Source organism: Girardinichthys multiradiatus, chromosome 5, assembly GCF_021462225.1.
Source record: "Girardinichthys multiradiatus isolate DD_20200921_A chromosome 5, DD_fGirMul_XY1, whole genome shotgun sequence".
Taxonomy (NCBI): Eukaryota; Metazoa; Chordata; class Actinopteri; order Cyprinodontiformes; family Goodeidae; genus Girardinichthys; species Girardinichthys multiradiatus.
This window is the reverse complement of record NC_061798.1, coordinates 32,954,663-33,026,751: the sequence shown is the minus strand read 5'-3', so window position 1 is coordinate 33,026,751 and position 72,089 is coordinate 32,954,663. Positions and strand designations below refer to the sequence as shown.

At 39.9% G+C, this 72,089-nt stretch overlaps 1 protein-coding gene and 2 long non-coding RNA genes across 3 annotated transcripts; 2 read left to right on the top strand and 1 right to left on the bottom strand.

The window, feature by feature from the left end:
• Window positions 1-50,845: 50,845 nt before the first annotated feature.
• Window positions 50,846-51,972, top strand: LOC124868819. Its single transcript, XR_007038397.1, has 4 exons — window positions 50,846-50,908; window positions 51,306-51,490; window positions 51,612-51,810; window positions 51,918-51,972. It is a non-coding gene; the product is annotated as an uncharacterized LOC124868819 (long non-coding RNA).
• Window positions 51,973-52,113: 141 nt separating this feature from the next.
• On the top strand, window positions 52,114-55,144 carry LOC124868818. Its single transcript, XR_007038396.1, has 4 exons — window positions 52,114-52,272; window positions 52,948-53,051; window positions 53,160-53,304; window positions 53,397-55,144. It is a non-coding gene; the product is annotated as an uncharacterized LOC124868818 (long non-coding RNA).
• Window positions 55,145-66,017: 10,873 nt separating this feature from the next.
• On the bottom strand, window positions 66,018-69,452 carry adra2a (adrenoceptor alpha 2A). Its single transcript, XM_047364351.1, has 2 exons — window positions 69,045-69,452; window positions 66,018-68,885 (listed from the first exon to the last, which is right to left on the bottom strand). Exon 2 carries the CDS (start codon window positions 68,702-68,704, stop codon window positions 67,442-67,444), a length of 1,263 nt encoding a protein of 420 aa, XP_047220307.1. The 5' UTR covers window positions 68,705-68,885; window positions 69,045-69,452; the 3' UTR covers window positions 66,018-67,441.
• Window positions 69,453-72,089: the final 2,637 nt, after the last annotated feature.

Below are 72,089 nucleotides of genomic sequence, written 5' to 3'. Positions count from 1 at the left end.
AGAAACTCAGCTATCCAAGTTCTAGCAGACTAGCTGCTCAGCTAATGATGTGTTCAGTGTTGTGTTTTTAAAGTTTAAATAACTTTATTTAAAGGGTGGTTTTTAAACACAAATCAGCCATTACGTGCCATCAGCATGCATTTTAATTATTTTATTAATACTATTTTAAAGGTACACATGTGGCGTGGGACTGGTAGCAAGCTATAAGTTTCTTTGTTAGTTCCAACCGCTAACGGCTAAGGCTAAACACGTGACTTGCCACCATCTTATGAGTCCATTGAGAATCATTTATTCAGAAAGGTTGTCCGGTTTTAGTCTAGGAAATAATATTCCCCTAAATATTATTTTACTAAATGTGATAGCTAATTAAACACCATTAAGAATCATTTATCCAGAAAGGTTTGGCTCTAATTCAAATATTTCCTTAATTATTTGTGGCACTATGAAAGAAATTAACATCGTAGCCCCACCCCTCCATTTTTATTATTAATGTCTAAGGTCACTTTCTGTTGATAGACTACCGTAACAATCTGTGGTATTAGTTAAAAGTGTAATGTGAGAGGGCGCTCAGTGCCGTGTGTACCAGTTGCTGAAAAGCTAAAGAAGGAAATCTCATGTTGAAGGTGTTTTCCTGTAGCATCGTTAAAAATCTCACTTGTTGTGCGTGGCAGTCACGGTGTTGGGTCGCATACCCTTTTTATGATTTTTTTAAAAGCTAAGAGACAAAGGCTTAACTATACAGAGATGCTTGTAGCATCAGTAAACCTGCATTATGTTGAGTAAATGTGTTACAAAAGAAGGCGATTGTGTGAAACCGAACTGCGGAGCTAAATGTGCAGCTAACTTGGCATCAAGTTAGGATAACAGAGCGCCCATAGTTCCGATTCTTGTGCTAGCTCAGTTAGTAACCTGTGAGTAAAGCCTGTATTCCCCACACCACTATTTTTGGTTTAAAGCTGTACTATATTTTCTGTATATATTCTCTAATTGTCAGAGGATATGTAAAATACGTTCTTTTGATTTCATTAAGGTTAAATATAATAGGAATATGCTAAGACATTAATTTAAAATGTTTTTCCTTTAAAATACAATTCATAGGTGGTTTAAACTGGTTAAGAATTGTTCAAAGTATTATAAAAGGCTAATCAGAATTCATTATGGTATTAGTTCATGTAATAAAATACATTTTGGTGAACTTAGTCAGTTAATGAAAGTGATGTATGTGGGACAAAACTGCAGAAATGTACATACGGTAATCTAAGTGGTCATACTAAGAACTGTTTTAGTACTGTTTGAATTCTACAGTGTTAAAAGGGAGTTTTTCCTCTCCACTGTCGCTACATGCATGCTCAGTATGAGGGATTGCTGCAAAGTCAACGCCAGTGACTGTCCACTGTCTCTACATGCTCATCCGGGAGGAGTGACAGCTACAAGTCTCTGACTGGATGCAATCTGCTGGGTTTCCTTAGATAGAAAAACGTTTTATCCGATTTGCATAAATAACTGAATCTGACTGCACTGTTCAATGGTTAGGATTAATTGGAATGTATGTACCTGGCTTTTGTGAAGTGCCTTGAGACAACATGTGTTGTGAATTGGCGCAATATAAATAAACTGAATTGAATTGAAATACATTGTACTACTGTAACTGTTTAGCAGAAGAAGTTGGCCGGTGCTTGATGAAGCAGTTCAGAGAGAATGCACCGAGCAGCTCTGGTAAATTGCTGTATTTTTCTGCCCATCATTTTTAAAAGTGTAGCATTTTGTACTAAATGAAGACCGTTAATTAGTCACTAGTGAGAAGATTGTTTTTAGTCAGCAAATCATTCTTTGAAATATTATTTTATTAAAATCATGTTTTATCTGATGTTGCAGTGTGATTGGTGGTTTGAAGGTATGCCAATTATTGTCTAAATTCCAACTTAACTTCATTTCCATATTTCTCAAGATAATCCCTGGTTCTCCAACATAAATAATATTGAATGGTAATGTTGCATCATTTTATTGGCCATGGTTTTTAACCATCTTTGATTCACTTGTTCATATTGTACATACTTGGTCTTCCTTATTCTGTAATTTTGCTTGGTAGCTTAGTGGGATTGTTCTAATGTAGTAAAGAGTTTGTTGATTGAGTTTTGCTGTTCAATAACGCCAGAGCTTGTTCCACCCATTTCTCTATTGTCCTAATACTAATAACACTACAAAAATGAAAGCGGCTGAAAACCACTTTGTTTTTTTGTTTTTCAAACACAACAAATTAGTATTAAAACCACAACCAGGTTATTTTAAGGGTTCTGCAGATATTTGTAACAGTATGGGAAAATGGCTTGTCCTTGGCCTTTTGTTTCCATTAAATGGAATGGTAGGCATTCCTTGATAAAACCACATTTCTGTCTGCTAACATGGAATTTAAAAAAAAGTTGTCTGGCAGCAGAGGAAAAAACATTTAAGTGTTGTTTTATTTCGGAAAGATTAGTAGCAAAAGAAATCTAGCAAAAACCTTTTAAAAAGGCTGTAATTTTACTTAGTTGCTGTAAACCACCTTGTCGTTCATTCAGTTTTATTTATATAGGACTACATTTCAAGAAATGTTATGTCAAGGCAGTTTTCAAGACAAGTGGGTCCAATTCAGTATTATTATAATACTATTATCCCAGTATCATAGTACTCAAATCTGTCCATATTTAGTTAAAACTGATCTAAATTAAACCAACACAGTCCAATCATATTGTCACATTCAGATCCACTTGCCCACAGTGTAATGAGGTCCATGTTTTAGAACAGTTTAATCTAATTTAGTTTAAAATATATAATGCTAATTGGTAGACATCCCACCTCCTGAGCAAGCATGTGGCGACAGTAGAGAGAAACATTCCCTTTTAATAACTATGACACTAAACTACGTCCATATACTCATTCTGAATGTTTGCATCTGCTTTAACAAATATAGAGCACTCTGCAAACGTCTTGAGTCATCTTTCTATAATATTTTGTTGTTGATTCTTTAAACTTGCTAAAAGAGTTTCAGTATTTTTTCTTTTTTTTCTTGGCAGCTTTTTAAATTCATTTGCAGGGAAACCCTTGTACCTATTTAAAAGGAATGCTTTAGTTCATTAGGCCACCTTACTCTTACCTATGTATTAACCAGAAATAAATAGGTTACTATGCCCAATGATAGGGCATTAGCCACTTATATACAATGCTTTCAAGGAAGGCTTCAGAAGATATTTATTTAAGGGCCACAAAATGTGTTTGCTGCCAGGGGAGGTTATAACAAGGAGCCGTCTATTACGACTAGTGACACTGGTTCTGTGATGCCGGCTTCATTATGTAAGGACGCGTTGTCACTGGATGTGGCTGGCTTCCTTTGTGAACATCTAAGGTAAATTAACAAGGGCTTATTAATCATGGAACCATTTTAAAAGGAGTTATAGCATATTTCCTTCATATGTAAAAGCACCTTAACAGAGAAGCAAATCTTATTCTTAATTCTATGAGAAACCCCCAGAATAGCACAGTTTGACAGACAGAAGTTGACTCATCAGCTCCTTGAAGGTTGATTCTCAACAAGCGATGAGCTGATTCCTCAACATTCAGTAAAAGTTCATTTGAAGAGTGATGCATCTCTCAGGCCCTAACTTTGAGCTCTGCTGGCTTATATCCCAGTTTCCTTAGACATAAATTTAAAAATCTGTCCATCTGCTGTTTTAGACCTTATATGTATCCTTCTGTGCACTCTTTTCAATTTTTAAGAACACACAGCATGCCCAGAGCTCTATAAAAGATTACCAGCAGGCCTGGCTGCCTGCAAGCGTGGTATTAAGGAAAGATTTAAAAGTGTTTTGCAAAAGTTGAGATATATAACAGTAAATGCTTTAAAATGATCTATTACCAAGTTAGTAGAAGTTTAATTTTTTTTTTTGCACTCTGTACTTTCCTCATTGCCCTGATTTTTTTATTTACCCACCTCCACCTGAGGCTCAGCTTTGTACACTGGCTAGATAAGTCACCTCTGACCAAAGTCTAATGGATGTACACCGAGAACCAAGCCATAAAATCAAATCTGGAGCATCTAAACTAAACTATGTCACAACCATCAGCAAACAGTCAGTGTTCTCAGGTAATTTCCATTGATGTACAATGTTCGTTCCATATTTATAGCAACAGATGACACAGAAGATGTGTCATAATGATGACAGAGAACGTTTTTTTAGACGCATTATTACCCTTATGACATGTTGGTAACGTTTGTTCACACAGATTGGTAAGGTTTATTATTTTTTACCAAAGTAATTGCATCTTGTGACATTGGTGGAAAGAACATTGGTTGTCTAATTTGAAAGTGAACATTGAGTTACTACTTCGAGGTCACAGGTGCCAAAGGATCGTATGTTTGGTCCTATTGACAAGCTACTTTAGCAGAAATATCTGGAAACCTTGGAGCTGGCATGAGGTTTCCAGGTGTGGGATCCAAGACACCTGTCTGTGATTACCCTAAGTTGCCAGTGTCTCATGAATTATGTTTTTTACATTGTAATTTAATGGAGAAGGGTTAGGTGCATTGATTAACAAAAAAATAATGAAAACAAACACACATTGGGATATGCTCCTCTGAATAATGTTAGGGAAACCATGGCTCATTGGATTCAGGCTGAAGTCATTTAGACATGTCCAACCTTTGTGAGGAAGGAGTTTATCCCATCTTGTACGAAAACCCAGATTTATTCTGATGTGGTATGTTAGACACCTGAAAAGGTGACTTTGCCATTGTTTCCAAAAGTGTTGAAAGGGATGGTTTCTCTCAACAGCCTGAAGCATTTTACTACTACTTAATGATGTCTATGTGGTCCTACATACAAATTATGCATGTTCTTTATCCATTTAACTCATCTCATTGTTCCAGTAGGGCGCAGCAGTCACTGGAAAAAAAACTTGGGCGCTCCCTGTACAGGTCCATGCCATATCCAATAAGAGACACAAAGTACAAATAACTGTTTACACAATCACTTGCTCAAGGGCAATATAGAGCGGTCAGTTAACTTAATGTACATGTTTTTACTCAGCGTACACTGTGACACCTGGAAAAGAACCAGTGCAGGTAGTATGTACCATGTTGGAGAACATAGCAACTCCGAACATCAAAGGCCACAGCTTAGAAAAGCTGCATATTCATTTTACATGTAAGAGATATTAGCATGTTTTATCCTTGTTAAAAATTATCAATATTCCAATCATACATAAAAATTCATAAAAAAACTTAAATAATAAAATGAAATTCTAAGTTTCCTATTTTAGATGTTTGCTAACTAAGCTTGGCACTGAAACCAAACATAAATCTTATGACATCTTTTCTTACGAGAAGGCACACTGCTGAGCATGCCATGATGCTGAATAATTGTAATGGTCCAGATCTCAGTGAGTCCAGTCAGAAGGCGTGGTACATTATGCATCTGTTTTTCACTGATCACGTTGAGTTTTTATAACACTGTAATATAATGCCGTGAGCCACTGCTTGTCTTTTCCTGCTTCTTCTCCTTAATGGTTCTCCCCTTCATCACTGAATAAAATGCCAGGGTTTCTCTTTGACAATCCAATTCAATTCAGTTTTATTTATATAGCGTCAATTCACAACACATGTTGTCTCAAGGCACTTCACAAAAGTCAGGTACATACATTCCAATTAATCCTAATCATTGAACAGTGCAGTCAGATTCAGTTATTTATTCAAATTGGATAAAAAGTTTTCCTATCTAAGGAAACCCAGCAAATTGCATCCAGTCAGTGACTTGCAGCATTCACTCCTCCTGGATGAGCATGTAGAGACAGTGGACAGTCACTGGCGTTGACTTTGCAGCAATCCCTCATACTGAGCATGCATGTGGCGACAGTGGAGAGGAAAAACTCCCTTTTAACAGGAAGAAACCTCCAGCAGAACCAGGCTCAGTGTGAGCGGCCATCTGCCACGACCGACTGGGGGTTTGAGAGAACAGAGCAGAGACACAAAGAAGCACTGATTCAGGAGTCCTTTCCATGGGAAGGAAAAGTAAATGTTAATGGATGTAGCTCCTTTAGTCGTTTCACCTAGGAAGAAAGAACAGATAAACTCTGAGCCAGTTTTCAAGGTTAGAGTCTGAAAGAGAGCACATATAATTAGTTACAGTAAAAGCTCAGTCAATTGCCATGTCTAGGAGAGAGAAAGGGTTAAACACTGAAAGACAGGGCTATGTGGATCATCGGTAGAGGGTGAGCATTAAGTTGTTGCCAGCAGAAGCTTGGACGATGCCCCTCTCCAGAAAGGTGTCACAGGTAGACACAGAGCCAGGCCAGGTGTAACTTCTAGGAAGAGAAAAGAGAAAACAAAGTTAAAAGCTGAAATAACAGCAAATAATGCAAAATTGGAGAGTAGTGTGAGAATGTAGCAAAGAGGGTGAAAGTGGTCGTTATGTCCTCCAGCAGCCTAAGCCTATAGCAGCATAACTACAAAGATAGTTTCGGTTCAGATTATTTAGTTAAACGGCGCTTATTTACAACAATGTCGTCTCAAGGCACCCCACAAAGGGTCCCACTGATGGTCATTGTTATACTAAAAACCAGTGACAGGAACATTTTACATTTGATCTGCAGTGTAAAAACATAGAACTTTGTTTCACCAACCAGCCAGTGCACAGTTTGGAGGTGTGTGCTTCACGTAAACTGGGAGCCCCTTTTAATGGGATTCCTGCATATTTCAATTTTTATGTGCAATGAATTTGATCAAAGCAATGTGTTGATTGGTAAGAAGATTTCACATTGTTTATTTCATGAAGTTCATGAGTTCTTTTTCAAGCCAGAGTAATAGTAAGTGATTATGCACATAGCAGCCACACATCTAAGAACTACTGTTTTTACTTGATTTGAGTTCTATCAACCCAGTCGAAGCATAAGGTTGCAGGCTGGGCATGAGGCTGACATTGCCAATCCTGCTCTAAATAATCTAATGAGAATATTGTCTGTTCAGGCTGCACATCATGGAAAACACTACAATTGTCTCTACCAGGCTCCTCCATGCAGCACCCAGGACCCAGATATGTTACCACCATGACCCTTCATCAAAGAAATTCTGTGCCCTTTTAAAACAGTCAGCGATATCCAACTCCATCATTCTTAATGTGGCGTGCAATACTTTATCAATACACACCAGAAGACCTCTCCAAGACCCTGCAAAGACAATCCATTTGGCTTATTTTTAATGCTGTATTGGTATCTGAAGTACCGCTTCTTTGTGTAAACAGGTATCCAAAACACCAGTGTAGCCATGCAGGAAAATACTCCATGGCACTTTTAAACCTGTTGAATTTGAACGTTGTTTAAAGATTAAAAGCATTCTACCTTTGAAGTTAACTAGGTTACACATATTAAATGAATAATGCTCCAAAAATCTTTAGCCAGTTGTTTAAAACTCTACCTGGTTGTTTTTTGCTGAGCAGGTCTCTGGTATAAACGTACCTCCCATTGGGATGCTACTTTACATAACCAGGTGTTCTCTGTCAACATGACTGTTTAAACAAAGGCTGAAAAGTGGTCTGAAGCAATCAGCACAGTAAAACAGCACAGAAAAGACATTAACAGCAAATACTGACAAAAACTAGACATGTCCAGCTGTCTGCTTTTGGTGTAAAGGGCATGTAGAGAAAAATAATGTGTCATTTACTTTAAAAAGACCAATTACTTTTTTCTTTTATATGATAGAAATGTTTTAAACCGTTGAAGAGCTTTTTTCAGGTTGCTTGACACTAGAACACATGTTTTCCTGCTCTCTGTTCCATTTCATTTGTCAAAATAAAAAAAATGCCATAAATTGGTAAAACAAACAACAATCGGTGTAAAGCTGTGGGAGGAAATGTTCCCTCTCGCCTGAGAGTGATTCATATGGTTTATTTATTTTATTTTACATAACTTGTTTTATTAATATCACCTCTGTGCACTTTGAAAGAATGAGCTTGGGTGAGGGGGGGGCAGCAAGCAAAACTCTAGCAATGAAAAATCACTCATTCAACAGGATGAATGAAGAACAATCCATCATGCAGCAAATAGTTATTGCAGAAGTCAAAGTATTGCATGATGAAAATGCTCGTGCAAATTAGATATTTACTGGAAAAAACATGAAACAAAAACCGGAGAGCAGAGAGGTAGGGGCTGATGTGATGAGGATTCTTAGCACACAGCACACAGTGTTCAATAATAACATCTAAATGCAACGCTGAACCCGGGGTGTGGGTCGCATTAAACGGTTGTGTGCTCGTAGCCTCAAACACTGTAACCATGACCAGCAAATTACTGCCATTAATAAAATAAACACTTGCAACAAACTGAACCAGCTGTAATCAAATCCTTCCACACCTCTCTCTGTGCTTTCCATTCTGATAGACACCTTTTACAAAAATGATTAAATATAAAATATGTCAACAAATTACATTTAGTGATTAGAAAAAATATGTTTTTTATAAAAACTTTTTTATGAATACTTGAAAAAAAAACTTAAGTTGACCAAAGAGCATGATTATGCATACCCCAGGCAAATTTAGGTTGATTGCTATAATGCCACTAAAGACTTGTCCACTGATTATTGAGAATGTTATAAATAATTTTTGACATCTCTTTTTTTTTTAAATGTATTTATATACAGATATATTTTTTTCAAACCTGATACTCACTCTGCATTAAACTGTATCTGCTAAATGAGAAACAAACAACATTCTAAGTTCTCTGCCATACTGTTTGAGGTGCCATCACCTGCTGACAACCAACACTTGGAGAAAACGTGTTTTAAAAAAGGGCAGATACTGTAATACTAAAACAATATTTCACAGGTAATCTGAAAAATTCTTCAGACACCTCATTCAGTCACAATCATAGTCACATCACTTGAATGAACCCAACTAGTCCAATCAAATTTAAAGAGTTTGATGTTCTGTATTTTTCTTTTGTTTTCATGAATTCAAACATTTGAAGATCTTTTAAATTATATCTTAAAATATATGTCCTTTATACAAAAGTATTGGGTCCAAACATTTCTAAAAAAAATTATTCAATTCTCTTTTGTTAGTTATTTCAGATATTTAAATTTTTTTAAATACAGGTCCTTCTCAAAATATTAGCATATTGTGATAAAGTTCATTATTTTCCATAATGTCATGATGAAAATTTAACATTCATATATTTTAGATTCATTGCACACTAACTGAAATATTTCAGGTCTTTTATTGTCTTAATACGGATGATTTTGGCATACAGCTCATGAAAACCCAAAATTCCTATCTCACAAAATTAGCACATCATTAAAAGGGTCTCTAAACGAGCTATGAACCTAATCATCTGAATCAACGAGTTAACTCTAAACACCTGCAAAAGATTCCTGAGGCCTTTCAAACTCCCAGCCTGGTTCATCACTCAAAACCCCAATCATGGGTAAGACTGCCGACCTGACTGCTGTCCAGAAGGCCACTATTGACACCCTCAAGCAAGAGGGTAAGACACAGAAAGAAATTTCTGAACGAATAGGCTGTTCCCAGAGTGCTGTATCAAGGCACCTCAGTGGGAAGTCTGTGGGAAGGAAAAAGTGTGGCAGAAAACGCTGCACAACGAGAAGAGGTGACCGGACCCTGAGGAAGATTGTGGAGACGGGCCGATTCCAGACCTTGGGGGACCTGCGGAAGCAGTGGACTGAGTCTGGAGTAGAAACATCCAGAGCCACCGTGCACAGGCGTGTGCAGGAAATGGGCTACAGGTGCCGCATTCCCCAGGTCAAGCCACTTTTGAACCAGAAACAGTGGCAGAAGCGCCTAACCTGGGCTACAGAGAAGCAGCACTGGACTGTTGCTCAGTGGTCCAAAGTACTTTTTTCGGATGAAAGCAAATTCTGCATGTCATTCGGAAATCAAGGTGCCAGAGTCTGGAGGAAGACTGGGGAGAAGGAAATGCCAAAATGCCAGAAGTCCAGTGTCAAGTACCCACAGTCAGTGATGGTCTGGGGTGCCATGTCAGCTGCTGGTGTTGGTCCACTGTGTTTTATCAAGAGCAGGGTCAATGCAGCTAGCTATCAGGAGATTTTGGAGCACTTCATGCTTCCATCTGCTGAAAAGCTTTATGGAGATGAAGATTTCATTTTTCAGCAAGACCTGGCACCTGCTCACAGTGCCAAAACCACTGGTAAATGGTTTACTGACCATGGTATCACTGTGCTCAATTGGCCTGCCAACTCTCCTGACCTGAACCCCATAGAGAATCTGTGGGATATTGTGAAGAGAACGTTGAGAGACTCAAGACCCAACACTCTGGATGAGCTAAAGGCCGCTATCGAAGCATCCTGGGCCTCCATAAGACCTCAGCAGTGCCACAGGCTGATTGCCTCCATGCCACGCCGCATTGAAGCAGTCATTTCTGCAAAAGGATTCCCGACCAAGTATTGAGTGCATAACTGTACATGATTATTTGAAGGTTGACGTTTTTTATATTAAAAACACTTTTCTTTTATTGGTCGGATGAAATATGCTAATTTTGTGAGATAGTAATTTTGGGTTTTCATGAGCTTTGGTACTTTGGACCACTGAGCAACAGTCCAGTGCTGCTTCTCTGTAGCCCAGGTCAGGCGCTTCTGCCGCTGTTTCTGATTCAAAAGTGGCTTGACCTGGGGAATGCGGCACCTGTAGCCCATTTCCTGCACACGCCTGTGCACGGTGGCTCTGGATGTTTCTACTCCAGACTCAGCCCACTGCTTCCGCAGGTCCCCCAAGGTCTGGAATCGGCCCTTCTCCACAATCTTCCTCAGGGTCCGGTCACCTCTTCTCATTGTGCAGCGTTTTCTGCCACACTTTTTCTTCCCACAGACTTCCCACTGAGGTGCCTTGATACAGCACTCTGGGAACAGCCTATTCGTTCAGAAATTTCTTTCTGTGTCTTACCTTCTTGCTTGAGGGTGTCAATAGTGGCCTTCTGGACAGCAGTCAGGTCGGCAGTCTTACCCATGATTGGGGTTTTGAGTGATGAACCAGGCTGGGAGTTTTAAAGGCCTCAGGAATCTTTTGCAGGTGTTTAGAGTTAACTCGTTGATTCAGATGATTAGGTTCATAGCTCGTTTAGAGACCCTTTTAATGATATGCTAATTTTGTGAGATAGGAATTTTGGGTTTTCATGAGCTGTATGCCAAAATCATCCGTATTAAGACAATAAAAGACCTGAAATATTTCAGTTAGTGTGCAATGAATCTAAAATATATAAATGTTAAATTTTCATCATTACATTATGGATAATAATTAACTTTATCACAATATGCTAATATTTTGAGAAGGACCTGTACTTCAGGGTTTTTTGAGACACTGATAGTTTTTTTGTTTTTTTTAGTCTTTGACCAGCTTAATCCCAATGAGACAGAAATAAAAACAGCAGCACCGTTAAATTACTAAAAACAATGAGGAAAACCATTTTACAATAAAAACACTGGTCATATAAAACACTTGCACACAAACAGGGTAGACTGCAATGATTTCAGCAGAGCCTAAACTCATTCAGAGCCACCAGAGCTTTAAGCTGAAATCGGTTTGTAGTTGATTCCAAGTATTGGGAGCTCATTGTTACAAGACATGATGGATAAGATGGGAAGATGCCCCAAAATAACAACGACTAAGATAACGGAAACACAGGGACATCCACTTAACTTTAGCATAAAGTGTACAGTGAACTGTAAGGGGGCCAGTAAAGGTTAGTAATTAATCTCAGTGCCCCATGGTACACACCATCAAGCATCTAGAGACAGTGAACAGAAGCATTCTTATAGAGCCCCTCATCATAGTCAATAACAGGTGAAAAAGTTGTTCCCACCAATTTCTGTTTTATGATAAAATAAAAGCAATTCTTGTTTCTGTAATAAAATCCTAACAAAAGCTTCAATCTTGTTAAGCTATACTGAATATGTTCCCTAAAAGTCAAGTGATCATCAATTAAAAATCTCAGATATTTAGAAGAAGATACAAATATATGATGGTGCCTTTTGCTTTGAAATGAAAAGTTGAATTTGGAATTTCCTGTCCGAGAACATTTATGTACATAGTGAATAATAACGGACCGGTACCAAACCTTGAGGGACACGCTTTTTAACTTGTAAAAACTCAGTAAGTTGTAAAACTGGTAAGATAATTTGCAAACCACCAACTGCTGTCTGAGAAAATCCAGTATCTAAAAGACGTGTGATTGAAATATTATAATTAACAGTATAAATGTTTTTTGAGAAGTCAATAAAAAGAGACAAATAACACTACTTCATGTCAAGAGCTTCAATAATACCATTTATGACCTTCATGGCAGCTGTAACCGTGCTGTAATTATTATGTGAAATCTTGATTAAAAATGACGACAAAATAGAGTTTATGACCGGAAATTACTTTACCTGTTCGCTGACCAGCAATTCATGTATCTTTACCTATACAGAGTTTAGAAATCAGTCTATGATTATTTAATCTACTTGGCTCAGCTACTTTTAGAAGGGAAATAAGAAAATCTGATTTCCAATCCAAAGGTATTTTTATTTGAGGTCATGGTAAGATTAAAAATGTGACACAATGGTACAGCTATAATTTCAGCTACAAGCTTTAGTTGTCACTTGTTTCATAATCATTCCAGGCAGAAAAGAAGTGGCAAAAAAATCAATAAAAGCACAACATAAATCTAACATTCATGCGCACCATGTTCGTAGGTAAACCGCTGTATTGAGTTCTGTGTCCAATGCAAATAACTGAAATATTGCAAGAAACTCAAAAAACAAAATCAGTCAAATTACTGGATAGCACCAGTTAAACTGCATCTTGCTTTACAGTCTGAATGTTATTTCCAACTTCTTTTCAGCTTTAAAATTACAGTGATAAAATCAGTGTGTGAAAAACACACTTGAGGAAATAGTGGTAAATATGAGAACATGTTTACTATTCGCGTTGTACTGGCAGATGGAAGCAACATATTTTTCATCTAAAGCATCAATGTAGAGCTGTACAGATATACTGTACACTTTTACCAAGAAACCTACAAATATCCAGGAGCACAAATAACTCTATAAACCATATTTTTGCACTTGTTACTAATTATCAACAGCATCTGGTGATCTCATTAGGTATTCTCATTGTCAGCAGTCATTACATCTAAAACTAGCCTGAAAGGGAAACTAACTGTGGCTTTAAGCCTGATCTGAAGAGTTTGGTTATTTATTTTTTTTTACAATCCTCCAAATCATGCCAGATTTACTTTGATTTTAAAAGCAAAACATGACCTGCAGGTCAACACTGTCTGCAAGCACCCTGACAGGTAAATGCAGGTATTAATCAAGCAAAATAAGCTATTCAGCTTTTTGCATACAACTCAAACACTGGCTGTTACTCCCCTGCTTGTAAATAGACATGTGCATATTATATTAGCACTCAGTTGATTAAATCTGTGATTTTCTTAACATGCGAACAAAATCTCTCACGCGGCCGTTAGCGTTGTTTGGGCAAAAACACCAGACTGCAGAATATAAAAGATGTCAAAAATGACTGAAAATAAGCCAGAAGAGCAATAGCAAACATAGGTTTAGTTTTTTAGCACAAAATTAGCTCTTTAAGCCATTTGACCTGCATAGTAATATAGCAGATCTTGTAAAATAAACAACAAACCACATGGACCTGATAAATCCACATGCAGTCACTCAGGCAACCTCTTCTACATCAGTGCAAACATAAATGCACATACAGACACCTGTGAGCAGAGTGACATGCATTCAGTAAATATTGGTGATCATAATACAGGTTCTCTGTTTGTCGCTCACCCCTTGCTTCATGATGGACAGGCTTTCCTCCATGCAAACACTGTCATCTTTTTCCAATCAAACGTTACCACAGGCTGTGCCCAGAGACGCCATGCTCAATAAGATGTCCGGATCCAACCAGGTTTATTTCTTCCCCAGGTATTTCTGGTCACGTCTGCCTAAGCAAACGAAAAGGAGGTCACTTCTGTCCTTATTCCTTATTTGTTAGGCAGCTGTTTGCAACTGTTAACCTGTATTAATATGACTCATAGCTGTTTTTCCAATTTATACCACAGTGAAATAAAGTATAAGTTCTAATGTTTCCCTTTTGTTAGAATAGAATAAGAATGCTCACAAACATACAGGACAAGGATTAATGGCCCAAGGTTTGTCATAAATGATCTGAGGCTGGGGCACTGGGTTTGATAGGGGAGCAGCTGGTATAACTGGGTTGATTAGAAAGCCACAGCACGCTTAGATTAAGGATGGACACCCGCTACTACACAATCTAACAGATAGACACCACAATGGTGACACATAGTCCACTGATAATCACTGAGGGAGAGCACATCCATTGCATTGGAGTGCCAGATATAAAAACCACATGTGACCTTCTTTCGGGGCTCTTCGTCATCCTCTAACAGACGGGACGGTCCGAGGCGGGTGCCTCAGCACTGATCTCTGTAATCATTCCTCTGCCTTAATTTAGATTAAAGAAGCTAAATGTTAGAAACTGTTTGAGATTTGTTCGTTTTAAGAGTCTTTAGAAATAAAGTACCATAATAATATTAGGTCAGTTCTTTATGATAACACGAAAGGAAGTGCCAGAAAGGGACAATCTCTCCCCTCAAAACACGATTTTAACAGATGTTTGGACTTTTTCCAGTCAGGTTCAGAATGATCAAATTAGACTCAAATTTAACACAAGATGAAATTAACCTTAACAGAATTACTGGACTGGACTGAAATGGAGAAAACTTGATTTAATTGAAACAAACTTTAGTTACTTGAAATAAATACAAAGTGTAATTAAATGAGAAATTGTACGGTGTGTTTATAAAACTGGGTAAGACAAACTAAGATTATAAGACGTAACATACCCTTCATTTTTGTGTTCATCAATTTCATTAAGCCTTCTAAACGGATGAGAAGTGAGTTTTTTTCCACAGGACTCAGTTACAGTTAAATGTAATTGAACCAGATTTTAAAAATGGTATCTATGGTTCAGATTTAATACTTACATTCAGAATTTAATGAGCACAATACTCTGACCCTTTTTGATGCCTACACTACACATAAGAAGAGACCAATCAAGGTATGGAAAGAAATTAAAATTAGCACTAGAACTAATGAAATTAGCACTTTGCATTATTAAAATAATAGCAACTAATAAACACTAGTGACCCCATTCTTAAATATAATAAGGACTTACTTACTGCATTAGAAAATATAGATAGATCTAAATAAAGATAGATTAGAATAGATTATTCAGAGCCGTTATAATCTTGCTGATGAACACCACAAAAATTGTTATGGAAACAGATGATTACAAGAGAGCAGCTTTATCATGGCCAAACAGAAACATTTGCAGGGAAGATCCAATGTCCTTCGACCTGATATTGACTTCATTTAACCCTATCATGGCACATATTATGTATAGAAAGAAATAAAATGTATAATTGGCAGCACTGACAACTGATTATTTCAAGGGTAACCCCTTAAGATGTACCATCTCATTTTTGACAGGGTCCTTGCAGAACTGAAGAACAGTAATACAAATCAAACAAATGTGAAACAATTACACAGAAATACCCACAACATTCTCAAGAATACACATGCACACAAACACACACTCTCACAACCACATAGTCACACACAACCACAATCACAACCACCAGCATAGCAACTGCATGGCACATACACTTAACATCAAGGCACAAAATAAGACCACACATACAGATGCAGAGTTCAGGTGCAAATCTCTGTGAGGATGAAGCCCAGAATAAATGAACCTATATTCTTACTGAAAGCAAGAAAAAGAGGTTTTAAAATAAAGTAAATAAAGGCAACTTAGTGTTGTGGAATGTTCTTATCAAAGTGGGTAGAAGTTGACTCATAACAAGAGAAAATCCGGACTTTGTCTTTATAAGTTTTATTCAAAGGCATTCAGCGTTTGAATGACTCTGTCACTGAGGTTAGTCAGTTAAGCAGAGCCCCGATCAACATTTACACACAGTATTTATACCAGAACATGACAGTGTTATCTCAACTTCAAAGAGTCTGTGTTTTATGACCCTAGACCCTTCTCGGGTTCAGAGGTGACAAAGTTATCTAGGAACCTATCTGTCCTTCCCGAGACATCCCCCTAAAGCATGAGTTTTAACCATTAAACTTCTGATAATGGCTTTACAGCTTCCTCCTCTAACACAGATGTTCTGAGGAGTGAGGTAACCTAAAGGTCATACACTTTGGAACACTTAATAAAATAATTTCCATTACAACTCCTTTCTTCTGATTACAAGATAATCACAACTAAAGGAAAATTCTTCAAAATCATCACCCCTCTCAGCTAACAGACAATCCAAAGTCATTCTATTTGCAAACTCATCGTTCTAATAGCCTGCTGCTCCGTAGTCAGAACAGTGAAACCTTCCTCAGTTAAAGCAGTAAGATTTTCTAACTCAACTGACAACTCATTAATCCTATGGGCGGCGTTAGCAGCACCATAACTAGGAATAATTATACCCAAAATCCCTTTCCAAGGAAATAAGATGTGCTTTCCTCCTGTGTAATACAAATATCTGGATCTTTAATCGGATTTCTATTACCCTGAATTCTATAAAAAGTTCCCGTAGACGCACATGTTAAATTAGTCTCACCAGAAAAATCTACTAACATTTCTGCTTTCCCTAACTGTATAATTCCTCACCCAAGGAAAAATTACCTCCACCAACCTGTTATCTGGAAAGAAAGTAGCTAGGGTATAAGCAGTATCAATAGGAACAGGTACTAAAAATGGTTGATCATTAATAGCATGTGGAATCAAACAACAAACATAGCAACTATCATTTCTTATCTTCCTCACAGTTTTGATGCATCCGTTGCCACCAGACATTATCAGTATGATCATAGTAGTCAGGAAAGTGATGAATCTCTCTTCGAATCCGCTGATTAGTATTATTAGAATAATTCCTCAGATTAGCCTTACATTATCTTTGCTGCACCTTTTCAAAATGAACACAAGAGTTATAAAAATACTTGCAATACCAATCATTGGCATCAGAACAGACCATCTTCCATATAGCTGCATCGTGACCTTGAAGTGGAATGTCCTTTCTTCTGGTAATGAAAGCAAACAGTTTTTTTCCAAAGAAAACAAATTATAAACAAAACTTAAAAATCCTGCTGCCTTTCCTGAGTGGCTTCAAGCTGCCCTGTTACCAGTCTGGTACAGGTGGGCGGTCGTAGGAAGCTCCTCTAGAAATATATTTAGAAACAGGAACTCTAACCTGCTGGAAGTTAGGCTTCCATAGTCCAACTAAACAACAGTGGAAATGAACACATTCAAATTTGTAATAATACCATAATGATAGATATCAAGCAATAAACATGAAAGTTAGATAAAAGCATCCGAGATTTCCTCCTCAGAGTCAGTCTCGCTGTCAAAGTGGGAGAAAAGAATTTGACTGACCCTCGCTGTCCAGGCAAAGGAGCCTAATAGCCACCAAATGTTAAGAAATTAAGGAGAATAAGCATCATGGCGCATGTTTGACTGTCTCTCTGTTGCAGACGTCGCCAGTCCATCATCCAGAGAAAGGTTATGTGCAAATGTGTAGAGGTCTTCCCTGTATGTTTCCTATGTGTCTCTCACTGTGGTGTGTGTGCAGTGAGGCAAATGACCTTATGATTTCTAACTTTCAGGCAATGCGATGGCCTTAAGTAGATTTTGAAATAACATGGCACTGCCCAAGGGATTATTGTGCCCTTGTAAGAACAGTGTTCTTCAACCACCTCTTCAATCACTCGCCAGTGATCAGCTTACAGTTCTTTGTCTTGTGGTGGTCTGCTGTCCTCACACCTTTCAGGCCGTGGATGATCCAGTTGGAAGATGACTTGTGTCCTGGAAGCCAGATGAAGCTGGAGGAGCTGGACTGCAGCTTTCCTGGGTGTCTAGTAGGATCTGATATGGGCCATTCCAGCCCTGGACTTCCTGTGTTTTCTCCTAAATTCTCTGACCAGAATCCAGTCGCCAGGAATAAAGGACTGGAGGGTGGAAGTGGCTGTTTCTGGTAATGCAGCCTTCACCATCTGTGAAACTTGAGAAAACACAGTGAACAGGTTTTGACAGTAAAACAACATCCAACCTTCACACAAAGATGTGGAAGAAAATTATCTTGGCAATATCCCCATGTCCAAATTAGGAGACCTGCTACACAGCACTTCAAAAGGACTGAGATTTGCCTGTGTCCTTTGTCTCAATCTCATATAAGTGAGAACAATAGGCAGAGCCTTCACAACACTTGGCTAATTTTCAATTCAAAGTCCCATTCTCAAACCTAAGTGCTTAACTACATGAACTTCATCAAAACATCCAACAAAATCAAAAGAATTAATCTTCTGACTTCACCTGATATACTAGCAGTGACCATCAGCTAAATATTCTGAATATCAAAAATGTGACATGATGTTTGAGGAAGGTCTGATTACAGGTCAATATTTCATAGTTTCAGAATACCCAAAAAGAATTTCAAAAATGGTCTAATCTGTGGAGATGTAAAATTTCACAAAAGAATCAACACCATAATTTCAGAGAGGTTTTCAGAATGTGGTCTTAGGGAGCTATGCACCATTTATATAAACAAAGTACAACGTCTCTCTTGCATTGTCACTAAGTCCTCACTGGAGGTCTGAGCTACCCTTTTTCCCATGAGTGCTACAACTTTTGGAACCCCATGTTGCTTTATTCTGACATTCCCCTCTTCTGGCGCAGGGTCCAACCCATGCGACAATACAGCAAACGTTTGAACAAAAATGTTCTAGTAACCAAGATCACATTACCTAGAACCAAAGAGATGAATTCTGACATAACTATGTGTCACTATGAATTTAACGAAAGCAACATAAAGAAAATCCAGATATTTTTAACTGCAATTCAGTTCCATTAACAACAAAACACAAACTTTAATTATTCAGTTCCATTAATGTCTCACTTAGAAATTAGTCACATATCATCCTGATTTGTCTTGTATGAAGATGAGTATTAGATTAATGGACATCTAATGTAATTCAGATGCATAAACCCTACAAATTCGAATCTAATAAATAATTCCCACCAAGTATAAAGTTATGACTCAGATTCTTTATCAAAAATATATTCTTTACTTTTAGCATATCTTGAACTGTCAGCTAGCTTAATGGTACCAGGGAAACTTCCAATCTAATAAATCACCAATGATTCTGTATGCAAAACTAATTCTTCAAACTAGTTTAAACTATTTCATTAACCTTTTAATAATAAAACACATAAATCTAAAAGTCATGCTACATCCTTAATTATTATACAAAAAAACATGTTATTAAGGCAACAATCACTACAAGCATTGTGATTCTATTGTCTCTTAAACAGTGTTAAAACTCAGGAAGGGAGGTACTGAGCGTTTCCATGGAAGCAAAGGCATGAACCAACCTAGTAGGTGGGCGGAGTCAGGCAGAACTAACCTCTGATTGGCAGCCTATGGGCGGGACCCACAGTTTCTTCATTCCAACCCATCTTAGTGAACTTTAAACTACAAAACTGTTAACATGCACCTACCTGAGAAACAAGCTGCTTCTTAACTCTCCTGAAAACTCAAAGTTTTAATCAATCTGGGATTTAGAAACATTATTCTAAACATGGATTATTGTTTCATGCAACAAATAAACAAACATTCATTCCTTCAAAACAAAGACAAAACATCAAAGACAAACAAATGGCCAAATTTGATGCTTCAAGAATTCAAAGAAATTTTTAACAATCTCTTTTCAGAATATATTTTCTCAGCCATATATTTTAATGCTATAATTGATCAATTTTGTTATGACAATCTTCAGGATCCTTTTTAAAATGAGTGCACATAGTCCAAAGAGATCTCAAAGTATTTAGAAGCACAGCAACAGTTTCCTCTTAAATGAAGCCAAATTCACTGATGCTGAAACCTTTTGCTAATTCTTTGTACTGTAACTCTATAATAATAATAACTACAATCCTGAGAGTTATTGTTATAATTCTCTTTTTGTTTGGCTCAATTTGATTGCAGCTGTATTGCAGAATTTCTCTGCTCAGGTTAAATGCAAAGAAGTATTTTAATTCAATTCAATTCAAATTCAAAGATACTTTATTGATCCCCGAGGGAAAATTAGAAAAGTCGGCATTGACATTTTTATGGTATACCCAAACTAAACAAACTGCAGTATTTGACTTAATCAGAAATTAAGATAAGAAGCTTGTCTCCAAACTGGACTTTTTCCCACATAGTGTTTCAAAAAGAACAAACCTCCTTTTCTTTAATTTGGCCTATTTAAATTTTGAGAGTTGGGGAGAAACATTAGAAAAATTACTAGAACCCCTCTTTAATAATCCAAATGCTGATAAATGTTCCAATATTTTATCTCTTAGTAATCTGAAATCACCTTGTGTACCTTTCTACTCCTATGTATTCTTTTAATCTTTAAACCCTAAGAAATCAAACAAGGAGACTGGAGTTTGAGCCAACCATCCTCTTTAGTGTTGAGAGCCTTTATTTCTTTTCTTTTGCTAAAATGAAGGATTTTACTTGTCTTTATTCCGTTATAAAAATCCTAACCTTGGTTCCAAAACAAAACTCTTCAACCCCAATCTGTGTTCCCCAGAGTAGACATTTTGAGTATTATTGCATTTCAAAGCCACCAAAATGACTGGAACCCATCATTGGCTTAGATCTGTTTTAATAAGTAATCGGTCTACCTTTAATTAAATATTATAATTTTATGGACCCAAAATCTATGGCTTACGGGCTTCAGGAGTCCAGGAACCAGTTGAGTACTACTGCATTGAACAATGGTGTTAACTTTCTGCAGAGATTGAAGGATTGGCTAAATATATTATTTCTGCTTGGACAATAATCAGATTTAAAATTATTAGTTCACAGCTCCTAATTTACCTCAGATCATATTTGCTTCTAACCCAGTTCATAAGAAGCTTCACACATCATTATGCTAAAAAGCCAAAAACAAAACAAAACAAAAACTCAGATCTGTTTTAAAATAAAGAAAAAGCATGCTTAAAAACTTGGTACTGTGGTGGAAAATAACTCCACGGTTCTGAAGGCCTTTTCATGCAGTCTTTTAGGAAACATGAGATTAGTTAAATTTTTGTGTAGTACCACTGTCCAATCAGATTCTTTCTTACCTTCAAAAATAACCCAATTTTTTCATTCTCATTTTAAAGGTTTGTTTTACCAAGGAAAATGTGTTTAACAAAACCAATTACTCTCAAAGTTTTAAAAGTTTTAGCTGGTGATATCTTAGAAAACAACAAGTGTTTCAATATTTCTGTGCAGCACAGAACTGATTTGGTTTCCTTTCCTTCCCCAAAGGGAGAAAAAAGGAAACTGCAGAACCAAGCCTTTCATAGTTTTTGTCAGGATCTGATATAAGGTACAGTGTAAATCAACATGCTGCATGAATCAGAAGAGGGAAAAAAAACCCTAATATAACCTCTTCCCAGCAGCTGCTGTGAAAAACAATGAATTTGTACTTTCCATAAGCGTCAGTTAGCACTTGCGGACAAAACTGCACCAAACTGTAAGTACTGTGTCAGAGACTGTATGAAGACCATCTGCAGTAGAACTAAGACTGTTTTAATGAGGTCTCTACCCATTAGATTTATGGGATACAAACTCTGACAACAGAAAATAATACCTGAAGGAGAAACCCATCAGGTTTTACGCATGCGCTGGGTTTTAAAAATGCTCCTTCATGAGATCTGTCCTGAGAATAACATAGAAACACTTGGTTACTGCTGAGTTTTGGAGATGTTGTAACTTCCTCTGCTTTTAATAACTTTTAATAACTAGAATAATTGACCCTGAATATTCCACGACGAAAGAGAACTTGTTTCTCTAAAAGAATTAACCGGGAAGTATCAAATGAGTTAAGTTATCACCCTTTTAAAGATACTTTTCTAACCCTAAAATAATATTTTATACCGCTATATCTGTCAACGTCAAGCAAGCGTCACATGAGCAGCGGTTAATAAGCGTTCTTCATTGCAGAAAATAGGAAAAGATTTATGCAAATGTGTGTGTGTTTGTACGTTACCCCCATCAGTTTCTTAATCGCTCCAGAGTCAGACTGTCATGGCACACAGTCCTCTATCAGTCCAAAAAACAACCAGGCCTTTCAGGTCTGTTGGTGGGACATTCAATCATTCTTTGTCCACTTTAACTTCTCCAGGAGGGAGAAAGAAGAAACTTTGCTCCGGCCTGTTTCTCTTCTGCCCGCATAAGATGCTTTCAATATAAATCCAGTGCATTCACTCTTCTGGCTCTTGCAAACAGCATGGATCGTTGTCCATCTCAGTGGGGCCAGACTTCTTCTGAGTTTCGTTTTGGTGGAAACTCACACTGCGATTTTCAACAAGCAGGAAGGCAGATCTCTCTCTTTCAGGCCGTGCTGGAGAAGCGTCTTTGGCGGAGTAGCCATGGAGAAGGGCAGGTTTCTAAAATCCAGAATCAAAAACGCAGATGTTGAACTCAAATCCCATACGTGTGTGTATTTGTGTGTGAGAGAGGCAGAAGAAAAAGTTTAGTATAGGTTCAGATTTTGCACAAAGAAATATTATCAGTCAGTCAGTCAGTTGTCCACCTGCCTGTCACTTCCTTCCACAACATACAGGTCCTTCTCAAAATATTAGCATATTGTGATGAAGTTCATTATTTTCTATAATGTAATGATGAAAATTTAACATTCATATATTTTAGATTCATTGCACACTAACTGAAATATTTCAGGTCTTTTATTGTCTTAATACGGATGATTGTGGCATACAGCTCATGAAAACCCAAAATTCCTATCTCACAAAATTAGCATATTTCATCCGACCAATAAAAGAAAAGTGTTTTTAATACAAAAAACGTCAACCTTCAAATAATCATGTACAGTTATGCACTCAATACTTGGTCGGGAATCCTTTGGCAGAAATGACTGCTTCAATGTGGCGTGGCATGGAGGCAATCAGCCTGTGGCACTGCTGAGGTCTTATGGAGGCCCAGGATGCTTCGATAGCGGCCTTTAGCTCATCCAGAGTGTTGGGTCTTGAGTCTCTCAACGTTCTCTTCACAATATCCCACAGATTCTCTATGGGGTTCAGGTCAGGAGAGTTGGCAGGCCAATTGAGCACAGTGATACCATGGTCAGTAAACCATTTACCAGTGGTTTTGGCACTGTGAACAGGTGCCAGGTCGTGCTGAAAAATGAAATCTTCATCTCCATAAAGCTTTTCAGCAGATGGAAGCATGAAGTGCTCCAAAATCTCCTGATAGCTAGCTGCATTGACCCTGCCCTTGATAAAACACAGTGGACCAACACCAGCAGCTGACACAGCACCCCAGACCATCACTGACTGTGGGTACTTGACACTGGACTTCTGGCATTTTGGCATTTCCTTCTCCCCAGTCTTCCTCCAGACTCTGGCACCTTGATTTCCGAATGACATGCAGAATTAGCTTTCATCCGAAAAAAGTACTTTGGACCACTGAGCAACAGTCCAGTGCTGCTTCTCTGTAGCCCAGGTCAGGCGCTTCTGCCGCTGTTTCTGGTTCAAACGTGGCTTGACCTGGGGAATGCGACACCTGTAGCCCATTTCCTGCACACGCCTGTGCACGGTGGCTCTGGATGTTTCTACTCCAGACTCAGTCCACTGCTTCCGCAGGTCCCCCAAGGTCTGGAATCGGCCCTTCTCCACAATCTTCCTCAGGGTCCGGTCACCTCTTCTCATTGTGCAGCGTTTTCTGCCACACTTTTTCCTTCCCACAGACTTCCCACTGAGGTGCCTTGATACAGCACTCTGGGAACAGCCTATTCGTTCAGAAATTTCTTTCTGTGTCTTACCCTCTTGCTTGAGGGTGTCAATAGTGGCCTTCTGGACAGCAGTCAGGTCGGCAGTCTTACCCATGATTGGGGTTTTGAGTGATGAACCAGGATGGGAGTTTTAAAGGCCTCAGGAATCTTTTGCAGGTGTTTAGAGTTAACTCGTTGATTCAGATGATTAGGTTCATAGCTCGTTTAGAGACCCTTTTAATGATATGCTAATTTTGTGAGATAGGAATTTTGGGTTTTCATGAGCTGTATGCCAAAATCATCCGTATTAAGACAATAAAAGACCTGAAATATTTCAGTTAGTGTGCAATGAATCTAAAATATATAAATGTTAAATTTTCATCATTACATTATGGAAAATAATGAACTTTATCACAATATGCTAATATTTTGAGAAGGACCTGTACATTATACTCCTTTCTAAAACAACCTTCTTTTCGCATCTCTAATGTCCCTTTTCACTTTTACCTTCTTTTCCGATTGATCACAATATTTAAGACAAACGAAACTTCCTTCAGGAAAGTTTTAACTTTTTTTTTTTTTACTTATTTGCACTCAAACTTCCACACTGTGAAAAACCAAACTTATCTTCCAAATTAAAGCACATTTCACACAATCATCCCCACTTTTTCCTTTCATTATTTTATAAATCAGAGTATGAAGAAGGAGACACCCCTGATGCCTCAAGGTTCCGGAACCTTTTTTTTTTTTTTTCCTTTTTACCCGTTCAGCCGTCTGCCGTCTGGCTTTTCTCCTTTATGAGGTGTAGAAAATTGCTAAAATCCACCCGCAAAACCGTGTGTTCTGCTTTATCCCATTGTTACCATTGAGAACCTCCCTGTTTTCCCTAACAGGATGACCGGGCCCTCAGCTGATGTCCTCCCTCTCGCAACTCTGGAACCTAATTAATTAGTTAGGAGATGATGGTTAATGTGTAATAAAAATAATAATATACATTATATCATACAGAGCAACTTCTCACCCAGATATATTTGAAGACAAATAGTTCGGATCCAATCGGCCAGAAGCCGCAGGCGGGCACCCGGACTCCCCTCCATAATATGGAAGTGGACTGAGAACAACTCTCAGGCTGGCCAGGCGTCCGTGTCCCCCTCCTGCGGTCTCCTCTGGCACGTTAGATCCTGTTCGTGACGCTAAAATTGTTGTGGAATTTTCTTATCAAAGTGGGCAGAAGTTGACTCACAAGAAGAGAAAATCCGGACTTTGTCTTTATAAGTTTTATTCAAAGGCATTCAGCGTTTGAATGACTCTGTCACTGAGGTTAGTCAGTTAAGCAGAGCCCCGATCAACATTTACACACAGTATTTATACCAGAACATGACAGTGTTATCTCAACTTCAGAGAGTCTGTGTTTTATGACCCTTCTCGGGTTCAGAGGTGACAAAGTTATCTAGGAACCCATCTGTCCTTCCCGAGATATCACCCTAAAGCATGAGTTTTAACCATTAAACTTCTGATAATGGCTTTACAGCTTCCTCCTCTAACACAGATGTTCTGAGGAGTGAGGTAACCTAAAGGTCATACACTTTGGAACACTTAATAAAAGAATTTCCATTACATTAGAAAGAAGAATAGCAGTGATACAGCTAAGTAAGTGAGGCAAAGTATTCCAAGCTGATGAAGCTTTAAACTGAAATGTAAACTGTCACATTTTTCCTTATTCTTGGTGTAAAACACATAAAGATAACTGATCAATATTTATCAGGCCATATAGTGAATTAAATTGGATTAAATATTTCTAAATACGGAGTATTTCAAAGTTTGAGGGGATGAAGATTAGTTTCTGTGGCATGGCCATAAATAACATCTGCGTGTTCTAGGATTGGCAGCACCAGTTGTGGAAAACTCTCACGAGCTGGAAGGGAAAAACTTTCTACAGAACGATAATGTGTCAATTTTAAGGCAACAGGCTTTCAAACAATATTAAATTTAGGATTTTAGCTCGACCAGTTAGACTCAGATTTTATCTAACCCCAAAGGATAATTTTTTGAAAACTTTACAACAAATAATTGCAGTAATTAAACCTGGAAAAACTTTCACTCATTTAAGACTTACAGCAGGAGGAAAAATGCTGTTAATGTTATATAATTTGAAAAGAATAAACCTACCATTGCCTTCTGACAAAATTAAAATGAATGTCCTATACTAAAACCTAGTTTTCACCAAAAGTGGTAGTTGCATTAAATGATACAGTTGATTTAATTGATGGAATTAAAAACAATACAATCCCTGGTGGATTATACAAACCGATTTATGTCGGGTCAAGTCAGGTTTGTTTGTATGGCACTTTTCAGCAACAAGGCACTCAGGTCACTGTGCATAAGGTGAAGCATTGCACTGATGCAAAATCAAATAACAGAGGTGAGAGAGAATAGAATGATGGATAAGAAAATAAAAGGAAAGTTGGACTGAAAACTTAACTAATAATGTTTAGATGGCACAGCCATTATTTATGCATAAATAGGTTCATTGTGGTAGGCAGAAGTACAAATTAATTTTCCGACTTTCACTACTTGACAAGAGGCCAAGTATCCATAGTTTTTGTGTCAGACCACCAGGTGCTACAAAGGTAGACTATCCTTTCCTTTTTTGGAACCGAATGATTCTGTTTATAACTAATCTATTCTTCTTTTATTCCTACATAAGCTGGTACACAGCAAGACTGCAAAGTGTTTATTTTTGTCTTCTTTGTATATAATAATAATAGAGATAACAGTGTACAAACACGATTATGTGTTGTGAAATTAAGATGGCGAAAGGGGGGAGTGTCAGTGTGGTTTCCGGGCTTTGTTAACAAGGCTGGTGGCAGATGGGAAAAAACTGTTCTTGTGGCCAGAGGGGAGAGTTTCAAAGAGTCTGTGACCGGGGTGGGAGGGATCAGCCAGAATCTTCCCAGCCCGCTTCAGGGTCCTGGAGGTGTACAGTTCCTGGAGCGACAGTAGACTGCAGCCAATCACCTTCTCAGCAGACCGAATGACACGCTGCAGCCTGCCCTTATCCTTGGCTGTAGCAGCGGCGTACCAGATGGTGATGGAGGAGGTGAGGATGGACTCAATGATGGCTGTGTAGAAGTGCACCATCATAGTCTTTGGCAGGTTGAATTTCTTCAGCTGCCGCAGGAAGAACATCCTCTGCTGGGCTTTCTTGATGAGGGAGCTGATGTTTGGCTCCCACTTGAGATCCTGGGAGATGATGGTTCCCAGGAAGCGGAAAGATTCCACAGTGTCAATTGTGGAGTCACAGAGGGTGATGGGGGCAGGTGGTGCTGGGTTCTGCCTGAAGTCCACAACCATCTCCACTGTCTTTAGAGCATTGAGCTCAAGGTTGTTCTGGCTGCACCAGTCCAACAGATGGTCCACCTCCCATCTGTACGCAGACTCGTCACCATCAGAGATGAGTCCGATCAGGGTGGTGTCGTCCGCAAACTTCAGAAGCTTGACAGACTGGTGACTGGAGGTGCAGCTGTTGGTGTACAGGGAGAAGAGCAGAGGAGAGAGAACACAGCCTTGGGGGGAACCGGTGCTGATGGTCAGGGAGTCAGAGACGTGCTTCCCCAGCCTCACGCTGCTTCCTGTCAGACAGGAAGTCAGTTATCCACCTACAGGTGGAGTCGGGCACACTCAGCTGGGAGAGTTTCTCCTGGAGCAGAGCTGGGACGATGGTGTTGAAGGCAGAGCTGAAATCCATAAACAGGATCCTGGCATAGGTTCCTGTGGAGTCCAGGTGCCGGAGGATGAAGTGAAGGGCTAGGTTGACTGCATCATCTACAGACCTGTTGGCTCTGTAGGCAAACTGCAGGGGGTCCAGGAGGGGGTCGGTGATGTCTTTTAGGTGTGAGAGCACAAGGCGCTCAAAGGACTTCATCACCACAGAGGTCAGGGCGACAGGTCTGAAGTCATTAAGCCCTGTGGTCCTTGGCTTCTTGGGAACAGGGACGATGGTGGAGGACTTGAAGCAGGCAGGCACATGACATGTTTCCAGTGAGGTGTTAAAAATGTCTGTGAAGACTGGAGACAGCTGATCAGCGCAGTGCTTCAGGCTGGCTGGTGAGACAGAATCCGGACCAGCAGCTTTCCGGGGGTTCTGTCTCCTGAAGAGTTTGTTGACGTCCCTCTCCTGGATGGAAAGAGCCGTCCTCGGCGTGGGTAGGGGGCTGGTGGGGGGGAACTTCAGGGTGGGGGTTGGAGGTGCCAAGGCCCCTCTTGAGGTTGGAGAGATGGGGGTGGTGGATTGTGGCTGCAGCTGTTGGGGGGCGTCGTGGGGGATGGTTGCAGGACTGTCCCTTTGTCTTTCAAAGCGGCAGTAGAACTCGTTCAGGTCGTTGGCGAGGCGTCGGTCGTTGATGGAGTGGGGGGCTTTCGGCTTGTAGTTGGTGATTTGCTTGAGCCCTTTCCAGACAGACGCAGAGTCGTTGGCTGAGAACTGGTTTTGGAGCTTCTCAGAGTACAGTCGTTTGGCCTCTTTCACTGCCTTGCCAAACTTGTACTTTGCCTCTCTGTATATGTCTTTGTCCCCACTCCTGAAGGCCTCTTCCTTATCCAGTCTTAACCTTCTGAGTTTAGCTGTGAACCAGGGTTTGTCGTTGTTGTAACTCACCCTGGTGCATGATGGTACACAGCTGTCCTCACAGAAGCTGATGTAGGAAGTCACAGCCTCTATGTACTCGTCCAGACTGTTGGTAGTAGTCCTGAACACATCCCAGTCTGTACAGCCTAAACACGCCTGGAGATTCTCCACAGCCTCACTGCTCCACTTCCTTGTCGTCCTCACAACAGGTTTGCAGAGCTTTAGTTTCTGCCTGTATGCAGGAATCAGGTGGACAATGATGTGGTCGGATTGGCCCAGTGCAGCACGTGGGACGGCGTGATAAGCGTCTCTGATGGTGGTGTAACAGTGATCCAGAATGTTGTCTTCTCTGGTCGGACATTTTATAAACTGTCTATATTTGGGGAGTTCGTGGGTCAGATTACCTTTGTTAAAGTCGCCAACGACTGGTATGATTAAGGTTGTACAGAATATGCAAATTACTTTTATCTAGTATTGGAGGTAGAAGTTACGGGGAAGGACCCTAAAGGTCTAATTTAGGTAGATATAATCAAATTATCAACCCGCTTGAAAAGTAGATTGTCCAAAACACTGGACACCTTCATGGTAAATGATGAGAATACTTTGTTCTGGGGATGATTTCAAAAAAATTATTATGGAAAATAACGGTTTGAACAAATCTAACTTTGGCTACTAGTTAACGGACAATAAAGTAGCAACTAACTGGGTTACAATATAAATATGATTTTTGGTTAAAGGTGAGAAGATGACTGTTATATTATCTACATATAAGATTTTCATGAAACCAGGTACTGGAACATTTCCTGTTCCCAACAAACCCTAAAGAAAACTATTATTGATTTTATGGATACTGACAACAGAGTGAAAGGATGTAGAGATGTGCTTGACACTTTCACCAGGTCAGCTGAGAGAGCTAATCACACAATCAAAAAATGATTGGCTAAAGTTTGTGCTGATACAAAAATGAAATGTGCTGAAGATGTTCTGCCCTTGGTGATGTTTTACATAAGATCATCACCCACTGAGCTCATGGGTTTAACTCCCCATCAGCTGCAGGCAGGAAGAACCATGTCCTGACCTTTAACCTCCTCTCTTCAGTCGGGTTGTGCACCCAGTCTGGATTCACAGAGAGACAGCAATTTACATGTTCAAAGATTTTTATCTGCTGTGAAGTTTTTGTCTCATAAAACACAGGAGGCTCCAACTAAAGAACCAACAGGAGAAACAAATGGAGCTCTGGATTAGGACAAAACTAAGGTAAGCAGATCATATAGCAGGAAGGGAGAGACGTCCTCCGAAGGAAACCTCAGAGAAATCAGAAAGCACCTGAGGAAGAACATACGAATAGGTTCGATTGGATATCTTTTTAAATTATTCCAGTAACCATAAGGTAAGATTAATTCATCTCTTTGCTTTCAACTAACAAAATACAATTATGTGGAACCTGTTTCATACATTTTAAGTGGGCTGGGTTACTTCAACAGAGGGAACGTGATAAAGATTAAACAATAAAAATTATATTTGTTGGGTTAAAGCTTGAAGAAGTATGTCCCGGTAAATTTGAAATAAGGTCACAAAATCAAAAATCACAGAATGAATAATCAACAAACAAATGTGTACTTTTGTGAATGAGGGAAATTGTGGAATAAATTACATGAAGGGTGAAAGGAGTGTTCAACTATTTAATCAATTTGAATAACTTCATGAATAGAAATTATAACTTCCTATGTGCCTCTGAGTTAATTATTTATAGATGATGTTGTTTGCAACTTAGATTGTAAATTAACTTGATACAAGGCCTTGAACTTTTACTTGCTGCTGAACAGAACTGATTTATGGGGACAGGACGGGACAGGAAAGATGTGCCCTGGTTACCCTCTCCATCCACGGTGCCCTGACACCGATTGGCCCAATTCGTCAGGGGGAACCTTTCAGAAAAGGTGTTTTTGAATTTGATATGTCTGCTAGAATACAAACTGCTTCCTGTTAGAACTGATTCTAATCTTTTAAATGAGGCCAGGCTGAAGGCTGTGTAAACAGGATGCTGGATTTATCTCTTGTCAAAATAAAATAGCTTTGGATATGATCCTTACAAAAAAAAAGAAAGAAAAACAGTTGTGTGGTGTTTTTGGAGAGGCTTGTTGTTCTTTTATTCCCAACAATTACAGCACCTGATGGATCTCTAACGAAGACCCCAAATTAATTGCAATCACTGTCCATTGAATTAAAATCGCACTCAGGAATTGATGAACAATTCATAAACATGTTTGTGGGGAAATCTACTGGAGAGTATATTCACTTAATTGACTGTTGTTGTGGTGATCGCAGTTTATGCATGCTGTTGTGCAACGTGTATTCCAGCTCTCATCCTCAGGTGTATTGATTGTGCGATTGGTTCCAGTGATATTAGAGGTTTAAGATTACGAGAATACCAAATGGATGTGGTGCCACAGCGCACACTGATGTAATCCTCTGAATATTTGAGCACAAGTGATGATGTGGATCCCATGGAACCAAACCAAAGTGTTGGAGAATTTATGATACTGTGCTATGAGGAGGAGGAGGACCAGACGACTGCAATAGATAATTGAACAGGGTTTACGATTCAGGGTCTACAATATACTGATACACATTGTGCTACTCATTTCCGCTGTGCTTCTAGGCTTTTATTATTTTTGTTGTTTTAATTTTTCAACAGGGCATTATTTTCTATTTGTGATGTTTTAATCATTTAAATTTCAGACACACACCAGCATAAGTCTGTTATATGGGAAACAGAGGGGGTGCAGACACTGAGAGCTGCAGGCAGTTACCAGAGAGATGGCACTCCGTTTGGGGGATGGAGTTACGCGATGGACGGAAGGAACTGCCTCCCATATTCTAGCTTAGGTCCATATGCACCAAACACATTGATTGATGTGAGGTGGGTTTTTCCCACCTCAACAGGGGGATTGTTATGGATGTATGATTCTGTGGCCTTTTTCTAATCATCTCTTTGCTGCCTTAATTAAATATATCTGCCCTTGTTGCTCATCTGCCGCACCGCTCACTGCTACAGCTTACACAACATCCTTAGGTGCATGACTACAACCATGGGCTTCATGGACTCAGGGGGTCCGAGAGTGCCGACCGCCTGTCAGATGCCAATAGTTAAGGGGTCAGGACCCTCAAATCAAGGGTGTAAGAAAGAGGGGGCTGTGATCAGGCTTACTGGATTGACAGAGGATAAACCATAAGTGAAAAGGGGGGCCGATATCCTTTACAGTGATTTCTGTGACTTAATGAATAATGTTGATATTAAAGGAATCAGAATATTTGATTTAATGGTATGAATGATGTATCAGATAAGTTAATGACAGATTGATTAAATGAAATTAGTTAAGCACATGTCATGAATGAAAGTATTTATAGGACCTCGCAGGTTAATTTAGTTATGTCTTCACCTCTCCATAGATTGATTTTTAGGACATGTGTTAAGTAATAAATGGAGGCTGCTTTAAAGTGAAAAGGTTTCTAATTGTGCTAAACAGGAACATTGTTTCTGATTATGATGAAATATTTTTTGACAAGGATCCATCCAACACTTAGGGTCTACATTAACTGATTCACATAATGTTAGACAGAATTTTCTGCTGTGCTTCAAGCTGTTGTCCTTTCTCTCTGTTTTCTAATTCGTACACATACAGGTTTGATGGGGTTAGACTTGTCTCCACTAGGTGTATCAACTGCTGCTTAGACACAAGCAGGGGTCTACCGGAGAGATGGTGTTCCTCCTTGGGGGGGAAGAACCACATGACAGCTGGAAGGAGATTCCCTGGTCATATATAGGTTTAACACACACATACAGGGTTGAATGATTGTTTCAGGGGGGGTGTACCCAGTTGCAGGTGGTCCACTACCCAGTGCCTAGGGGGTTAACTGATCTAAATTAGTGAAGTGCCTTTAAATGACACCTCATCAGGGGGGTTGTTAGGAATAACTTTTATTAATATGCTCATAGCTGTTTTTCCCATTTATACCATAGTGAAATAAAGTATAAGTTCTAATGTTTCCCTTTTGTTACAATAGGATAAGAATGCTCATAGACATACAGTACAAGGATAAATGGCCCAAGGATTGTCATAAATGACCTGAAGCTGGGGCACTGGGTTTGATAGTGGAGCAGCCAGTATAACTGGTTTGATTAGAAAGCCACATCACACTTAGATTAAGGATGGACACCCGCTACTACACAATCTAACAGATAGACACCACAATGGTGACACATAGTCAACTGATGATCACTGAGGGAGAGCACATCCATTGCATTGGAGTGCCAGATATAAAAACTACATGTGACCTTCTATTGAGGCTCTTCGTCATCTTTACACAGAGACGGGAGCCACAGCGCTAATGTCTGTAATCATTCCTCTGCCTTAATTTAGATTAAAGAAGCTAAAAGTTAGAAACTGTTTGAGATTCGTTCATTTTAAGAGTCTTTAGATAGAGTGTGTGATTGCTTCTGGGGACCAAACACCGAAGGAGCTCCGAGGCGTCTGACCGCCAACAGGGTGCGGTAGCTCGGACACAACCTTTTATTCTCCTCATTGGAAACTGTGTGAGCTCTTGTTTCAAGCTTTCTCCGGTCACAGTTTGGTGAGATTTTATATGAACGACTGAGGAAGGAGATGCCTGTAAAATAAAAAGGAAATGTTTTAGCTGTTTATGTAACCATCTTAGACTAATCACAGATCTGCAACAGCTATCAAGCATCGTTGTGGCTCTAAATTTTGACATTCATGGCACAAAGAAAATAAAACAGGTAAAACACCAAGAACAACTTTGTGTTGCTCCTGAAGTTTGTGTTAAGCATGAATATTTTTGCAAAGAATGTATTTTAAAAGGCACCTTTGGTTGATAGATATACTCAGATGAACCCTCCGTCAGTCACAATCTGTCCTAGACTAGTTTTGAACAAGATACATGAACTGAATGGAGCCAGATGATGTTATCGAGCTCCTGTAGAACAGTCTGCAAAAAATTGATTTGCATTATTAATAAAACTTCTAGCTGTTGTTCTGCACTCTGGTTATGTAAGTCTGTATGAACAGTGGCTCTCAGCAGTTGACATACCCCTGTTAATATGCCTGGGGTGAGACCAAGATAAAGAAATTCAAACCTTTTTTCATCTTCAATGTGACAGATAACAATTGCAATCCAACTGAAACTCCCAACAAATATGCGAGGGTGGAAAAAACAAATAAATAAAGTTATAATAACCCTGTTACCCTAAAACTTGTTTGAAGCACCTCTTGATTGAATTTAAGCATTCTTCGATCATGGAAAAGACTCAGCTGTCATTGTAGTATTTTCCTCACACTTTCTAATTTGGATCCTTTAACTAAAGCAAAGGTCAGTCTGGGCCATGCTGGGGAATCCTACCAATTTAAATTAGCTCCACCAAATATGTTAGAAGCGTGGTCAAATATTTAGCCAGAATTATGACAGATGCTTAATGACCGCAGAAAGGAATGTATGTACCTGACTTTTGTGAAGTGCCTTGAGACGACATGTGTTGTGAATTGGCGCTTTATAAATAAACTGAATTGAATTGAATTGAATTGAATTAAATTGACAAATTTTTCAGCACAGAAAAGAAAAAAAAATTTCTTGACTCTCTTAATTGTTTATATGTTGCTTTTTTGGGGGGGAGAAAATGTAATTAGAAACCAAACTATTTGATTGTGTCACTGACAGAGCCTGCAATAAGCTCCGTTAGGTATTATTCTAAGCTATAGGATCAATGGTTACTTAGCCTTTATAGAAATGTGTGATATTGTGGATTTTAGTTTTCTTTTTTTTCTTTTGGCCATCCATCTAATAAAGTGAACCATGTAAGAAACACAAGCATGAAAAGCTACAAATCATGAGTGAATTCAAAAGTTTTTTTATCCCTTTCCGGGTATATCTACTCTGCTTTCCCTCATGCAACAAGAAGATGGATTTTTTCTCATCCCTTTTTCATTGGGTCTTTGTTTGCAACCCTTTATTGCCTGAGTTTCCCACTAAAGAGCATTTAGCAGAGTGAATTTCTGTAATCATATATACCGCTTGTGAATGTTCCTGTTTGTATTGCATCTCCCCAGTGTCACATCACAATGATAAGTTTATCATCCTCCTGCAAAATAACAGTGTAATGGAAGGACGCATGCAGAGCCTTAGGGAGGTCCCTGAAATTGAATCCCCCTCTGGTGTAATTCCTGTCCACCAAAACAGAGCCGCAATTACCTGCTTGCTGCCACACATGCATCAGACTGTGCATGTGTGTGTGTGTGTGTGGGTGTGTGTATGTCCCTGCGTGCGTGTGTCTCTGAGTAGGAGCAACTCCAGCTGGTCTCTTATCTCCGGGCAGCAGTTTCATCCCCCCGCCTCCCTTGCGTCTGGCTTGTTGTTTTCATATTTCTGATACAAGTTCCCACTTAGTCAAATGGCCGCTGGGGAGAGGAGGTCACCTGATACAAGAAGAGGAAAAGAAGGAGGAGGACAGGTAAGGGAAGATGACAGAAGAGACAAAAAAACTAGGGATGTGCCAATCAAGATTTTTTTCATCCCCAGTTTCAAGTCATTTCAGAACAGATATTCTCTTATGCTTGTTCTCAGTCCCAATCCAACACTGCAGAAAATTAATGTACAGATGAATTGTTTTTTTTTTTTTTTTCACTTTTAGAAATTAAATCAGACAAACGTTTGCTGTTTGAGGTCAGTTAGGATTACTGGAATTATCCTAAATGACAGAAAAATGAGAAAGAGATTTAAAAATATATACATATTTTAAAACTTGAAATTAAGTATTTTACAGACACTAAGTTTACTTTGCCCATAAGCAATGTGGGAAAGCCTAGATAATAAAGATGTCATGGTTGTAAGCCTCTGGTGGATAATTTCACCAAAATGGCGTTTTGACAGAAATTCAGACTGAAAGACTCACCTCCATCTGCTACGGCCAATGACTTCTCCATGCGTCTTTCCTCCATCCAATCAGCGTCAAATCCGCATGTCTCTTCAGCCAATCATCCTCTGACGCTTCTGAGACCCTTCAGCCATGGATCTCCTCGCCCGTCAGCTGAGCTCGTCCCTCCTCCACCCCACCTCCACCATCTTCCTTCCCATCTCCTCGTGGCTTCCTCACTTCCCCTGGCCTCCAATCCACCACCAGTTTCAAATCCCGGGGAGGAAGACATCTTTAATTCTAAACCTAAAATGTACATCTAAGCTCAAGCCATTTTCAGCATTCATGTCTTCCTCCGGGGTCCGAGTGCCAAAGAAATAACCAAGTAATCATGTATCAATAAACTTTTCTAATTGACGTCTTTGTGCTCTTTGTGAGTCTTTTCAGGTTAAAATATTTGTTAAATGGAGACACGCCCAAAAATATAATGCAAAGCAACACACTGGTTTCTTGTCTGACAAAAAAAATCAGGCAGGAAAATTGTAGAGCTCCACAGGTCTGGTTAATCCTTGCATACAGTTTCCAGATGCCTCGAGGTATCATGTCTTTAAATAAGGGGTCTGTTTCCCAGAGACGTGTTTTGGTGCTAAATGTACACATCAACTTTTGATCAAAAGTAAAACGCTTTCTTAAACTGCTGGTTGAAGCTGGTAAGAGAGTGATGTTATCTGTAATGAAACAAATCCTGTACTAACATGGGCTGAAAGGCCACTCAGCAAGGAAGAAGCCATGACTCCAAATGCAACATAAAAACTCACATTACAATTTGCAAGTGCAGTCAGGGACACAGATGTTAATGCTGGGAGACATGTCTTGTGGTCTATTTCCTGTGGTAAATTTAAAGTGATAGAACGCAATAAGCTTTTTTTTTTACAGCTGGGGAAAAGGGTGAGGATTACAAGCCTGAGAACACCATCCCAACTAGTATGCAGGTAGCAGCATCATGTTGTGGAGGTGTTTTGCTGCATGGGGCACTGGTGCACATCACAAAATGGATGACTTTATGAAGAAAGAACATTAAGTGGAAATATTGAAGAAACATCAATCAACGTCAGCCAGGAAGCTAAAGCTTTAGCACTAATGTGTCCTCCAAATTGAAATAACCCTAAGCATGCCATTAAATTATCTTCAAAGTGGCTTAAGGAAAAAAAAGTCGGAGAGTCCTGATTTCAGTCTCATATAACATTTATGGCTGGAGCTGAAGAGGTGTGTGGAAGCAAGGTGGCCTACATACCTAACTCAGTTAAACCAGTTTTGTCCAGACAAATGAGCCCAACTTCCAGCAAACCGTTGTGAGAGGCTCGCAGAAGGATAACCAAAACATTTAACCCCAAGTCATTCTTATTCAATAACAAAAAATGATGAATGAATGAGAAATACGTCATGTTCGGACAGTGGATTAAATTCAGAATCTGTAGTTGGTGAACTATGAAGAAGAAATGAACAGCTTTAAACTAAGGGGCCTTAAGCTAGCTCTTGTTGATAGTGAAGTTGCATAGCACTGGCTAACGCTAGCATGTTTCCTCTCTCTTTTGCTGGTTTACTTTATGGAAGCAACTGACAGACCAAATCAGGTTTAGAGTTCAGTCAAAAACTATTTAAAAGGGATGTAAAAGGATTGGGACATCCCTACCAAAATCAGAAAGGAAATAAGAGAAGAAGGAAAATTAGGGGAACATATGGATGGGTATAAAAACGAGTAAAAGAAAAGCGTAGAAAAATCTGTAAGAAAAATGGTGATAACAGAAAAATGTGATGCTGAAATAAGAAATAACAAAGGCAAGGAAATTGTTCTTTTGGAAATAAGGAGTGGGAAAACAAAAGGAACAAAGGGTGAAACATGTAAAAGTAAGTTGTAAAATAATAACAGTAAATATGAAGGAAGGGGGGATTGGAAGGGGTGTGCAGTTCCAGGATAAGTTTGACTGTTTATCATCTAATCCCCTCAGGAAGGTTAGAAAATCTTATGAGAACTGACTACTGTGGAACCCTGGACAGACTCCATGGGGAGGGCAGGAGGCACTAAACACAAATACACCAAAAACCCCACAAACACACAAGCACCAATCACTACTCAGCTGACAAAATGTGGAGGATTCAGACCAGCAGTCTTACCACCTGCTCAGACTCACTTTGACAGCAGTGATATTGATTGAACTGAAGATGTTTGGTGACAGTTTCATTGAGGCACAAAGTTGCAAGAAATAGATTTTCATAGCTGCCAGGATGTTAATGATGAGTAAGAATGACTGGAAGCCAGAATATAAATGTCGGCTGATGAAGATCAACTTCTCAAGTTAAAGTGTTTCCCATGTGCTAAAAACTTGACAGAATCAATTTACAGTTCTGGGTGAAACCATGATAAATTCTGCTCAACCAGAAAGTCTTGAAATACAATGTCCAGCCAATAGTTTGTGACCTTAAGCAAGTCCATCTCTGAATTTATGCAAAATAAAAAAAATAAGGTCCAGCTTTTAATCTGATTGAGATGAAGTGGCATGGCCGTAAAAATGCTCAATTACCTTTTAATGTGCTTGACTTAAAAAAATTCTGTGATGAATAGTGGGCCAAATTTTCTCCAGCTGGTTAATAGGCTTAGGGGCCCATTACATTTTCATATAGAGTCAGGTTGGTTTGGATAACTTTGTTTTGCTTTAATAAGTGTAACCATCATTTACAAAATACATTTTGTATTTTTTAGGTTATGCTTTATGTGATATTAAAATTGATTGGATGATCTGAAACATTTAAGTATAACAAATAAAATGAAATAATTTTTCACAGCACTGTCTGGCCGTAGCCCACCAGATCATTATTGGAGCTGAGAGGACTACTTTGATGTGTGTCTATTCCTCCTGCATGTTATGGGAGAATGATGTCTGTATTTCACACAGACTCCCCCATGGACTGAGCAATTCCCCTAGAAATAAACAAGGACTAAAAAAACGTGACGAGCGGAGAGTGCGACATCGTGCCAGATGTCATGGTCCCCAAAGCTCAGCTCCCATCTTCTTTTCTTGTTTCTTTCCCCACTTCAGGCCAGCCCGACTGGCTTTTTTATGCACAATTGAAAGGCAAATGATCATCGTATCAGTATTCATGGCCAAGCCCTCTCTCCGCTGTCCATGTGTTACTGTTTTTATTTGCCTCTCATCTCATTTTTCACACAATGCCTGTTTTTGTAAGCACCCTTCTAACTCTACACTGAAAGGATCAGTAAATTAGAGAATTAAATATAAAAAAAACAATAAAAACAGAAGTCTGACAGAAAATCTGTGCTTTTGGAGTTTCCTCAAAACATATCCACATGGGAGCAGAGGGGAAGAAGCAGATGGATGGGAGGTTAAAGGGGAGCGGCAGCAAGAAGCATTCAGAGCAGATCTGAAAAATATTCTCGCTGAGTTACTGCTTAGATCTAAATGCTTCATAATGCCAAATATGTTTGCTATATTTAAATCATATATGGGTGGATAGATAGCCAAACACACCAAGAAACAAAACCATATATATTAGCTGTGCCATGTGCAACTGAGTGGCCTGTAAAGTGGCTCCCAGTTTACTTGCAAACAGACCCATTTCAAGGCTGACCTTTTAGTGAGAAGGAAAGCTATGAATTCATTGGGATGGTTAACAGCCTTTCTACTGGATACAACCTCAGAAAAGATTAGGAAGTAAAGGATACACTGAAGAAAATTGTTTAGCTGTGGTTGTACCATATTTGTTATGATGATATTGTTGTGTGTAATCATTAGTGCTCTGTTGAATAGATCTATTTTAAGGAGTAACTAATATTTTAACTGCTTTAAAAATCAGGAATTTATTCAGCATGAAGCAGTATAATGAGCTGCTTTTCTCTTCAGGGTTGGGAACAATATTAGTGATTTATAAAAGCCCATTCATAGGCTTGCAAAAACCCACAGATTTTCTATGCGTAATTATGTGGTAATGTGAGTGGACGAATAACATTAAAAACACAAAACACAAATATTTTACTTAATTCAGCATACTGATGGGTGCATCTTAAATTCTGAATATCATTGAAAAGTTCATTTATTTCAACTATTCAGTTCAAAAAGTGAAAATTATGCATTACATAGATTCATTGCACACAGAGTGAAAAAATTCAATCATTCAAATGCATTTCTGTTAATTAATTAATGTGAATATTTACTCAAAACCAATAAAAACGGATTTTTAATGCAGAAATGTTGGATTGGCCTTGTTAGGATGCACACAATCACAGAGAAGACAGCTGAATCTCACAGTTGTTCTATAGACACTCACTGACCTCCACAAGGAGACCAAGTCACAAAAAGTGATTGTTAAAAGGACATGGTTGTTCATAGAGTTATGTAGCTAACCATTTAATGGAAAGTTTTGTGGAAGAAAAAAGTGCGGTATGAAAATATGTACACCCTGGACAGATTGCGTATAACAGGACAACACAGAGACACACAAGACAAAGAACTACTCCTGTATGTGCACACACACACACTCATACCTTAGGGCAAATGTTTTTGGATTATGGAAGGAAGCCGGAGTACCCTGGAAAAACCCACGCATGCAAACTTCATGGAGAAAAAACCTAAGCCAGGATTCAAACACAGGATAGGTGCTTCTGGAACAAATTATTTTGGGCAAATGGTTAGACAGTTTATTGGCAACTGTTTTTCAAAACCTGTAGGGCTATGAAAATGTTTGTTTTTTTTCTGCAACACTTCTGTTGTTTTTTTCATATTCCCATGGCAAACTGGACAAAGATTTGTCACTCCATTTTGACCACTTTTGACAGTTTTTTTCTTGTTTGACTCAATTTTGTGCAGTGTCCCAGGGGTCCCTGACCCATATTCAACTTGGCTTTGTCTGTGTTTAATGTACACACTTCTTGTTCACTTGCCCTCTGATTTGCTGGGAATGTTTCAGAGAAAACAGCAGTGGTTTTCTTCTATTTGTGTTTGGCGGCCACATAACCCAATCCCCCCATAAATATGGACTATCTAGTCCATTTTCCATGCCTGGGCCTCAGAGTAATTTACCAGTGGCTTTGATATGAAAGATGAGCCCTTTGTCTGAGTGAAAACAACATTATTCTCATTGCTGGGAAGAGACAGAATCACATCTGCTTTAGGAAAAAGAAATGCTGCTTTAGTCTGAACAGAGGTTTGGTTATATGTAATATATTCAGGTATCACTAAAGCTTGCACTGCAGATACCTTAAGATGTTTTTGTGCAAACAGGGCAGGTTTTAGCATATAGATTAATCATATTCAGTTCTGACAGCCTCTTTGCTTAAAATATGTAACAGAGTACTCCTTGTGAATATGTGGCTCTGATCTTAGTAGGCTGTTTGTTTTCACAATAGCAAATCTTCCTGGGACTTTACTTTGTACTTTTTTTATCTTATACTCCCTGTTCCTGTCTTTCTATTTTTCCCCTATTTTCAACTCTCTCCTTATTACATTTCTTCTAGTATTTCCTCCCATCTGTCTCCCATGATACAAATGGGATCTATGTCTTGATAACACCCAGATATTAGATAAGCTGCATCATTTGGATTCAGGCTCGCTGACACACCTCTTCCAATTTTCCATGATACAGATAATTAACTATAATGTGATTTTTTGTCAACCATTTGCAAGCTTCCACTTCTGCTTTTAGTTCCACATAAAAGGTTTAAACTGCATATAAAATAACGTGCTCCTGAATTATTCATGTGTCCATGGATCTGAAATGACAACTGTTATGTGCTCTATTTATTGTAAGCTCTAATATGGAAATATAGGGTGCATGCCGAACAGAGCGAAGTCCAAGTCCACGAAAGTGTGTGAGTCATTAACTACACCTGTACATGAATTAGAATGACAAGTTCAATTGTTTCCACAAATTGGTGGGGTTTTTTGCCTTCATAAAATGTAGTTTCTTAGAGAGAACTGTTACTCAACTTGCAGCACAGATTCAACCCAGACCGCCAAAAGAAAATGTAAAATTGCTCACGTTTTTGAAGAAACTAATGGAAAAATTATAGGAAATCTACATGCAGAGATAGACCCTGTTGTCTTCTGCCTAACACTCATTGAGCCATTGCGAAGTTTACTGACGTCATAACATTAATGCAGCAGCATTAACTTTGGATGGAGTTTTTTTACTTGCTAGACAGTTAGGAAAATTGTTGTGATTGTTTAAACTCATCAGGCAAATTTAACAAACCTCATTCTTTGAGAATCGGCACCACAACCGAAATGCTGCTCAGCAATACAAGGCCACAGTGCCCCTTAAAAGGAACAACCTGAGAGCAAACAATTCACAAGCAACTGGAAGCTCACAGTGAACGCAAAAAGTAATTGATCAAAGTCACTGGTTGCTGTGACAACTTTTATTCTGCCCAAACATCCCTGGTTAGTGTTTTTTACCACAGCACAGTTAAATTTCATTAATTACTCAGGCCTTCATATTTCAAAGATGCAGAAAACATACATTCTTACTAACATCCTGTCTAGTTTTGTGCACACCTCTGTTAAAATGTCAGCTTTTAGAGGAATAACAAAATTAAATCTAGATGTAAGATTACAACATTTTTCCCAGCTTTAATATGATACATTTCCTCTACAGATTAACTGAAGAAAAAAAGTTTTAAAAAGGGGCAATACTCCAAATGCATAAGTGTGCACACTCTAAAACAAATGCTTTTTGGAAGTTGACATTCAGACAGTATATTCAGGTCAAACATACCATCAATTATATTATGTCTCAATCAGCACAAATTAGTTCATAAAATAACACTTTGTTTCTGCACATGTACAACAGATTTACCAATTGATTTACTCATATTTATCATGTATTTTAGTGTTTTAAGATTAGTTTTATAAAAGGTTTTTTGGATGAGATCAAGCTCCATTTCTTTGTTCTGCATTATTTCTGAACCAAGAAACTAAACCCGGATAGGAATAAGGAGCTGCGAGGAATCAGGTAAGTGATCCAGATAAGTGTATCGCAGTTTGTGTTCTTGATAGTGATGAGCCAGAATATTCTGTGACTCCAGAGCTTGCTTCACCAAAGTAAAGCACAGTGTTTTTAAAAGGGGGAGCCGGAGCTCAGTCAGTTTCATCAAAGTTACGTGGCAGATTACGTATAACGCCTTCTAAGGCAGTGATCTACCAAAATGGTTCAAAGCTTCAGCTGCAAAATCCCTTCAGGCTGTTCCTCTAGACTTACCAGCACAGTGTGCCGAATGCAAGAAGAAAATGGGGTAATTTTCTTCTTGCAGCCCTGGGTTAGAGAAGTAATAGCTATGTTCTTGTGGAGCATGTATTGGCCTTACTACTCGGATTGACACTCAATCAGCTCCTTAAATCCTGCGGTTCTGAAGAGTCCCGACTGGGAACAGGTGTGCCAGGTGCAATCTGCTCAGCTCTGCCCTCCAGAGGTGGAAAGTTGGATTCTAAGACACAGACACAATAATGACGCCCAGAATCATGACATAGGGTTGCTTCCAGTTGCCACTTTAAACTGCTGGTAAATGAACTGCTTCTTTAATGGATAAGGCAATGCATTTGGAGTCTGGAGCAGGACTGAGGGTTGTCCAGTAAAGAGCTACATCTAACAGAGTGAGGGTATGTAGGGATAAATATCCCAAATTATGTGCTTCTGAGTGACTGGCATGAAAAATGAACATAGCCTGAACCTGAAGTATCCAGTTGCAGTCTCATTTCAAGAGGAACAAAAAATGTCTCATTGAAAACCACAAACTTGGCCAAATTCACAAACCAGCCCCTTTCATTAGGTCTCAGTCATTAAGAGCTGCTGCGATGAAGCAGCACAGTGCTTAGGTATAATCTCCTTCAAACGCCCACTGAGCCATCCATCAGCACACACAAGGCAGTCATTAAAAACTCTATAGCAACCCACTAACACCATCCTCCCTGCCTTCCACTCTCTTTACTGTTCCCGTGTCAGCGTACAGATATTCTTCTTTGCTGTCACTCACTTGCAGCGAGACGGGAATTTTTCATGACAAAGAGCTGAAATAATGGCAAGGGAGCACTCAACTGTTTGCTTCTTTTATCTGTGGTAATTACCAAGTTCTGGGTGTGCTCGGGGTTAGACATGCCCTGGAGAGTTTTCTATTTTCCTCCATCCTCAAATACTCTTCCCTTAATGTTTTTTTTTTAATCACTCTGCCAGATCATCCCTCCGACCAATCAGCTTGTCAGTTTATGATCAATGTGTGACAGGTGTTGTGTACGGCGTTCATCTGGAAAATTCAACAGCAAACTCTGTTTGGGCAGATGGTGTTACTGCAGAGATAGATGGATTAGTCACTCAATCAGCCATCCAACAGAAATGTATAACTATTACACAGGATGATATTCAGGAACTGATTATTAATTTCACTTTCTCTTGCTTGCTCTCAGTGGAAGACACACGTGTTTTCTCTCCCTCCCTTCCTCCCTCCCTACTGATCCCTGCTTCCACTTTTTGTCTGTATTTTTCTCAGAGCCTCGCTTTGCATATCCTCCAAACTTGTAAATTATGGATTTGGTCAGCTGGACTCTCAACGTAATCACATTTTTTTTCGACAGGAAGACAGGGTAAAGGAGACCCTCTTGTCCAGGCGGGACGTTCTTCTCTGGATACACAATGGATTCTTGGCAGCAGTGGAAGATTGTGTGCCTGACTACGATGTCGGTCGAGGACATAGAAAATGTGTACATATTTGGACTTTTGATAACAGGATTTCTGCTTTTTGTTGGTGGTTACCTGGCTTATCGAGTGATTCGCAAAACGTAGGCGGCTGTTCAAAGCATTTCAAAGCTGCCTGCGATGTTAGATGGAGTCTGTAGAGCGATCAACACTCAGACTGAAATGTTAAGAGAGCAGAATCGTAAGCTAGACTCGATTCTTGAACAGAATCGCAGCCTGGCAACGGTTGGACTCAGAGGTTAAAGGATATAATCTTGGAGAAGTTGTGTGCTCGAGATCTGTGGAAAGTACCAGAAATTTGGCTATTTGGATTCGCAATTGAGACATACCAGTAAAACTCTTAAGGTAGTTGGAAATTCACAACTGCCTGAACCACAACATTTATTGTTCTTCTAAATCTGGTGCCCCAATGTGGCCTTGGCAACTTCTGCTAACTGGCTATCGACAAAATATCTCCTGGATGTTCTATAAACATGACGCTCTTCCCAAGCACTCCCCTACCAGCTATGTGCTGATAGGACTATGCAGCCGATTGATAAAACTTCCATCTCTCTTCTCAAGGACAATGGCGTTCTATCAGTGTTGACAGTCTTATTCTTGCAAACACACTCAGACTTATATATTCGCACCCTCAAGATTCCACCGTACCCTTGCTGAATCTTTACTTAAGTGTGTGTTGTTTACCCCTGCTGAGATCTTTTGTACTATTTCACTCTATTCTGCCCAGAATAGACTCTGAAATATGATTTTTTTTCCTCCTATCTTACTTTACCTAAATGTGTGATTTCATTACTTTTAATAGATTTTCAGATTTCTCAGAAGGATTACCAGCGAAAACCAAATATTATTAGTAATTTGGACTTTAGCTGCTCTTACACCAATAACCCAGCTTTTTAATTAGACTACAATGGACTGTTATTACTTAGTTCAACTTCAGTACCAGTAAAAGCAATATATCATTAGCACCTGAAAATGTGGATTAAAGCTGTTTTGTACCAGTGACTGTGCTTCCCCAGTTAGAATTCAGTGGAATGATGAGACTGTTAGATTTCTCAGAAGGATTCATAGATTTTTAGATTTCTTAGAAGGATTTTAGTATCATTTGATTTGTTTTTCTGTGTCTGTATCTGTGTTTATTTTCTTTGTGATTGTATTGTAATTGTATGTACAGCGCTCTGAGTGTTACTGAAAAACGCTATATAAATAAACTTACCATACCTTACCTTTTCCTTGAACCGTCACCTTAACGTGGTGGAGGGGTTTGAGTGCTCAAATGATCCTAGAGGCTATGTTGTCTGGGGCCTAAATGCCCCTGGTAGGGTCTCCCATGGCAAATAGGTTCTAGGTGATGGGTCAGACAAAGAATGGTTCAAGAACCCCTCATGAAGAACACAATATCGAGGCACGTGACGTCGCCCGGTACGGCGGAGCCGGGGTCCCACCCTGGAGCCAGGCCTGGGGTCGGGACTCGTCGGAGAGCGCCTGGTGGCTGGGTTGCTCCTCGCGGGACCCGGCCGGGCCAAGCCCGAACGATAGACGCGAGGCCATCCCCCAGTGGGCCCACCACCTGCAGGGGGAACCGTGAGGGACCGGTGCAAAGAGGATTGGGTGGCGGACGAAGGTGGAGACCTCAACGGCCCGATCCCCGGATGCTTAGGCTGGCTCTAGGGACGTGGAATGTCACCTCGCTGGGGGGGAAGGAGCCTGAGCTTGTGCGGGAGGTCGAGAGATATCGACTAGAAATAGTCGGGCTCGCCTCCACGCACAGCGTGGGCTCTGGAACCCATCTCCTTGAGAGGGGTTGGACTCTCTTCTACTCTGGAGTGGCCCACGGGGAGAGGCGGCGGGCTGGTGTGGGTTTGCTTGTTGCCCCCCAGCTCAGCCGTCTCGTGTTGGGGTTTACCCCAGTGGATGAGAGGGTTGTATCCCTGCGCCTTCGGGTTGGGGAGAGGTCTCTGACTATCATTTCAGCCTACGGGCCGAGTGGTAGTGCAGAGTACCCTGCCTTCTTGGCGTCCCTGTCGGGGGTGCTGGATAGTGCCCCTCCCGGGGACTCCATTATTCTGCTGGGGGACTTCAACGCCCACGTGGGGAACGACAGTGACACCTGGAGAGGCGTGATCGGGAGGAATGGCCTCCCCGATCTGAATCCGAGTGGTGTTTTGTTATTGGACTTCTGTGCTAGTCACGGATTGTCCATAACGAACACCATGTTCAAACATAAGGGTGTCCATCAGTGCACTTGGCACCAGGACACCCTAGGCAGGAGGTCGATGATCGACTTTGTTGTCGTATCAGCAGACCTTCGGCCGCATGTTTTGGACACTCGGGTGAAGAGAGGGGCTGAGCTGTCCACTGATCATCACCTGGTGGTGAGTTGGATCCACTGGAGGAGGAGAAAGCCGGACAGACTCGGCAGGCCCAAGCGCATAGTGAGGGTCTGCTGGGAACGCCTGGCGGAGCCCTCGGCCAGGGATGTATTCAACTCCCACCTCCGGGAGAGCTTCGACCAGATCCCGGGGGATGTTGGAGACATAGAGTCCGAGTGGACCATGTTCTCTGCATCTATTGTCGATGCTGCTGCCCATAGCTGTGGCCGTAAGGTCTGCGGTGCCTGTCGTGGCGGCAATCCCAGAACCCGGTGGTGGACACCGGCAGTAAGGGATGCTGTTAAGCTGAAGAAGGAGTCCTATCTGCTGTGGTTGGCTTGTGGGACTCCTGAGGCGGCTGACGGGTACCGTGAGGCCAAGCGTGCTGCGGCCCGGGCTGTGGCAGAGGCAAAAACTCGGGCCTGGGAAGAGTTCGGTGAGGCCATGGAGAAGGACTACCGGTTGGCCTCGAAGCGATTCTGGCAAACCGTCCGGCGCCTCAGGAGGGGGAAGCAGTGCTTTGCCAACACTGTTTATAGTGGGGGCGGGAGACTGCTGACCTCGACTGAGGACATTATCGGGCGGTGGAAGGAGTACTTCGAGGATCTCCTCGATCCTGCCATCACGCATTCTGTGGTGGAAACAGAGGCTGGGGACTCGGGGTTGGACTCTTTCATCACCCAGGCTGAAGTCACCGAGGTGGTTAAATAGCTCCGCGGTGGCAAGGCTTCAGGGGTGGATGAGATCCGCCCTGAGTACCTCAAGTGTCTGGATGTTGTAGGGCTGTCATGGTTGACACGCCTCTTCAACATTGCGTGGCGGTCGGGGACAGTGCCTCTGGACTGGCAGACTGGGGTGGTGGTCCCCCTTTATAAGAAGGGGGACCGGAGGGTGTGTTCCAACTACAGGGGGATCACACTCCTCAGCCTCCCTGGTAAGGCCTACGCCAGGGTATTGGAGAGGAGAGTCCGACCGATAGTCGAACCTCGGCTTCAGGAGGAACAGTGTGGTTTTCGTCCCAGCCGTGGAACACTGGACCAGCTCTATACCCTCTACAGGGTGCTCGAGGGTTCATGGGAGTTTGCCCAACCGGTTCACATGTGTTTTGTGGACCTGGAGAAGGCATTCGACTGTGTCCCTCATGATGCCCTGTGGGGGGTGCTCCAGGAGTATGGAATCGGGGGCCCTTTATTAGGGGCCATCCGGTCCCTGTACGAGCGGAGCAGGAGTTTGGTCCGCATTGCCGGCACTAAGTCGGACCTGTTCCCAGTGCATGTTGGACTCCGGCAGGGCTGCCCTTTGTCGCCGGTCCTGTTCATAACTTTTATGGACAGGATTTCTAGACGCAGCCAAGGGCCGGAGGGGGTCTGGTTTGGGGACCAGTGGATTTCGTCTCTTCTTTTTGCGGATGACGTGGTCCTGCTGGCCCCCTCTAGCCAAGACCTACAGCATGCGCTGTGGCGGTTCGCACCCGAGTGTGAAGCGGCTGGGACGAGGATCAGCTCCTCCAAGTCCGAGGCCATGGTACTCGACCGGAAAAGGGTGGCTTGTCCTCTTCAGGTTGGAGGGGAGTTCCTGCCTCAAGTGGAGGAGTTTAAGTATCTCGGGGTCTTGTTCACGAGTGAGGGAAGAATGGAGCGGGAGGAGATTGACAGACGGATCGGTGCAGCTGCCACAGTAATGGGGGCGCTGTGCCGGTCCATTGTGGTGAAGAGAGAGCTTAGCCGAAAAGCAAAGCTCTCAATTTACTGGTCGGTCTACGTTCCTACCCTCACCTATGGCCATGAACTTTGGGTCATGACCGAAAGAACGAGATCACGGATACAAGCGGCTGAAATGAGCTTCCTCCGTAGGGTGGCCGGGCACTCCCTTAGAGATAGGGTGAGGAGCTCGGCCATCCGGGAGGAGCTCGGAGTAGAGCCGCTGCTCCTCCACATTGAGAGGAGCCAGTTGAGGTGGCTCGGGCATCTATACTGGATGCCTCCTGGACGCCTTCCTCGGGAGGTGTTCCGGGCACGTCCCACCGGGAGGAGGCCCAGGGGACGGCCCAGGACACGCTGGAGGGACTATGTCTCTCGGCTGGCCTGGGAACGCCTTGGGCTCCCCCCAGAGGAGCTGGAGGAGGTGTCTGGAGAGAGGGACGTCTGGGCGTCTCTGCTGAGTCTGCTGCTCCGGCGACCCGGTCCCGGATAAGCGGAAGACGACGAACGAACGAACCTTTATTTTGTTTCCTTTGTAAATTAAACAGTTGTGGATGTGTATTTAAATGTGGGCTTTAAATTTAAATGAGCTGAATTGAGTGACTCAGTTTAGGAAATTATATTCTGTATATTATTATTATTATTATTATTATTATTATTATTATTATTATTATTATTATTATTATTATTATTATTATTATTATTATTATAGTACAGTGCTTTGCGAAAGTACTCGGCCCCCTTGAACTGGTCAACCTCTTGTCACATTTCAGGCTTCAAACATAAAGATATAAAATTCTAATTTTTTGTGAAGAATCAACAACAAGTGGGATACAATTGTGAAGTGGAATGAAATTTATTGGATGTGTCAAACTTTTTTAATAAATAAAAAACTGAAAAGTGAGGCGTGCAATATTATTCGGCCCCTTTACTTTCAGTGCAGCAAACTCACTCCAGAAGTTCAGTGAGGATCTCTGAATGATCCAATGTTGTCCCAAATGACTGATGATGATAAATAGAATCCACCTGTGTGTAATCAAGTCTCCGTATAAATGCACCTGCTCTGTGATAGTCTCAGGGTTCTGTTCAAAGCGCAGAGAGCATCATGAAGACCAAGGAACACACCAGGCAGGTCCGAGATACTGTTGTGGAGACATTTAAAGCCGGATTTGGATACAAAAAGATTTCCCAAGCTTTAAACATCCCAAGGAGCATTGTGCAAGCAATCGTATTGAAATAGAAGAAGTATCAGACCACTGCAAATCTACCAAGACCCGGCTGTCCCTCTAAACTTTCATCTCAAGCAAGGAGAAGACTGATCAGAGATGCAGCCAAGAGCCCCATGATCACTCTGGATGAACTGCAGAAATCTACAGCTGAGGTGGGAGAGTCTGTCCATAGGACAACTATCAGTTGTACACTGCACAAATCTGGCCTTTATGGTAGAGTGGCAAGAAGAAAGTAATTTCTCAAAGATATTCATAAAAAGTCTCATTTAAAGTTTGCCACAAGCCACCTGGGAGACACACCAAACATGTGGAAGAAGGTGCTCTGGTCAGATGAAACCAAAATTGAACTGTTTGGCCACAATGCAAAACGATCTGTTTAGCGTAAAAGCAACACAGCTCATCACCCTGAACACACCATCCCCACTGTTAAACATGGTGGTGGCAGCATCATAGTTTGGGCCTGCTTTTCGTCAGCAGGGACAGAGAAGATGGTCAAAATTGATGAGAAGAAGGATGGGGCCAAATACAGGACCATTCTGGAAGAAAACCTGTTGGAGTCTGCAAGAGACCTGTGACTGGGACGGAGATTTATCTTCCAACAAGACAATGATCCAAAACATAAAGCCAAATCTACAATGGAATGGTTCACAAATAAAGGTATCCAGGTGTTGGAATGGCCAAGTCAAAGTCCAGACCTGAATCCAATCGAGAATCTGTGGAAAGAGCTGAAGACTGCTGTTCACGAACGCTCTCCATCCAACCTCACTGAGCTCGAGCTGTTTTGCAAGGAAGAATGGGCAAGCATTTCAGTCTCTCGATGTGCAAAACTGATAGAGACATACCTATGGGGTAAGGACGCTGTCAAAAACAATGTGTATGCAAAGAGGAAAATGTGTGCATATTAGTCAATAGTTGTGCATAAGTAAAATCCAAAAGACGTATTGTATATTTTCTCTATAAGAATACAAATTAAAATGTTACAGCTTCAAGAAATTACAAACACGAAGTTCAAGTTTACAGTTGGGGTTTATTCTTTATGAATACAACATGCTATAACCGTTTGTGAATACGATTTCTTTTCTTTGAGAATACGAATCTCAGGCTGGTTAGTGGAGCACAGAGTTAGGCCTTGGATGACGGAAAAGGGTAATGGGAGATAATTCAGTCTAAAAGGAATATTAGGAACAGAGGAGAGATAGTGGGGAAATCAAGAGTATTATAAATAAAGCATTGTTCTTATTTTTATGAAATACAAAACTAAAACATAGAATATAGTGGGTGGAGTTATACAATGATGTACAGTAGGTGGCGGTATGCACCTCTGAGTTTGTTGCGTACTACCAGAAGAAGAAGAAGAAGAAGCAGGACTGGCGCTAAGATGACGGACCAAGAAAGTACGGTACAAAGCCAGGTAAAACATTACATTAAAATTGTTTCGGAACATTGGTAGTTTTATTTTTTAAATCATATAACAATCTAGTAGATAGACAATGTACAGCTTTACTTTGTAAGTTTATTACCGCTGACTGAATACACTTGTACACACAGTATGAAACGGGTGTTTTTCCTGCTATTTAGTTGGAAAATGCTACTTGGGTCTTCTTGAATTTTTAAATAAATAAGCTATCATCCACATGTTTTTTTCAACTACATACCGCTTTACAAATAAATGTAAAATTTTTTTATCACGGTTATGTGTATCTTAATGTCGCTAATATATGCTAATATCAAAAATATATAGGATAAGTAACCTTTTTCATGTAGCCTTTTTAACTTCGTAACTGTATTGGCTTCTTTGTTAGGTCCAGTTAGCGGATATTCTGAACAGAAGGTTAAGTTCTCCAGGGACGGTCAGGCCAGTTAGACGGGAAAATGCAAGACAGTCTGTTGAGGGACAGACAACCCAAATGGGGACAACTTCACAGTCAGGACAACTAATAAGATGTCCTCAGGGTAGTGGCTCTGGACAGTCAGTGCATCAAGAAATGGCGAGGTATGTTTCACCTTAGCCACAGTCTTGTTTATCAAGTGTATATCTTATGATCTTTCATTTCTCTATCCTTCTGGTCATTTGATACCATATTAATTTCTGTTATCATCGAATTACATTTTAGGTCTTTTCCTGGACTTTTTCGCAGAGAGGCAAGACGTTTCGCACCCTATGCACGACTACAAAAAGGTTTTCTGGTTAACTTTTTCTTACTTGATAGACAGCGTTCAAAAACACCCAAAGGAGATGAAGAGCTGCAGCTCATACTGGCTGGTCTTGGGAAAAGGTCTCTCACAGTAAACGAAAGCTTCAGACATTCCGAGGTATTTCTTTTTAAGGTTTGTTTAATAGCTATTAAGGTGGTGTATTGTATAAATAAATTGGATATTTAAAATATCCAATGTGTATATATATCTTTTTTCCTGTTCAGAAATGATTGCTGAGATCGAAAAGAAACTATTTGTGGGCAGTGCTGACAAGAAAGGCAAAAAATCCTCTGTACTGTCTGAACAGCCTGGATAAGTTATTTCAGTTGCATTGTGTTATCACGTTTGTTTTGTGTAAATACATTTGTATACTCTAGTTAAATCCAATAAACTGTTTTTATTCTCTTGATATTTAGGACTGCAGGACAAGTAATGGCAGTTAGTATTGAACAAAGTGGACCGCTCCCAAACTTCATGCGTGAATGGTGCTACAGATACCTGTGCTCTGGTGATTCAGACAGCATACAGGTGTCAAGTAATGATGTCACAGACTCAGAGCTGTTGCACCTTATTACAGAGGTAACAATGATAACATTTTGAAAGCTGACCAAATACTGTACCATGTCTTTTGTTTGTTCCAACTTCATTGGAATTGGGGTTGCATGTTAAAACTTTGTAGAAGTGATAACAGTTAATTACTTATGTATACGCATGGCCTCTTTGTACACTGTGTGTACAATATTAGGCAAATTAGTATTTTGACCATATTTAGGCATATTTCTTACCTCTAAGCTCGATAAACTTGAATGCTTAATGTATTTTTAGCATAACAGGTGATATGTAGCTGGGTATTAAGGGAAGGTGTGGTCTAAGGAGGGCAACACCCTATATCAAGGTGTGCATAATGATTCGGCAACTTCTTTTCTTTTGGCAAAATTGGTCAAAAAGGAGATTTGACTGACTGTGAAAAGTCAAGAATTAACTGAAGTCGCTCAGAGGAATGCAAAACTATTGAAACTGCTAAGATATTGGGGCGTGATTAGAGAGCCATCGAACATGTTGCAAATAGTCAACAGGGATGCAAGAAACGTAATGAGAAACAGACCCAGCAAATTAACTTGAGAAGAATCATGTGTGAAGCTGCCAGGAACCTATTATCTTCCAGTCCTGTAACATTTCTTAACTGCAACCTACCTGGAGAACATACAAGTACAAGATGTTGGGAAAGTTATTTAAAGCTTTTTCTGTCTTCAGGTAAACAGGGCAACTGATGAGAACATTAATGACCTTATTGATGACATTGTAGGCTGTGGTTATACTGGAAAAGTGTCTGTGGACAAAAAAGACCTTATTACCAGGTAATGATTTAATAAGGTTAATATGGAAATTACTGGTTTTCTAAACATGGATACTATTTTTGGTGAATAACTTCTACTGAAATACCTTTTATAAACCTTATGTTTCAGGGCTGTTGTCCTGCACTCAACAATGAGACTTGTACCGATGCTTGAGCAGCTAAGAAATGGTCTGCGGCTGTACGGCCTCCTTGAGGTGATGGAGACGCACCCAAGCCTTTGTCTGCCTCTGTTTGTTCCAGGGGAAGATGACAGAGTGGGTATACATTTTTTATGTTGTCTCAATTAAACTATTTAGATAAATATTTTGCATGATTTATGTGTCCTTTGATGATTTTTGCATGCCAGGTGGATGCAGCATTTGTCCTGGAAAGGTGCAAACCCGTATTCAGTGAGAAGGGTTCTGTGAAATACAGCAGAGAAATAAACATCATGAACTTTTTTCAAGACTTTCTACAAGATATTGAGGACTGTGGTATGTTTCAGCTGGCAGTAGTATGTTAGTTATTGCCTATTAACAATGGTAAAGTGGAGGGATAATGTTTTGGCTGGTGTCTGTGCATGTCCATTTGTATGTACTCTTAGCAACATATTTTCAGATCACTGAACAATTTTCACTGAAGCTAGTAAACATTGATCATACATGTACAGTCATATTCAATAAATTAGAATATGCAATCCAGTGAGGCTTGGAGCAGGTATGAAACACATTTCATTAAGCCCACATTTCTGGATTTTAAAAAAATGGCTACAACATTGTCAGTTTCATAGATATTGAGCTAGTTTTGTATGTAAGTAGCTGAGAGTGATCCCTAATTTATACTCTGAGCACTATTTGATCCTGTGACATCTGTTTAAAACTTTTTAATAACAATTGGAGTTAATCTGCATGATCCTATTTAAAATATATCATGAACAACTAGACATTTCTATGACCCTTTCAGAAATCACTGGGTGTACATCTATACAGCACATGAAAAAGGTTTAAAATAAAGCAACTAGACCTCACTTCTTGTGGTTGAAGATGTTTCGCGCTAAGAGCAAAATGTCTTCAACTGTCTTTAACCACAAGAACTGAAGTCCAGTTGCTTTATTTATAAACCATTTTGGAATTTGCCATGTCTGAGAACCTTTATTAGCATATCTATACAGCTGGTAAACCTTTTAGCTAAACCCAATTCAATATGTCTGCTGCAATTAATTGACCTTAGCCTACACAAAAATGGTTGTAACTCAATGTGTTTTACAGATGCTGAGTTACATTTACATTGTGATAGTAACTAGTTCATTCACTATCATACTGCAAGTGCCAACATATCATGGAGGATCACAGAAATATTGCTATATAGTATGAGATTATGCATGATTTCAAGGTTTAACCCAAACTGTTACCACTTTCTCAACATAAGATGATTTTAGTCTAAAACTGACAGGAAAGGTAGCATTTCTTTTCTAGAAATACTAGGCGTTTGTTTTCTTTTTCCCTCACCAACATGAATCTTTCTTTGAAGAAAAAGATGGCCAGTGTGATGAAGAAAGCAATGATCCACAGCAGCTGACTGTTGGGAAAGTCATGCTGTGGATGACAGGACAGGCGCACAAACCTATACTGCCAAGTGAGAAGAAGGATTTCTTTATAACTGTGAAATTCTACCATGACTGTGACACGCATCATACTATCTGTTTTCCTATTGTTAGTGCATGTAGCCGCACCATTACATTTCCAGTTGCTCATCTGACAACCCTGATCGTGTTCAAAGAAAATATGGTAACATCCTTAACTCATGGGCAGTCCTTTAATAGGGCCTGAGACATTTGGCCTTTTCATTGATGCAGTTACTACTTAAAGCCATAACTACACTTTTGGTGTTTATATTTTTATTTACTGCAGGTTTTGTGTGAACAAAATAAGTTTTTTGGTTTTGATAGTTCCATCAATTTCATGTAAAATTCTTTTAAGTTTAACAGTTTTTGTTTTGTTTTACTAGTGGTGTTGTATAACCTACTTGTAAGTGCTGACAAGTGGCTCAAGTTAAAATAAATTCATGGTCAAGCATTGACATTTTTTAAATTCTTTAATAAAGTTTATAAAAACAGAGGATCCCTTCAGTTGTTTTTGTTTCTCAAACGATCCAAAATTGAATCACTGATGCATATGTTCTGGTTTATGCATAAAAATCAAAAATATCATTGAATTTTCACTATTTAACTGTTTCACCATAGTCTACATTTCTATAAACTACAAGTGATGGTCTCTATGCAAATAAGTGAAAAAAACTAGGTACAGATGAACAGTTGTGCACAGACATGACTAACATTAATGCAGAATTAATCAAATTTGCTAATGTGGGATTTTAGCAAATGTACACTTTTTTACATGTGTTCACTGCTGTGGCTCGTTTCCCAGTGACTTTCAACATACTGAACCATTGATACAAACAGATCCTGACCATATGATTCAGATGGTGCAAGTGGGTTGATCATGGACTGAACAGCTTCCACTGCAGTCGGTGACAGAGGGCAGTCAATTTCTCGGACTTGAACTCCAAGAGGTTCTTCACTGACACCATCAGATGTTTCCCAGTCAGTTCCAAACATCTCCAGGTTCTGTCAGAGAAAAAATGGAAATTACTTATAACAGCCAAACAATGTTTGGATTTCTCAGCGTTTCATTAAACAAACCTGAGCATCTACAGTTTCACAAATAGGTTTCTGCATGTGTCCCAAGGTCCACAGCTGGTTAGGGGTGAGTCCACCTTCAGACTTTAAAGGATGATTGTCCCATCCTTCTGTGAAAGTGTGAAGTGCATCTGCAAGCCGAGGGAGGAACACATAGTGTGCACAAAACAGATGCAAAGTGTTGGACAAATCCAGAAGGCCACTTTCCTCCAGGTTGTGAAGAACCTCATAGTAAAGATGAGTTACACAGGTCATTACAAACACATACATATATTAATAAACCTACACATGCCAGAGAAGCAGATGGAGACATTCTGGACATGTATTATTACAATACCTGGAAGGCCAATCATAGTTTTCCACTGCCCTTAGAAAGAAGGTAAGAGCGGTGCTTGATCTGTTGTTTGTTGCAGGCTCCAGGTACATAATCTGTACAAACAAAGGCAAACATGTTTGCACCCAATTAGGAACAGATAACAGAAAGAAAGAAATATCACAGTAATAGTGTACCATTCTGGAGAACCCATCTATTGCCCCAAAGAGGATTATGTTGTACCTATCAAAAAAAAGATTAACATCACTTTATTGATTTTCAATTGAAAGCGATATTCATGTTACAAAGAAAACAAGTTACCTAATGAGCTTATGATTTGTGTCCAAATGCACCAAGGACAAAGGATGAGGTACAGAATATGTCCTTCTGACTATGCACCCAAGTTGCATCATTCTTTGTAAAACGCCAGCTGCATCGACTCTGTGCATAGACTCCTTGACCCGATCCCACTGAACTCTGTGTCCATCTGCTTGTAAACAGCCTTTAACCATCCTATATCCTGCATTTGGCAGTCTTATGTTTTATTGACCGTACAGCAATGTCAAGCTCACTGTCAGATAAGCAGCTGAATGAAGATCTTGTGGACAATCCAAGTTCATGCATGCGTCTGAAAACAGTAGATATGCTGACTCCCAGCAAGTTTGCAATGCATAACACTGGTAGGGCCATGCCAATCAGATGGGCCAGCAGGTCTTCAGAAACTGCTAACTTGGGTCGCCCTCGTCCACTGGTCACTTCTGTGACAAGAACACAAGGTTCTGCCTGAGAAAGGGTGGCACGAATTTTTTCTTGAAGGTTTAAAATACATTCCATAACATCCACAGGTACATCAAGAACAGTTGATGCAAATGTAAAAACAAACACCTCCTAATTTATTACGTAATGAAAATAGTCTAAATCCAAATGTGGCCGATCTAAAACTTCATTAATTCTGGATAGAAGACGTTCCATTAAATGTCTCAGCAGTGATTCCTGCAAATATCAGAACACAAATTACACTTAATTAAGCACATCTTAATATACTTGTTATTCATTTAGCTTTGCATAAGTGTGAGTAAAACATTTTGAATTTTAAAGATATGGTTTGAATAAAGTAGAATAATCTAGCAAAGACCTTGAAAGAGTTTAAAAATGCACAAACATAAACAAGAATTTAGTTGAACAATGACAATCAGAAAATGAATTACTACTTAACTGTGATAAAAATTGTACATTTATTTGTAAAGCGGTATGTCGTTGAAAAAAACATGTGGATGATAGCTTATTTATTTAAAAATTCAAGAAGACCCAAGTAGCATTTTCCAACTAAATAGCAGGAAAAACACCCGTTTCATACTGTGTGTACAAGTGTATTCAGTCAGCGGTAATAAACTTACAAAGTAAAGCTGTACATTGTCTATCTACTAGATTGTTATATGATTTAAAAAATAAAACTACCAATGTTTCGAAACAATTTTAATGTAATGTTTTACCTGGCTTTGTACCGTACTTTCTTGGTCCGTCATCTTAGCGCCAGTCCTGCTTCTTCTTCTTCTTCTTCTGGTAGTACGCAACAAACTCAGAGGTGCATACCGCCACCTACTGTACATCATTGTATAACTCCACCCACTATATTCTATGTTTTAGTTTTGTATTTCATAAGAACAATGCTTTATTTATAATACTCTTGATTTCCCCACTATCTCCCCTCTGTTCCTAATATTCCTTTTAGACTGAATTATCTCCCAATACCCTTTTCCGTCATCCAAGGCCTAACTCTGTGCTCCACTAACCAGCCTGAGATTCGTATTCTCAAACGGTTATAACATATTGTATTCATAAAGAATAAACCCTAACTGTAAACTTGAACTTCGTGTTTGTAATTTCTTGAAGCTGTAACATTTTAATTTGTATTCTTATAGAGAAAATATACAATACGTCTTTTGGATTTTACTTATGCACAACTATTGACTAATATGCACACATTTCCCTCTTTGCATACACATTGTTTTTGACAGCGTTCTTACCTCATACATACCCCAAGCGACTTGCAACTGTAATTGCAGCAAAGGGTGGTGCTACAAAGTATTAACGCAAGGGGGCCGAATAATATTGCACGCCCCACTTTTCAGTTTTTTATTTGTTAAAAAAGTTTGACACATCCAATAAATTTCATTCCACTTCACGATTGTGTCCCACTTGTTGATTCTTCACAAAAAATTAGAATTTTCTATCTTTATGTTTGAAGCCTCAAATGTGGAAAGAGATTGAAAAGTTCAAAGGGGGGCGAGTACTTTCGCAAAGCACTGTATACAGTAACCTGTATTTTATAGAAAAAAAAACTTTAGAAAAACTCTAGTATTGGGTTGGGTCTCATTTTGCCTTGAAAGTTGCCTTCATTTTTCCTGGCATAGATCCATCAAGATTTTGCAAATATTTCTCAGAGGTTTTGGTCCATATTTACATTATAGCTGCTGTAGATTTGACAGCTGAACAGCCATAGCTGACAAAAGATGAATACACTATGTATCTAGTCAACAACAGTTGTACAGCTAGGATGTTCAGATGGCACTAAGGGACACAAACGGTGCTAAGAAAAAAAAAACACAACATTATACCACCACCAGTATAGATTGTTGATACAAGGCTGTAGGGCCTTACGATTTCACATTGTTTAAATTGAATTTTACAATTGAAATTTAGGCTTTTTCTAATTTTAGAGAACCTGCAGCCTCAGTTTCCTGTTTTTAGATGACAGGAGTGGCACCTGGAATGGTCTTCTTCTACTGTAGCCCATCTACTTCAAGGTTCAACATGCTGTGCATTCAGAGATAGAATTGTGCATGTCTTGGTTGTAACAAGTGTTATTCGAACTACTGTTATCTTTCCATCATCTTTAACCAGTCTACAAATCCTACCCAAATTTCAAACATAATCAAAACCTTTTTGTCCACACAACTGCCACTCACTGGATATTTTCTTTTTTGGTTGTATTGTGTGAAAATCCCAGCAAATAACCAGTTTCTGAAATACTCAGTCAAGCCTATTTTGCGACAATAATCATGTCACATAACGTCATTTGCTGTCTTCCCCAGCTGATGCTCAGCTTCAACTACAGCAAACTGAGTTCACTATGCCTAGATTCTTAAATGCACTGAGTTGCTGCTATGGCTAGTTTGCTATTTGTTTTAACAAGCAATTGAACGGGTGTACCTGATAAAGTGGCCTGTGAGTTTATATCCTGCCTAATGAAAATATACAATGAGACATACACTCAGTTCTTTTAGCCATTCAAATCTTATCTGCTGAAGGACTCTTCAACTTCTGCTCTTTTTGTAACTTTGAAAAATGCTTTATATATACACCATGATCACTTTGAAGCACCAGAATATCCATCTATCCATTTTCTATACCGGCTTCTTCCGTACAGGGTCACAGGGGAGCTGGTCCCTGTCTCCAGCGGTCTACAGGCGAGAAGTGGGGTACACTCTCGACAGGTCGGCAGTCGATCGCAGGGCAATACAGAGACATACAGGACAAACAACCATGTACACACCCATTCACACCTAAGGGCAATTTAGAGAGACCAATTCACCTAGCAGTCATGTTTTTGGACTGTGAGAGGAAGCTGGAGTACCTGGGGAGAACCCATGCATGCACAGGGAGAACATACAAATTCCATGCAGAAAGACCAGAGGAATTTAACCCAGGATCTTCTTCCTGCAAGGCAACAGGGTTACCAACTCTGTCACCATGCAGCCCACACCAAAATATTTTAAATAAAAATCCAGTGAACTGAAAATGAGCTGTAGAAAGAATGGTTAAAGTTCTCTCACTCTGCATGCTCCAACATTGTGAAATGTTATAGGTGAGGACTGAGTGCTTTCCTACTGGCAAGAGGGGTTTGTACTGGGTATTACTAGCAGAGTTGCCAGTAAGCATGGCACATGGCATTTTGTAAAAAACTTGGGGTTTATCCCTTATAGCATAAATGTGAATTTTTCTGTGTGAGACTGTGCTACTGCGATAATAGGTTAATTTACTTTAAGCCATATATGCAAACAGGTTAACTGCCTATACAGCTCAGAAACATCTTCATGCAGGTCATCTTCTGTTTCCTCCAACCGAAGCAAATTACCTCAAAGGTCTAATGATCACGCTGCATAATGCTTTTTGGTCTCTGGGACGATGAGAGCGAATTGCTCTCAATCATAATGGGTTCCTGGAAAATAAATTTGGCCAGACAAATTATTTTCCTGGGAAATATCGAATGCCCAGTGTTGTGTCGTGAATACGGTCAGACCCAGAGGGGTGACAGCTCGAAAGACTGCCATTAATGAGAATGGGACTCAATTTGAAATGACACCACTGAAACACTCTCTCCGTGCAAGGAGGAGCCGACAACCAAACCAGAAGTAGAACCTGCATGTGGATCGAACTTAGTAATATGTTCTCGGAGGTTTGATTTCACTGACAAATATACAGACCTCCTGTGAAGCAGCACAGAGTCAGTCAAATAGAAGTAGGAGCAAACAACTGTGACTCATCAGTGGGCATAATCATGCATACTGGAGACACCTCCAATAGGCGGATGTCATTCTCAAAAAAATAAAGCGTGTACAGGGAAGCACTATGTGGGTGCATCAGTGGGCGCCTTGATTGTGATCATGACCTGCTCACCTCTGCCACCTACAGCACATGTACAAAGTACAGACACGCCCACCCTCCCACAGCCACTTACAAGCACTCATCGCCAAGTCAGGACAACGTCATATGCGCATGCCTCCTCCAACTGGAAATGTTTGTTTGTCCTGCTATGTTTTCTGAGGCAGCTGACATTTTGTCCTTGTCTCTTTGAGTGGTAACTACACTTAGCCACCATCCAAGGCATGGAGGCTTGGAGACGGATGTGCACTGTAACCTGATGATCCATGCCCTGATTCCCAGAGGCTAAATGTTTGTGTGTTTATGTGTGTGTGTGGGGGGGAGTGCTGCAGGCTTTTAACAGCTGGCTTCTCCCAATAGGCTGTCAACAACCACATCCGTCTAATACGATCACCACAGCATGTTGATGTCCCTGTGTCAGACAGGGAAAAAATGAGTAGACAACAGGAAAAATAAATGCAAAAAACTGAATGGAAAAGGTCCAATCTAAAGTTTAAGCTACTTTATTCAATACTTAACTGTGGTGTCAAAAAATAAAATGCATAAACAACATACTGTAAAGATTGGAAAGAGCATAAGACATACATATTCTGTTTATTTTTAATATTTGTTATTACCAATTTAAAGATCTAGGTTCTGCTTTTTGCTACAACAGATTTAATTTAAAGTGTCCCTTTGGAAGAGGGACTATTTTCATTGTCAAAAAAGGAAGCTTTTGTTTTTTTCTTGGTATTTCGTACAATATTTTAGCACACGGAGGAGCTTGTTTGGCAAATTGTGATCCGATTACTTGTTACATAAGCCACTAAGACAGTGTATTCTAAATAAGGGCATACATGTGTTTCATTATGGTAAATTGAGAACAGGCTTCACGTCTAACTAACACAACTAACTAACACAACAGAAACAACATTGGGTTTTCTGAAGCAAACCTAACCATAGACAATCCCAGTATTAACTCAAATCCAGGCATTTTGTTAGTTTAAGTCTTTATACACTGGCCAGTCACTTTATTAGGTATGCCTGTCCAATTGCTTTTTAATGCAAAAAGCAAATTAGTCAGTCACCTGGTAGCAAATACTGCATATAGGCATGTGGTAAGGAGGATTTGCTAAAGCACAAATCAAGTCTCAGAATTGAAAAGAAAAAGGATTTATTGTTGGTGAGAAATTGGCTTTTCTGAGTATCTAAAAAGTTGGTTGTTGATGTCAGGGGTCAGAGGGGAAAGAGCAGACTGGTCCGAGATTATAGAAAACAACTGTAGTTCAAATAACCTTTCATTATTTGGAGCACCATCTTTGAACACGTTAAACTTTGAAGCAGATGGGCTACAGCAGCAGAACACCACTCCAATTAGCAACCCTGTCAGCTCTGAGCAGGAATCTGGGTCTAAAATGTACACAGGATCAACAAAACTGGACAATAACAGATAAGAAAAATGTTACCTGTTTGATAAATCTCGATTTCAGCTACAACATGCAGATGGCAGAGTCAGAATGTTTTGACAACATAAACACACGGATTCATTCTGTGTTGTATCAACTCTTCATGCTGCTGCTGGTGGTGTAATTATGTGGGGGAAATATCCTTTTTTAAATTTTGTTATCTAGATGTACTTATTTATTTATTTATTCCATAACTTTATGGGGGAGATAGTCTTTGCATACTTAGAACCTACTAGCTGCTGCTAATTGAGTAAAATATCACAAGAGTATAAAAGCCTCACAGAACAAGGTTTTCAAGTCATTAAGGAATGTTGATTCATGATTTTGTTTCGCATAATGTAGTATATTAGCATGAATCTCTGCAGATAATATTAACCAAGATCAAGAATAAGGTGGCAAGGCTACGACTTGAAATAAACAATGTGTAGCATTTTAAAAAGTCCACCGAATTTATTAACTGCTGTCAAAATATAACATTTTCAAGAAGGCATATGCTTTGTTTGAGAGGTATGCATGAAGCTTTTCCAGAAAGTTAAATTGCATATGAACAATTCAGGGGGCTAGTGGAGCACATTTAGAGTTTTAAAGGCAGACTTATACATTTGCTCTTTATAAAAAAGGAGTCATCATCAGTAATAACTTCTACACGGTGATGAAGTGAAAAGAGAACTTTGCAATAGCTTTAACATTTGTGTAGCATTATATTAGATCAATGATGCATTCAAGTTAAGTTACAGCCAGAAGTAGAAAGGGAGAATAAACCCAATGAGATTTTAGAATAGAAATAAATTAAATATAATATTCAAAATTGCCTCCCTTACAAAATTCTGCTCAAGCGCTAAAAAACAGAGGATACATTAGCCCAGGAAGTTCAAAGTGGTTGAGACTTTTCGAGTGAAACGCTGAGTAAAGGTAACCCACTCAAAGGTTAATTGTGCTTCCAAAAAGCATTCATGACCATCCAGACTTTTACATCAAGCCATTTAATATTTTGCAACTATGAAACAGTAAGAAATGAAATTAAAAAAGTTCACTGGTTTAAAATATTGGAAAAATATGTGATAATATATTCATTCAAAGAGCTTTTGATGAAACTTACATCCCGCTATACATAGATTTTTTTGACTGGAAGAGGCTGCAGGAAGTCAGGATCTGGACAAAGTCCTGCTGAGCCCCACGAAGCTTGTTTTGTTAACATGGAGAGATGGCACACTGTTGGACATGCAGCATTTTTTATAACCGTGCAACTGCAAACCTATACCTTTTGTTCATTGTATTAACACAGGCGCTCAAAGAATGAAGAAATAGTGATAAAGACCTAGAATGATGCACAGTCTTTGAAAACACATTTTATATGCAATATGATATGTAATAGAATGCGAAAAGGCTCATATTTGGCAATATTAAAACCCCAAACGTTAATGTATTTTATTGGGATTTAATGTAATAGCCCAGTGGAAAATAGTGAATAATTGTGAAGTGGACGAAAAACAATAAGTGGTTTTAAAAAAAATAAAAACCAGAAAAAGTGTGACATAAAATCCAGTACAATCAATTGCCTTTAGAAGTCTACTAGTTGGCAAATAGAGACGACTTTTGTGATTTCATCTCAGTGTATTTGAGAGAATATTAGTGAACAAACAGCATCAAGGTGTCCAAGAAACATGCAGGCAGGTCAGAGATAAGTTTGTGGAGAAGTTGAAAGCAGAGTTGGGTAATAAAATGCTCTCCCAAGCTGGGCTCATCTCATGAAGTACTTTTCAATCTATCATGTGAAAACTGAAGGAGTATTGCACAACCGCAAGCCTAGCGAGATATGGCCGTCCACCTAAATTGACAGTTTGGTTAAAGAGAGCATGAAACAGTGAAGCAGTTTGCTACAAACCATGTAGGAGACACAGCAGACACAGGGAAACAGGTGGATTTTATTATGGAAATTGCAAAATTTGGTGGAAAACTAACACATATCGTGAGTTAGCAACATAGCGATGAAACATGGTGATGGGAGCATCATGCTGAGGGGTTGCTGTTTTCCTTCAACAGTGTCAGAGAAGCTGGTCAGAGTTAATGATAAGATAGATGAAGCGAAATGCAGGGCAAAGCTTGAAGAAAACCTGTTTGACTCTGCAAAAGACTTTGGTACCGGAGGGTCGCAGGGCGATGACACTAAGCAGAGCTAAATCCATGCAAATACATGTGTTAGAAGGGCCCAGTCAAAGTCCAAACCTAAATCCAATTGTCAAATCTTTGACAAGGTTTAAAAAATGATTTTCATTCTTTCTCCATTCAGTCTCATTGAGCTTGAACTATTTTCCAAAGAATGAGCAAAATTGTTTTTAGATGCGCAATTTTTCAGGGGTTCTGAAAACCTTGTATCCTTTTCCTTCACAACTATGCTCTTCTGTTTGTGATGCAACACAGTGCCAAAATGTTCTAGGGGCATAAATACTCTTGCAAGGCACTGTACATCCATCAGTGAATGTCTTCAAACTTCTGTGTCTGCACCAGTGAAGAATGACCAAATAAAAATGTGCTGATGATAATGTTTCTGGACATTAGTTCTTGGGAAATTATTGTCACTGCGCCATTACAAACCCTTACATTAGTGTTTGCCCCCCACGGCTTAAAGTATGCTTATAAAAACAACATCCTAAAATCTCGGAGAAATTCCCACATCCATCAAACCCACCGTTCACTATGAGAACAACTGTAAAAGTGCAGTGGGAGCTCAGCCCCTCTTTTTATATGTGCAGTGACTACTCTTGCACGTTCTCACATAGTTACACTCCCACCCCGTATACTTTCTCATTTTATAAACATGCAGAGAAACACTACGCACGGTTCAATTTTATTGTACATCAGGCTGGTCAGAATCAGGTGCTGGTCTTACTGACTGAAATCTCCCAGTGGGACCATTTAGTTTTGTGAGGATTTCTTGCTTGACTGTGAAAAAAGAAATCAATTTACATATAACTCCTCTCCAGGAAAGATATGTGTTCTTTGAATTCAATGGACAGTTAATAGTTGCTGGTTTTTTTCTGCACAGACTGAGTTCTGAATTGTAAAAAGGACGTGTGGAGAAAAGGGACGGAGATAGACCAGTCGATCAGGTTCAGGTTTGACAGGGTCCGTATTTACCTCACGATTAATAACACAAAGCGGCAAATTAACCGTAACTTCTTTGACTTGAATAATTGAAGTTGGATCATAAAGTGCCTTCTATCTGAGGCTCTTAAATGAAAACATAAAAAAGAATAAAAATTTATTTTAACTTAGAGACATCTGAGTAAAAAGACCTTAAAAATGATTAAGTTAAAATCATAAACAGGATTAATCCGACAACCGAAACAGCATTTGCACTTTTCAGACTCATTAAGAGCCAAGTGCTTAGTTAGGTTATCAAAAAGGTCAGATTAAACAGACTGCCAAGTCTGCAGCTATCCTTTTGAGCCTCCAGCTCCCAGCAGGAGAGAACAGTAACTATACATCAGTGTTTACAAGCGTTTACCTGCAGGGTGGCAGGAAAATACAGTTCAAGTCAGATGTTTACATATGCTCATTATCATCATGATTAAAAAAAAACTAGGTATACAAGTTTGAACTGATTGTGGTTCTAGTTTGAACAAGCATCCCAACTAATTATTTAAATCAACGCAACCACAGACATTGTCTTTGTTATCAACCAGCTTCTTGTACAATTATTGCAGGATATTTAAACACTCTTTTTTGCAGAAATGAAAAAGTACATTAAAATTGTTTTGTTAGGTGAGAATGCTTAATAGCAGTGCCTGTCCCAAGACATAATTTTAGCCATCAGCAAGTTCACATATTATCTGGCTCAGTATTTGATCCCTCATCTTGGCAGAATTGGTAGTTGATTTAAATTTGTTGGTTTCCTGACACCAAACCCTTTTAAAAGCATAGTCCATACATTTCCACCAGGGTTATGGTTGGGACCTTTCAAGAAACTTACTTTTAGCTTCCTTGATGGAACGTTTTACATTTAGATGAGCCAAAGACTGAGATAGCTGACTTTAGCAACAAAAAGTATGTTTGGAGGGGCCAAAGGTGAGAGCCTAAGAAGACTGTACCAACTGTAAAGCCTGGTGGCGGCAGCATCATGCTCTGAGGCCGTTTTGACACCAGTGGTACAGGTGCATTGCACAAAGTCAGTGGAATAAGGAGTAAGGACGAAAATTACTAATTAACGTCACCTTACATCAATATCTAGATGGTTGTAACTTGGTCACAACTGGGTGTTCCAACAGAACATTGGACCCAAGCTCATGTTAAATCCTGTTCTGCAATGGATAAAGCAGACAAAAATTTAGCTTCTGGAACGGCCCCCACCTCAACACTATTAAAAATGTTCCAAAAACCAGGTCCATACCAGGAAACCAACCATTTTAAATGAGCTCTTCTATTTCTCCCTAAAGAGGCAATCAAAATTACAGCTAGAATCATGTCAAAACATGAGGGTAGCTAAGCAATTAATCAAATACTAATTGTATAAAAAAAAATCTGGAATACATTCTGTCTTGTGCACCCAATTCAAATAATTGTATAATCAATCCAATCAGGAGAAAGAGTTGTTCAAACCTATAACTAAAAGCCCAAAATTAATAAGAAATTCATACTGATAAGTAAATGTAAATGTCTGACCAGAACAGTATGCATTGTTGTTCATTTTACAAAATAAATCCTGGCATTTATTTATCTATTCTCTGTCCTTTCCCCACCTCCATAATCCCAAGTGTGTGTTTTAAAGTGTTTGAACATACGCCGTCAAAAGCAGAAGAACCGAAACAACATTAAATCATCACTCCCATCTCTTCACTAGGTTTTTTTTTTTAAACCATCTTAGATAAAATGGGCTTTATTTCTTTTTTAGAGTCATTTTTTCCACAAGTCCACCAGCATCGTCTTCCTTGTAATAATTATCACCACATCATACAAAGTAGCACAAAACTGTTTCCATAAAAACAGAAATAGACAAATAATCGGACAGATCATTTGGTACAACATACATATCCATTACATATCAACAACTTCACTATGTTTGCCTCTTTAAAAAAAATCAGATACAATAAAAACAAGATCTTACTGTGGTTTTCTCTGTGATTTCCATCTTTGTGTTAAAGCTGTGACTGGTGGATGCATTGAAAGGGAAGATTCTGCACATAAACACCTTCCTGAGCAACCACAAACTGCTGTTTCATGCACAATGGGCATGCTGTTTTACAATGGATGCACAATATATCAAAAAAAGATACAAGGATACAGAGCTGGAGTCATACATATCTCCTGGTGTCCCTCCTGCATAGTATCTTTTTGAATGACCTCCTGAAGTCGTTGTTAAAAACGGTGTAAATCAGAGGGTTCAGAGCACTGTTGCAGTAGCCAAACCAGAAGAAGAACTTGAACAGGGTGGGAGGCACGGGGCAGGATTCACAAAGAGTCATCAGCATATAAGTAAAGAAAAAGGGAAACCAACAAATGACAAAGACACCAATGACCACTGCCAGGACGAAGGTGAACCGTTTCTCACGGTTTTGCCGGCCTTTCCAGCGGCTGCCTTTGGTGTTCGGCTCTTGCTTTTGGATGTTGGAGTCCCCTGGTTTGATTTGACTCAGTCTGGGTTTCCCCTTGTTTGCTTTCTTTCTAATGGAGCATGGATTGTTCACTTTATGGTCAGAGGATGATGACTCCTCAAGATCCACTCCGTTGACCTCACCTTTTACCTCTTCTGCCTTTTGATGTCCTCCCACTCCCTCCTGCAGCTCTATGGCCTGTTCACCATTCAGCTTCTCATGACAGAGGCGATCCTTGGCATCGCCTGCACCGTTTTCCTTCCGGTTCACAGCAGGAGTGTTGGCTGGCTTCAACATAGCATCTGGCCTCCGGTCTCCAGTTGGTGCCCGTGTCCTTTTTTTTGCGATTTGGTAGATCCGCACGTAGACCAGCACCATGATGACACATGGTAGGAAGAAGGAGCCGATGCAGGAGGAGATGACGTACCATTTTTCGGTATTGATCTTACACGCAGGGAATTTCTCGCTGTTTTCTTTCTCCATGCTGATCAGGGGTGGGAATGAGATAACTGCTGCAATGACCCAAACAATGAAGATGATACACTTGATGCGGCGAGGTGTCCTCTTCAGGTTGTACTCTATGGCCTGTGTGATGGACCAATAGCGGTCTAAGCTGATTGCACAAAGGTGAGCGATGGAGGCGGTGCAGAAGAGAACATCGAGCGCAAGGTAAATCTCACACCACACCTCGCCAAAGTACCAGTATCCCATGAGCTCATTGGCCAGGGAGAAAGGCATCACGAGGGTGGCCACCAGAATGTCCGCTGAGGCCAGGGACACCAAGAATAAGTTCTGTGGGGCTCTCAAGGCCCGGCTTGTAAACACAGCAATGACCACCAGGACGTTACCGAACACTATGAGCAGGATCATGAAGCCCACCAGCACACTGAGAGGCAGGGCTATCCGTAGGCTGTAAGGGGCCAAGCTCGAGAAGTTCTGGAAGGTGTTATTGTCATCCTCCATGGTAGCAGATTGGCCCACTTCCTGTGAGAGTTCACCTGAGGTTAACAAATATCATCCACCAGGCAGGACAAAACTAGTGGCTCACAGCAGAGCTGAGAGAGGAAGAGACTGAATCACTTCTCTGAGACTTTCTCGAATTTTTCCTCCTCATTGTGAGGGATATTTTAAAAAATCACTTTATCTGAAATATAACAAGAAGGAAAATAGAAATTATTTATCATATTTGGAAAACAAATTTTCTCATCTTATCATCAGTGATTCTAATATATTTAGCTCAGATTATAGGTTGGCACGTCTGTACGGGTAAAACCGAAGTATATATAAAGAAAAATTATCCTACCTGAGACAAAGAGCGATGACGGTGCCTCTCCAGTGCCAGGACACCAAAATACTGCAAACGGGTAACTTCTTTAGGCAAATGAGGAGGAGGCAAAGAAGATCCATGAGGCGGATGAAGCGTTTACTCTGCGCCTCCTGTCTCTCCACTCGCAATGGTCTCTGCGCTGCATCTAGTTGCGCTCGGCAGCGGACCTAATAGAGCGCTAATCATGTTATCCCGGGCGCTGCCGTGTTACTGTCTGCGTGTGGAGTTTCTCTCCTCACTGCTCGCCAGAGCGCCACTCCCTCTCCTTATAGCCCGCACGTTGCAAAAAGTGTCCCGCTCGCCGGGTCACCGTGCGTGCATGCGTCCGCAGGAGTGTCAAAACTGGCACGCTGCGCCGCCGTGGTTGTTTGACAACAGCAGCACCAGCTGGGGAAGGCGTTTTAAATGACAGGAGGCTGGAGGAGGAGGAGGAGGAGGTGGTGGTCAGGATCATGTTTCCTCGTGTTGCTGTTAACGAAAACATTTAAAACACATGGACATGTGGGGACTGGAGACATAAGGACAAACGCGGCGCGGAACCAGGTTGTACCAGGTTCACGTGCATGTGGCACTAAAAAAAAAATTAAAAGAAATCTTTCAACAAAAATCTAAACTTTATTTACAAAGACTTCTCAGAATGTATTCTATAATAAATACAAAGATTCAATAGGAAAGCTGTATGTGTACTCAAATCTAAAAGAAAAACAAATATACAATAATAAATAAACAATAAATAAATTAAATAAATGAATAAAAATGTATTATAATGGTAATTTAGACCCGGATAACAAAAAACGTGACCAACCTACAAACCAAGTGTATGTGAAACAAAACTACAACTAATAACGATTATTTTTGTAATTATTAAAATATAAATAAATATAATTCTTTTTTAAATCTGTAAGTGTCAAAACTCACAACCAAATGAACACAAACTATTTCAGCAATATAGCATGCATTTGTCAAAATAAGTCTAGAATAAAATAGTTATAATACATAATGAAAACAAATAAATAATAAGATGTAATCAATTGAGGGTTGCACGGTGGCACAGTTGGTAGCACTGTTGCCATGCAGCAAGAAGGTCCTGCTTTTTGCATGGAGTTTGCATGTTCTCCCCATGCATGCATGGGTTCTCGCCAGGTACTCCGGCTTCCTCCCACAGTCCAAAAACATGACTGTTAGGTTAACTGGTCTCTCTAAATTGCCCATAGGTGTGAATGAATGTGTGCGTTTCTGTGTTGCCCTGCGATGGACTGGCAACCTGTCCAGGGTGTACCCTGACTCTCGCCCATAGACTGCTGGAGATAGGCACCAGCTCCCCCGCGACCCACTATGGAAGAAGCGGTATAGAAGACGAATAAATGAATGAATGAATGAATGAAAATAAGAGCCTTAGCATACCAAAAATCATCAGTAAGTTTTAAAAACTTAATTTGTTATTTAAGGCATTTATTTTTGTAGTGCAGCTGCAACTTGATTCTGTTACTAAGCAGCAGCCAGATCTACACCACATGAACATCAGCACAAGTCTTTTATATCTTGGCCCAGAACTCCAGCCATCATTTCAGACCTTAAGAAATAAAAAATGCATGAAGGTCCCTGAGAGTGTGACCTCAGACTGATTTCTGTAGTCTTAAAGATGCTTATTTATTCTCAATGTGCAAAGTCTGCAGTGTATTTAGAACAGCATCAAACAGAACTGAAAGACTTTATTGAAAAAAAAAACACATTAGGAGACACAACATAAAGTCGTTAAGAATGTGAAATAATAAAGTTCTCCTGCTTTTCAGAGCTGAAATTTATGTCTATATATAATATTCTTGATGTTTTTATTAATTATCAGCATTGTTGTGTAGCTTCGACGAATTCTGCGAAACAGTTAACTTGATGTTTGAAGTCAAATATAAAATTTTACAAGACAGCTGTCTTAAACGTCCCTTTGTTGTCCAGCAAGATCAAGACAAATTCCCCAGTATTTACTTTGTATACAGAAAAAAGATGTGTCAGCTGATGGGTCACAACTGTCCTATGGTCGGGATAAAAATTAGGTTTACGCATGCTGATTTCCACCCAGTGTTTCTTAGACCAGCATGTTTCTTCTGTTTTCTATTAAATCCACTAAGGGTAAAGACAAACTGATCTACATTGCTGTTCCACGTCAGAGTGTCCTCAAAAATGCAACCCATTCCTTCTAAGAAAGTTGTACTGTGTTGCATTTCTCCTCCAGAATTGAAATAACTCCTGTAGGGAGGACGTGGAGAACAATATGTGTGAATGCAGGGTGTAAGCACTGCATGTGTCCTCCAAATGTGACGTGTGCTGTGTGGAAAAGCTGCCAGTCTCTCACTGGTTCTGATGCTGCCGCTCAAACGGTTTGCAAATATGATGGGGGACAGAAGATTTCACAGGTTTGCATGGACAAAGGACGTATTACCCTAAAAAGTAATGAACATGTTAGATTAAAAACCAACATGTTTCAGGTTTACTTTTTTAGGGTTTTTTCTGTTTGGGCTTTATCATGTGCTTTTTACCAGGAGCTCTAAAGTACAATATTTTTCAGGGTTGACTGTGGACAGCCTTGCATAAACACTCTGTAACATCAATTGTTGCAGCAGATGCCACCAATATACACTGACCGCCCACTTTATTAGGTACACCTTGCTAGTACTGGGTTGGACCCCTTTTGCCTTCGCAACTGCTTTAATTCTTCATGGCATAGCTTCAACAAGGGGCCAGAATCCATCCTTTGTGATTCTGGTTCATATTGACATATATATATATATAGTTTAATTTAGGACTTGCAGATTTGTCTGCCAGACATTCCTGATGCAAATCTTTTGTTCCACCACATCCCAGCGCTGGTCTGTTAGATTGAGATCTGGAGACTGTGGACCCCTTTGGAGCACAATGGACTCATTATCATGTTCAGGAGTGAGATGATTTGAACATTTTGACATGATGCATTATCCTACTGGAAGCAACCAGAAGATGGGTACACTTTGGTTATAAAGGGATGGA

What these genes read in the sequence shown, in the direction of transcription:
- adra2a (XM_047364351.1), bottom strand. Translation starts at nt 68,704, where the DNA reads ATGGAGGATGACAATAACACCTTCCAGAACTTCTCGAGCTTGGCCCCT.